The sequence below is a fragment of the Symsagittifera roscoffensis genome, chromosome 9 (assembly GCF_963678635.1).
Source record: "Symsagittifera roscoffensis chromosome 9, txSymRosc1.1, whole genome shotgun sequence".
Classification (NCBI taxonomy): domain Eukaryota; kingdom Metazoa; phylum Xenacoelomorpha; order Acoela; family Convolutidae; genus Symsagittifera; species Symsagittifera roscoffensis.
In genome coordinates this window covers 5,728,032-5,800,120 of record NC_087070.1, presented here as the reverse complement: position 1 = coordinate 5,800,120, position 72,089 = coordinate 5,728,032, and the positions used below count along the sequence as shown (strand labels likewise).

General features: G+C 33.3%; 1 protein-coding gene across 2 annotated transcripts; it reads left to right on the top strand.

The window, feature by feature from the left end:
* The first annotated feature begins 24,367 nt into the window (after positions 1-24,367).
* On the top strand, positions 24,368-51,751 carry LOC134854160 (uncharacterized). 2 transcript variants are annotated; one of them, XM_063870286.1, is made up of 5 exons: positions 24,368-24,783; positions 39,659-39,800; positions 43,450-43,642; positions 44,277-44,374; positions 51,374-51,751. In XM_063870286.1, the coding sequence occupies exons 1-5, from the start codon at positions 24,562-24,564 to the stop codon at positions 51,709-51,711; spliced, it is 993 nt and encodes a 330-aa protein (XP_063726356.1). In that variant the 5' UTR covers positions 24,368-24,561; the 3' UTR covers positions 51,712-51,751. The 2 variants fall into 2 exon arrangements, with proteins under 2 accessions (XP_063726356.1, XP_063726357.1); XM_063870287.1 differs by lacking the exon at positions 51,374-51,751 and adding an exon at positions 48,621-49,404.
* The last annotated feature ends 20,338 nt before the right edge of the window (positions 51,752-72,089 follow it).

Genomic DNA, 72,089 nt, shown 5'->3' with positions numbered 1-72,089 from the left:
CCCTAATTAGCTCCAATTTAACTAATTTAGATAATTATTGAAAAAAATTTTCTAAAACAAGTTTTGAATTATAGAATTTCAATTTCAGCAAAAATTGACAATTAAATTTGCTAGTTTTTTTGGCGAAAAAAAATCCAAATTTTATTAAATAAGTAGAAACTTAGTAATAAGTAGAAACGTAGAAAAGCTTTTATGTAGAAACTTAGAAGAAAGTAAAACACTATACAGAAAATTTCTGAGCTTTTTTTGGCGGACAAATTGTTTTCCAATTAATATCAATACAAAAAAAACCATTTTTTAACTGAAAAACAATTTCGAAGAGCTTTAGAAAGCTTCACTGTAATCGAGGTTTTCCTGGAGTTTTGTATAAGCAAGTTAATATATATGTAAAATTAAATTAAGAGAGACTCGAGATACACCCGGGTTGACCAAAAACCATATAGTTTTCATAAATAAAAAACTTCTTTCTCTACATTTCCATACGTACAAAAAATTGTACAAATCTCTATGATAAGCATTTTTTATTATATGAAAATTGTCTTTTTGCATAAGCCAGAGAGTTTGATTTTTTTCTAATTTTGATTTTATGAAAACTTTTGGGTTGTGTTCGTAACCGAACGCAAGTGACAAAAACCTTGGTTTTTTCAAAGCTGGAGTCCCCAAAAGTTGAATGGTTATGGATTGGACAATAAAAAGAAAGCGACCTGAATTGTCTTAGAGCTGTCTTACGCAAATGATATAACGAAAATAACAGTTATGAAGTTTAATTTTTTAATTTTGGCAAAATTTTTCAACGATGGTTTTTTAAATTTGAGTTTTCAAGTTATCAGACATTGCTCAAGGCATACATAAATATTCCAATAGGAGTTTTTAGTGTTTTTGAAAAAAAGTTATTAAGCGAAAAATGAAAAAAAATCCAACATTTGTGCATCCAGAACTACGTTATACACGCAAAAACTTAAATTTCCCATGCAATTTTTTTTTGGATTATGTTCGTTTGAGAAGAAAAATCGATTTGCGTTTGGAAAAAAAACTTAAAAATTAATTCTGGGGCAATTTTGAAAGTATTTGTTGCCATCAAACAAATGTTAGACATACAAGCTCCTTTATATGGAAATTCTATTGTTAGCATTTTTTTGACAAAAAGTTTTTCTTTCTTTTTAGAACGATAAACCTAATTTTATGCCATAACAAGAAAAAAAATTTTGGCCATTCAATGACACCATTTTAGCCAAGTGTATGAAAATAATATGACTAGGTTTTTTTTCATATACTTTAAGTTTATGGAATTGTATGATTAGCACTTTCGGTTTATGTTGCTCAAAAGTTGAAGAGAGTCTTCAAACAGTAGCCAAATTAGACAGCTGTTAGCTTTTTTCTGGTATGTTAAAGCCTGCAAATATTTCAAGACATTTTAGAGACTTTATCAGAGATTACTTTTTACGGGTGGTAGTATTTCAAGTTCTCTGCCAGTTTTGAATGAATTTTCGTACATATAACTACCATAACTTTGCTTGTTATTTGATATATAAGGCAAAATTTCAATGATAATTCTGATTTAGTGAATTTTTGATATTTTAATCTATCATTTTAAATCAAAATTTATCAAATGTATTCAACCCAGCGCCATTTTTTTCTGTAGACGATGAAGAGATCTCCTGATTTTGCGGCGATCAAAAAGATTCACATTTTTTTTGTAAAAACTGGCCGATTTTTTGGAAAAGCATATAGCTGGGGTTTTTATCTAATGCTTCCTGACAGGATTCTGAACCTCTCCCTGGAAGTCCAAGTTTACCGAACGAGGAGGCTCCTGGCAGGAAACACAAGAAGTTCCCCTGGCTAGGTAACCAGGTAACTTCTTACCAAGCTCCTCCGGGCAACAAAGTTAAAATTATAGTCATCAAAAATTATCGGAAGTTTTGGCCTCATGAAATTAACACTCAAAATTAAATAAAATTTAAACATTTCACAAAGAATTTCTGACCAGAAAATTAGATTAGGTTTAAAGTATTCTAGGACAGAAACAAAGAATTTTCTCGGTACGAGAATGGATCTCAACCATTTTCTGGTCTCAATTAAGCGATTTTGTTTGATAAGTAAGTATAGTATTATGCGAATATTCATTGAGGTAAAACATCGACATTATAGTAATTCTTATTTCAATTTGCTCCCACACACTTTCTGTCAACAATCATTAGTGCTCATTTTCTTTGCCAAAGGAAAATTATTCTGTGTCTATAACTCTTTCGAGAAAAACCATTTTGAAATTTTTGAATTTTGGTCTAATTTCAAGTTAATAAGGGAAGCGTGCAGGCTTACAATCGCCTATTTGTTCTTAACTTGAGCCATTAAAACAAAGTTTACCATGAGTAAAAATAAGTTTGGAGTTTTTAGCGCAAATTTTGGAACCAAAAACTTCTAAATTCATAAAGATTCTGCAAAAAAAATTTGAAACAATTTTTGAATTTTTTTTCTGAATTTCAATTTTTTTCAAGTTATTCTATTGATTTTTCTTCAAAGACTGTTTTCCAATTAGTCGGTTATACTGTAATTGTCAAATATACCTAAACTCTAAACTTTTGCTCAGATCTTTTAATCACGCCACGCAGAAAAAACCATATTAATTTGAATTAAAAAAATTTTTAAAATTTATTTTTAAGACTTTGGTAGGAACATAGTATTCGGCTATCCTTGTTTTATGCTTGGATAGGATTTTTTGTCCTTAGCTCCTGTTCATCGAACTCGGATTCGGCATGAAAACCCTAATTCATTGGGCACATAGAAAATAATATCACTGCTTCGCCTATCACCACTAAAAAATTGTTAAACAACATTTGAAAAATTCGTTTAATTTATTTTTGAAAAAATATGCAACTCACATCAGCAAACGCCCATGATCTTTTTGCTGGTCAATCAGTTCCTTCACTCGGTTTTGCAAAAATGTCTCCGAAAACAAGATCGCTAATATTTTCCAAAACTGAAGACGCTGTTTTCCAAAACTGAAGACGTTGAAGCCCAAAAAACCAAACACGAAAATCAGAATAGATTTGAAAAAATAATGGCTGCTTAGTTCTCTTTTCTTCTATTTGTTTAAATCTGGGCCAGTTTGTCTTCAATAGTCACTCTAAGTTGATATAAACTTGGTCGCATTTCACGGAAACGTTTCCTTTTTATGGGAAAATTTTTAGCATCTGAAAAGTGTGGACAGCCTGGGCTCAATTTTAAAAGTTTTTTCAATAATTCGATTGATCATTACACAAGGAAACTCAAAATGACTGCCATGGCAACAAAATCCAAATAGATCAAGTGAACTAGATTCACGTCAAACTCGAATTCAATTTGTGCCATTGAAATTAAACAACACTTTGATTGAAACGCTGAAGAGGTTTAACATAAAATTATGCCAAAATTTTCAATAGTAGAAATGTAGAAAAGATTAATCAATATTACCGTAAAATTACAGGTAAGCAAAATTATATTTATTTGAATTTAAACCACTATTCAACTTTGACAGCAACAACGTGACCCGACTTGACAAAAAATACTAAGCAAAAATTTTTCAACAGTAGAAAAGAGCTAATCATACACTTTTGATGCAATTCCATAACTTTAGATAAATGCCTGAAAGGTCTATTTTTAAGGTTTTTCATATATACAAACTGTGTAGCATGCATTTTATATAAACAGATCTCGTCTCTTTTTGTTATAATTTATTCTCAAAGTTCCTCCATAAGTTAAGAAAAATGTGTGAAAAGTCTATAATTAGGGTTTTTTCATTAAACGAACTGTATAAACAAGAATTTTGTATAAGCAGAAAAACTTGATTTTTCAAATTACACTTTATTCTCAAAATTTTTGAATTGTGTTCGTAACCAAACACAAGTGACAAAAACCTTGGTTTCCTCAAAACTAGCTTCGCCAAAGTCCTCCATGTAATAACATAGGCTTTAAACTATCCGGTCTTGACCCTATGTATTACCATAGGGAACAGTTTTCCCAATGTATTAAGGTAGGGAATAGGTTTCCCAATGTATTAAGATACCAGGTTTCAGATGGTAAATTTCAGATGATAAGCTTTTTTTCGGCGCCCAAATTTCCCATGTATTAGGATAGCGTATAGATTTCCCTATGTATAGGCATTAGAAACTCATCGAGGGACTTATGAGCTCATTAGGATAGGTAATGGGTTTCCCAAGGAATTAAGATAGGGAATGGTTAGGTTTCAGTGTGATGGTATGAGAATGGTAAAAAAGGTTTTTTTTTATTTTTGTAGGGAAATGTCTAGTTTTTTCTTGCAAAAAATTCGATTCGCGCTATCTAATTAACAAATTATCAACGATTAATTACATTTAGTTTGGGGAACGAAAGTAATATTTTAATCGGTTCATGTTAAGTCAATGGTGAGATGCGCAAAAAATAAGATTTTGAAGAAAAAAAATGAAAGTTTTTTCAAAAAACCTTAAAAACGATAAGATTCGATATAACTTGACATAAAAACTATTTTATTAGATAATCCTACTTTTTAAAACAGTACTCAATCAAGCTTAAACTATGGCAAAACCTACTGAAACTTCAAAAAAGCTTCAAGTTTTAGAAAAATCGCAAAAATTTCAAAGTTTTTGGAAAAAATTGCAAAAATCTCAAGGTTTTTTGTCTCGTTTTTTGTTGCTTTTGATCTTAATGAAAAAAAATGCATAAGGGTACAATTTAAATTTTAGCTCAAACTCTATTTCATTTGGCATCATGTTGAGACAGTGATGCAAAACTTTGAACAAAAACATGGATTTTTCCATAATTTTCTCTCAAAATATTGAAATATGACAAAGTTTACCCAGGTTTGAGCTGAAAAGCGGTTTTTTAAATGCTCTGAACAGTAAAAAAGCTCATATTAGCTGAATTAAGATTGAAGATTCCAACTTCTCGCAAAAATGTGAAATTAATCATAGTTTTTGAGAAAGTAAAGTGAAAGTTAATCAAATTTAGCTCTCTGTTGCTTCTACAACATAACATTCATGATTTTCCGTAGAATTTTTCTCCGTTTTAAGGTAATTCTCGCTTACTGCCTGTTACATGTTTTCGCTTTTGATCTCATTTTGCAAGAAAAATCAGACAGAACTGGAGAATTTAGGAGGAAAAAGTTTCAATTGAACGATCAATTTGCTGACATAGGTAAAATAAGAACTGATAAGGTCTGATTGTTACTACGTAATCTGTACATGTTTTTCTATAATTTCCCTTGTTCTATTACTACATTAAATTATTTCAGCAAAAATACACTTTTTGCGATCATTAATCATCAGTTTTCTCGTAAAATGTTTTTAAATTGCTTTTTATTCTTGATTTTTGTTCTCTCAAAAATGTTTAAGTGAGAAAAAGTCGGTGCTATTTAAGACATTCAAAATCATATGTAAAAATTGAGAATATACAGATGAAATTTTACGTTTAGTTTTTAGAACAAATTAAGAGCAGCTCTATTGTTTAAAATCTGAAAATTTTCGAAAATAGAAAAACGCAAGTGGACCTAGTTTCTAACATCTGCAACATCTGAAAACTTCTAGAAGAACGCTTCTTAAAAAAACCGATTTACAAAAGTAAATCAAGGTGCAAACTGTTTTAATTGGATAAATTTTGCAAAATTTATTGGATAAAAATTTCTATAATTCTATCTAATTTTCCAATAGAAAAAAAATTGAAGTTAACCAGAACAAAATCTTTACTTTGTGTCTTATTGAAATTTTTCATGTTAGTTTTCATATAATTAAGAGATCCTACATCTGGTTCTGCTAAAGTAACAGTTTATTTAGAAATTTTTAAGAAGCTTCGTATAATTTTCTCCAAAAAACTTGTCGACATCAGTTTTCTTTGTTTTAAATCAAATTAATGAAACGTAGATCTTGAAAGCAAATTTTTTGAATTACGCTCCAGGCAACATCTTCCAAAAAATAATGGAGTTGAGTTTACTGAAAAAAAAACTATCCATTAAAAGTCTGAATTTTCAAATAATTTCATCTAATATATCAAAGGATAAGAAATTTTTCATTAAATTACACATAAAGAGACTTTTTTTCCCCAAGATATAAATTATCAGCTATATTTTAGTATATTTTTCTAAACACTCTTAATAAATTAAATTGAATTTCTATCTCAATTTAATCTTTTTACAATTACTGCTTCATCTATTATCTTACAGTTTACACCAATTTGAACGAAATTTGACTTGAAAATTGAGTTGTATTGGGAAAAACGTATAATTTCAACGAACTTTCAAAAATCGAAGCGGAGTTAAAGACATAAAATCTTTGCTAAAAATCTTTAATAATTTCTTGAACCTGATCACCATTTGTTACTGTTTCAACTTTGGATTTCTTTTTGATAAATTTTTGGTTGAGTATGATGAATTTATTATGTTCAAAAGATATTATTTTCAAATATTATTAAGCTCGAAATTTTCAAAAGTTAGCAAAAACTTACCTTTTTTCATGTTTTCTAAGTCAGTTATCAATTTTTTCTGAAATTGTCAAAAAGCAGTTGAAAACCATAACTCTTAAAAAATCAAACCCCATTATCTGCTTCAAAACGCGCTACTCTATGATCATCAATCAGAACCTATGGAAAAAAATAAATGACAGATCAAGAAAGGTGATGAAAAAAATGTGTAATTTTTACTAGCATTTTTCAAAATATTACAATTGTATAGCTTTTACAGATTCAGTAAAAATCGTTATTCCTAAAGTTTTCTCCTATGTTTTAATTTAAAAAACTTTTGTTATCAGCCAATCAGAATCAATCTTTTACTAAAAATGGAGTTTTCAACAATTTTGATATCAATGAGTCGAGCTTTCCTTCACAGGTAATCTTTCTGGTCTAAACCAAACAGAATGATGTGTTCCCAGATTTAAAAAAATTAGATCAGAACAAAAATATGTTTGTGAAACTTCCCAATAAATCAAATTTTTTGAATTTTTCTAACATAAATGACATATAAATTTGACATCAAAGTGAGTTAAATTAGATTTCTTTTCTGTCTTATATATTTTTTTCTATTCACCGTTCAAATTCGAAACTCCGACCAATTTTGTTTTGATTTGTTAAATTTCTAACTAGTGAAAAAAATTACCAAAACAACATTTTTATTGTTTCTTTTTAGTATATGTTAGTATAATAATTCTGTTCCTTATCTTCAATTTTTGTTTCATAATATCTTCCATTGTTTTGTTTTTTACTAATCTACCACTCAATTTGAGTTGACTCTTCTAAAAAAACATTTTTGATAAATTTGGCAACGTTTTTCTGTTCTGAAACTTCCTCTCCAAATTAACATTGACAAAATTATTTTTGACAAAATTATTGAATATTCTGTGTTTCTATACAAGTTAAAACTAATACAATCTTCATCAATGTCATCTGTCCACCACTCTTTCATTTTTGTAGCAGTTCAATCTTAAAATCTAATAAATGTCCGTTTCAAACATCACATTTTGTTCCTCTAATTAGAGTCTAATTCGTTTAGGAAATTTATTTAGCCAATCAAAACATTCAATTATGGCAAAAAAAATGAAAACAACCAATGAAATACAGAAATTCTACAAATATTGATACAGTTTTCAACTAAAACTAAATTCTTGTTTGTAATTTTAACCAAACAAGACAAAGTTTACTGAAAATTAGATAAGAAGAGTAATTTAGAGAAATTTGTTGTAATTATTCATACAAATACTTGAAAATTAACTGCTAATTGGCTAACGTTTCATGTTTTTAATTTGTATGTTCTGTCTGACTTTTCCATGGATATCCTAGCTCTAAATTTACGCTTCAAGGAGAAAAAACAGTTTTGAAACAATAATATTCCAACTACCAAACATCCAAAACATCACAAAGCATTAGTGAGGCTTACAATTATCAACAAACATAAAGTCTTCCAAAAGTTGGGACAAGTCTTTGAACTCATACAAAGTATAGTGGATATAAGCAACTTGCTTCAAGTCTTCATTTTCGCTTACAGTGATTAGTCGAATCTGAATGTAGGGTGGCTTGTTCAAACTGTACTTCTTTATTGTGACACACACCCTCCTCATGTTGTATTTTGCTATTCCATATACTGTACTACAGATGTCGAGCTCCTGATCCATAGTTGATTTTATGCCAGATTTGGCTTCATATATAGGTACGACTCCGTGGTTTTCAGCATGGTGAATAACATTTTTCAGGATTGCCGACTTTGCTTTTCCTTCTTTTTCACTAGGATAGACTTATTGTGAATTTTCAAATTGTCCCAAATCGTTTATTTTTAATAGTTGAAAGCAGCGTTCAAAATAAGTTTTACACTTGTAGGATTTTTGGAATCAAACAAACCTCCCAATTCTTGTTTGATTTTTATAAAGTTCAAAATAATTGGGACAAGTAACTTTTCTTGAGTACATTTTTGAAGAGGAAACTGATCAGGTGAGGAGAAATGAGAGAAAAGATCTAGAGATAAAAGGAAAACGGAAGTAAGCAGTTTGAGTCACTGCCATTTCCATCTATGGAAATAGTGCTAAAATTGAAAAGTTTTGTATGAATTTTCCCTTTATGAAAAGTGCGTAGCGCTACTTCTCCTATATAAATCCACAGTTTTTGCAAAAATCATTCTTCCCAATGGCAGCTGCTATGTGTCAAGCTCCTCCCAGCTTTTATTCAGATTACAGTAAAAATTCGCCATTCATTTCTGTTTCCAACGAGTTTTACGAAAAACAAATTTTAACCCAAAATTATTGTGTGTCTTCTCACAACTTTGTTTGTTCTTTGGAGAATTGTAAGATCCATTTGATTTTAACAGAACATCTTTTAGAGATTAGATAAATATATTTACAGATATCAAGAAAATGAATGTCTTTGCGTTTTATTTAAACACAGATTCCCTTTAAGTGTTGTTGAAGTATTCAATCAGCTGAGACGAGCAGTTCAACAAAACTTACGATGGAAAGGAGCCGAAAAGATAACTGGTATTGGAAAGAAACTACTAATTCGGAAAAAATTCAAGAGACATTATCTAATTAAGTTCTAATCAAAAATTAGCTTCCACACAAGCTCATGGTTCAGCGTTTCTGGACAGAATTCGAAAAATTTACAAAATTCAAAAATTGAGTCTGCTTGTTGAAGATTTTTGATTGTTTTATTGACTGTCATCATTCTGTGCAATAGTGATTATGTAAGCTTTGTGATAAAATAATCAACTGTCTTACAATGTTCTCTTAGTAATTTGCACTGATAAGTCTTTAAAAACTAAGTTTTGGTTCAGAAACACTTGAATCATATGAAAATAAAACCCAACTTACAAACAAATGGGAAACTTTAATGAATGTGTACAAAAAAAATTTAGTTAATTTTCGAGTTCGTTGTCACTTTCTTTTTTATGTGCCACACCATGTTTTCTTCTCTATAGCCTATTCTTTTCTAAATTCTTTAATTCTTTTACTCTCGAGTTCTCTCCCTTCTGAAAAACCTATAGTTATTAGTTCATTACACTGGGAGGTTTTTTGGTACCAATTTCAAACTGAATGCAGTAACTCGCCCATTTTATTTTGATTGGGTTCAAATTTTGGAATAGATTTCCGTTTCTTCTGAAAATTTCCCTCATGTTGATATAATGAACTGAACTTTAGAAAATTTCCAATTAAATTGAAATATATTAATTTCAACTGTAAATTTTGCTGATTTTCTCTGAAAAATTTGAACTCAAATAAAAAATTTTTAATACTTGATTGACTCTAAATGGTTACAAAGGGTTACGTAGAATGAGAATTTTTTGTTGACCTGAAGCTAATTTTGAAAGGTTTTATAAAAAGGACGAATTTCCTTAAAAACTATTCCTATTAATCACAACCTTGATTGAGTATCTTATTTAGACTGAAAAAATAGCAAATTAAGAAATCGAAAATTTTTTTCATCACTCTCATCACCTTAGAGTTAGTTCTGGAACACTGATTGGTTAAATTTTTTTGGATACTTTTAGAATTTAGAAATTTCAGAAAAACCTAGAAGTTAATGTGTAATGACTTCTTACAAAATTCGATTATTTAATCTGTAGATTCTAAAATTTAGATGATACTAGAAGTTAATAAGTTAATGACATCAATTTTTGTGGCGGAAATATTAAACAACGTTTGCTGTTCCATAAAAGCTAAAGTGTAATGACGTCATTATCTCTGGTGGATTACTTTTTTATTGCCCCATTATTTCATAAAGCGTTTTCATAGCTCTGTCGAGAGTCATGTCAGACCCTCAGATCGGCTTTTTTCAAATAAATTTTCTCATGATAATTGGTTACTTGTCAAAATTAATTTTATTCCAGCTTGATCAGATTTTAACGTATAAATCTATGTAGTTTCTATTACGTGTACCAAAAACTCTTTTAAATATTTTTGCAATATGCTCAAAAGTTTTTACCTTTTGCAAATTGAAAACATCTTTTTGAATTTTTCAGAAGTATGCAAAAATTTTTAAGTTTTTTTGGTAAAGTGCTTGTTTTTTCTTGAGTTTTTAAAAACTATATTTAAAAACTATTAACTTTATTTTCTACATGATTAAGCGAAAAACGCAATTTTTGTAATGTAAAAAAGAAGTTGAATTATTGCTTAGAAAGCTTCTCTATTGATGACTTTTTTAAATATTTTCTATGTTAATACTTTGTTTTTCTATTGTTTCTGATCAACAGACATGCAAAACTTAGTTTTCTGAAGGATTAATTTTTAAACAAAAATTTTATAAGGGTTAATAATAGTTGGTGCGAAAAAATTGTAATGATTTGATTTGATAAGATGCCAAAAACTGTTTCACTTTTGTTGACAAAATGCGAAAATTGTTTAAATTTTTTCCGAAAAAATACGAAAAGTGTTTCAATTTTTTTCAACAATTGGGGAAAAGTGTTTCGTTTGTTTCAACCGTATGTGAAAAGTGTTTCACTTTTTCCTACAAATGTAAAAAGTGTTTCGCTTTTATAAACAAAATGCAAAAAGTGTTTCAATTGTTTTCGCAAGATGCTAAATGTTTTTCACTCTTTTCGACAGAGTGCAAAAAGTGTTTCAATTTCATTGACGATATATGTAAAGTGTTTCATTTTTTTCGACAAAACTCAAAAAATGTTTCATTTTTTTTTCTTCAAATTGCTAGAAGTGTTTTTTTTTCGACAAGATGTGAAAAGTGTTTGGATTTTTTGACAAAATGTAAAACACAATCAAGTATTTTTTACCTGTGAACAAAATTTCCTGTTGTTTTTTTCTCTAAAGTGTGTGCAAAAATTGATCAAGCTTCCTAAGGTTTGTGTGAAATCAGACTTCTAAATTAAGTTGTATTCTAATTGTTTTTCAATGGTTTACCCTGAACTTCTCAACTATTCTCATAAATAAAACGAAGCATTTATCAAACATCAGTAATTTGCAAAAATTTTCAAAAAAAACTGTCGAGAGTTCTGGAGGTTCTCTATAGAAGGCAGAGCTGGTCGGGTTGTAGTGATTGTTTTGGAGCTGGAAGCGTCATTGTTTCTGAGAAACCGTCATTTTCGTCTATTGCGATGGGGTTTTCGGCTGATCCTGCTTCCTCCTAAGGAAAGAGGAAATCGTCGACTGGTTGAGCCACAATCTAGAGTCAGGACTGTCGGGGTAGTTCATTCCCACATGCTCAGACACTTCCTCCATCATTTGCATTTCTCCAAGTTGGTTCTCTGTCATGGGTACTTGCGTCATATGATTTTTTTCGTTGAACTCCTTTCGCAACACTTCCACCATGTGCCAGACTTGGATTGGGATAACCTTTCGTGCCAGAAAAACTCAAGAGACTGTTTCTCGCACTTGAGTGTGAACTAGATCTGGCTAAAACTCTACAGAGTACATAAGGTTGCTGTTTTGCACTGAGAAGATCATTTTGAGCAATAAATTGAGTGAAAGATACAGAGTAAAATCAAAAATGGTTTAAAGCTGAGAAAGGAGGTAATTGAAGGTAGTTCAAAAGAAGTTAAAGTATTTAGAGCTTAGAGAGGAGGTAATTGACGATAGTTAGGTTGAAAATAAAATGATTTGTAGTTAAGAGTGAGGGGTACCTTCAAGTCGAATGTGTGGGTTTAACCAATTAGAACTAGTTTTCCATATTTGGTCTGAAGTCGTGTCCAATCAGATTTCAGCTTCTTTTTATGGAATTTTTTTTTGAAAGTCGTCCAATCGGAAACAAGGTTCCATTTTGGGTATTTTTTCAAATTTATCGTTTCCAATCACAAAAAATGTTCATTTTTGTTCTAGTTGTGGTATCCAATAGGAGAAATCTTTAGGAAGTCAAATCTTCCAACAAATTAAAAATAGACACAAAAACAATCGCAAAAATAAATGACCAAAAGTTGTTTGCTGTGAAAGTAAGAAAAATTGCCGATACAAAGAACAAAAGAGTAGCGTACAAGTAGTATTTCCTAAAAGTTTTTCATCAATTAAATAATATTTTGTCTGTAATCAATGAGAAATTGCTGATTACTGAGTAGAAATTCAAATTCTTTAATTTTGATGTAAATTTGTCGAGATAACTCAAAGTTGAGGATGTTTTCAAAACGAATATCTGGTAATATGTTTCCAAACCTGCTTACCCAGGATTTTGATCTTTGAAAATAATTAAGTAATTGAAGTAATGAAGAACTTTGCTGTGGAGTTTTTTTACTTATTTTGGTATCGGGCAGGAGATAAATAGATATTATCATACGACTTTTCGATCAATTTCAAATTTTTGAGAATGAATACAATTTCTTGTCTTCTTTACTGGTCAGTTATAACTCTTACAGCCTTGATACGCAATTTGTGGATCAAAAGTAAATTTTTGATTGAGTAAGTTTCTCTGAAGAGATCTCTACTTAGTCGGATAATTCTATTTAGTACAAAAAAAAACGTCCAAAATTTCAGTGAAAATCAACATCTATTTCATCAATAAGCTAATTGAATGGAAAAATTTCTTTTTTCTTGTAGAATAACTTGAGGAAAATCAAATGTTTTTTGATCGACTTTTTCAATAATGATCGAAGTTTTCAGAAAAAGATGAAGAGTTCACTCTGAAAAAATGCGGGATTCTGATTGATTGATATCAAAAAAGAAAAAAAAAATTTGTTATAAATAGTGCGCGATTCTGATTGGTTAATATCACTAATTTTACCTGTGAAGGAATGCTCGATTCTGATTATTTTATTTCGCGTTTGTTGAAACTTTCTTGAGAAGTAGAGCTCAATTCTGATTGGCTGACATGAAAACTGTTGAATAACCCATAGTTAGATTAAATGATTGTTATTTCACCTTGGTCAATTAGGTTAATTTCCACTCTAGTTTTCTTTCATTTTAAAAACAATTGGTTACGATATTCACATAATTGTTTTTTTTTGCTTTTATTCATTTTTGAGGCTGTACAATTCTTCTTTTCTAGACAAAACTTGGGACATTCTAAATCTCCCATTTACTCTCAGGTTCTTTCTTTAAAATTGAGATGACGTCACTGAATAGAAACGGAAGAGTTGCATGTCTTGAATGTGGCAGAGACTACACGCGTAAGGATGCGTCAAAACATCGTAAGCACTGTGGCGTTATAAAGTGTTCCAATTGTAGCTTTTTTACATATAGCTGCGAGGAACTCCTTAATCATATCAAGAAGAAGCATGATTTTTGTCAATAATTGCCGATAAAAAGTACAAAACAGTAGCGCACAAGTAGTATTTCCAAAAAGTTTTTCAACAATTAAGTGAATTTTTGTTTGTAATCACTGAGAAATTGCTGATTACTGAGTAGAAAGTCAAATTCTTTGATTTTGATGTAAATTTGACGGGATAACTCAAAGTTGATGATATTTTTAAAACGAATATCTTGTAATCTGTTTCCAAACTTGCTTACCCAGGATTTTGATCTTTGAAAATATTTAAATAAATGAAGGAATGAAGAACTTTGCTGTGGAGTGTTTTTAACTTATTTTGGTATCGGGCAGGAGATAAAAAGATATTATCATACGACTTTTTGATCAATTTCAAATTTTCGAGAATGAATAAAATTTCTTGCCTTCTTTACTGGTCAGTTATAACTCAGCCGTAAGCCTACAGCGTTGATACGCAATTTGTGGATCAAAAGTAAAATTTTTGATTGAGTAAGTTTCTCTGAAGTGATCTCTATTTAGCCGGATAATTCTATTTAGTACAATAAAAACGTCCAAAAATTAAGTGAAATTCAACATCTATTTCATCAATAAGCAAATTGCAAGGAAAGATTTCTTTTTTCTTGTAGAATAATTCGAGGAAAATCAAATGTTTTTTGATCGACTTTTCAAATAATGATTGAAGTTTTCAGAAAATGATGAAAGGTTCACTTTGAGAAAATGCTGGATTCTGATTGATTGATATCAAAAAAGATAAAAATTTTGTAATAAATAATGCTCGATTCTGATTGGTTAATATCACTAATTTTACCTGTGAATGAATGCTCGATTATGATTATTTTATTTCGACTTTGTTGAAAATTTCATGAGAAGTAGAGCTCAATTCTGATTGGCTGACATCAAAACTGTTGAATAATCCATAGTAAAGTGATTGTTATTACACCTTGGTCAAATAGGTTAGTTTCCACTCTAGTTTTCTTTCATTTTAAAAACAATTGGTTAGGATGTTCACATAATTGTTATTTTTTTGCTTTTATTCATTTTTGAGGCTGTACAACTCTTCTTTTCTAGACAAAACTTGAGACATTCTAAATCTCCCATTTACTCTCAGGTTCTTTCTTTACTTATTGAGATCACGTCACAGAATAGAAACGGAAGAGTTGCATGTCTTGAATGCGGCAGAGACTACACAAGTAAAGATGCGTCAAAACATCGTAAGGACTGTGGCATTATAAAGTGTTCCAATTGTAACTTTTATACATATAGCTGCGAGGAACTCCTTAATCATATCAAGAAGAAGCATGATTTTTGTCAATATAATGTTAAATATGGAAAGGACGCTCAGCAGTCACAAAACACACTCCAATAGAAGGTAAAACTAATAGTTTTTTAAATTAAAACAAAGGAGAAATTTTAAGGAATAAAAAAGTTTACTGAATCTGAAAAGTCTACGCAATTGTGATATATTTGAAAAATTCTAGGAAAAAATATACAATTTTTGTATCAATATTCTTGATCTGTCATTTAATTTTTTTTCAAAGGTTCTGATTGCTGATCATAGAATAGCGCGATTTCAAGCAGATAATGGGTTTTGATTTATGGTTTTCTATTGTTTTTTGACAATTTCAGAAATGAAGTTGACAACTGACCTAAAAAACAAGAAAATTTGTATGTTTTTGCTAATTTTTGAAATTTTCAACATTATGTTATACATCATTCTCAACCAAAAATTTACTTCAATAAAGAAATTCAGATTTGAAACAGTAACACTCGGTAATTAGGTTGAGAAAATCATTGCGATGGGGTTTTCGTCTATTGCGATGGGGTTTTCGGCTGATCCTGCTTCCTCCTAAGGAAAGAGGAAATCGTCGACTGGTTGAGCCACAATCTAGAGTCAGGACTGTCGGGGTAGTTCATTCCCACATGCTCAGACACTTCCTCCATCATTTGCATTTCTCCAAGTTGGTTCTCTGTCATGGGTACTTGCGTCATATGATTTTTTTCGTTGAACTCCTTTCGCAACACTTCCACCATGTGCCAGACTTGGATTGGGATAACCTTTCGTGCCAGAAAAACTCAAGAGACTGTTTCTCGCACTTGAGTGTGAACTAGATCTGGCTAAAACTCTACAGAGTACATAAGGTTGCTGTTTTGCACTGAGAAGATCATTTTGAGCAATAAATTGAGTGAAAGATACAGAGTAAAATCAAAAATGGTTTAAAGCTGAGAAAGGAGGTAATTGAAGGTAGTTCAAAAGAAGTTAAAGTATTTAGAGCTTAGAGAGGAGGTAATTGACGATAGTTAGGTTGAAAATAAAATGATTTGTAGTTAAGAGTGAGGGGTACCTTCAAGTCGAATGTGTGGGTTTAACCAATTAGAACTAGTTTTCCATATTTGGTCTGAAGTCGTGTCCAATCAGATTTCAGCTTCTTTTTATGGAATTTTTTTTTGAAAGTCGTCCAATCGGAAACAAGGTTCCATTTTGGGTATTTTTTCAAATTTATCGTTTCCAATCACAAAAAATGTTCATTTTTGTTCTAGTTGTGGTATCCAATAGGAGAAATCTTTAGGAAGTCAAATCTTCCAACAAATTAAAAATAGACACAAAAACAATCGCAAAAATAAATGACCAAAAGTTGTTTGCTGTGAAAGTAAGAAAAATTGCCGATACAAAGAACAAAAGAGTAGCGTACAAGTAGTATTTCCTAAAAGTTTTTCATCAATTAAATAATATTTTGTCTGTAATCAATGAGAAATTGCTGATTACTGAGTAGAAATTCAAATTCTTTAATTTTGATGTAAATTTGTCGAGATAACTCAAAGTTGAGGATGTTTTCAAAACGAATATCTGGTAATATGTTTCCAAACCTGCTTACCCAGGATTTTGATCTTTGAAAATAATTAAGTAATTGAAGTAATGAAGAACTTTGCTGTGGAGTTTTTTTACTTATTTTGGTATCGGGCAGGAGATAAATAGATATTATCATACGACTTTTCGATCAATTTCAAATTTTTGAGAATGAATACAATTTCTTGTCTTCTTTACTGGTCAGTTATAACTCTTACAGCCTTGATACGCAATTTGTGGATCAAAAGTAAATTTTTGATTGAGTAAGTTTCTCTGAAGAGATCTCTACTTAGTCGGATAATTCTATTTAGTACAAAAAAAAACGTCCAAAATTTCAGTGAAAATCAACATCTATTTCATCAATAAGCTAATTGAATGGAAAAATTTCTTTTTTCTTGTAGAATAACTTGAGGAAAATCAAATGTTTTTTGATCGACTTTTTCAATAATGATCGAAGTTTTCAGAAAAAGATGAAGAGTTCACTCTGAAAAAATGCGGGATTCTGATTGATTGATATCAAAAAAGAAAAAAAAAATTTGTTATAAATAGTGCGCGATTCTGATTGGTTAATATCACTAATTTTACCTGTGAAGGAATGCTCGATTCTGATTATTTTATTTCGCGTTTGTTGAAACTTTCTTGAGAAGTAGAGCTCAATTCTGATTGGCTGACATGAAAACTGTTGAATAACCCATAGTTAGATTAAATGATTGTTATTTCACCTTGGTCAATTAGGTTAATTTCCACTCTAGTTTTCTTTCATTTTAAAAACAATTGGTTACGATATTCACATAATTGTTTTTTTTTGCTTTTATTCATTTTTGAGGCTGTACAATTCTTCTTTTCTAGACAAAACTTGGGACATTCTAAATCTCCCATTTACTCTCAGGTTCTTTCTTTAAAATTGAGATGACGTCACTGAATAGAAACGGAAGAGTTGCATGTCTTGAATGTGGCAGAGACTACACGCGTAAGGATGCGTCAAAACATCGTAAGCACTGTGGCGTTATAAAGTGTTCCAATTGTAGCTTTTTTACATATAGCTGCGAGGAACTCCTTAATCATATCAAGAAGAAGCATGATTTTTGTCAATAATTGCCGATAAAAAGTACAAAACAGTAGCGCACAAGTAGTATTTCCAAAAAGTTTTTCAACAATTAAGTGAATTTTTGTTTGTAATCACTGAGAAATTGCTGATTACTGAGTAGAAAGTCAAATTCTTTGATTTTGATGTAAATTTGACGGGATAACTCAAAGTTGATGATATTTTTAAAACGAATATCTTGTAATCTGTTTCCAAACTTGCTTACCCAGGATTTTGATCTTTGAAAATATTTAAATAAATGAAGGAATGAAGAACTTTGCTGTGGAGTGTTTTTAACTTATTTTGGTATCGGGCAGGAGATAAAAAGATATTATCATACGACTTTTTGATCAATTTCAAATTTTCGAGAATGAATAAAATTTCTTGCCTTCTTTACTGGTCAGTTATAACTCAGCCGTAAGCCTACAGCGTTGATACGCAATTTGTGGATCAAAAGTAAAATTTTTGATTGAGTAAGTTTCTCTGAAGTGATCTCTATTTAGCCGGATAATTCTATTTAGTACAATAAAAACGTCCAAAAATTAAGTGAAATTCAACATCTATTTCATCAATAAGCAAATTGCAAGGAAAGATTTCTTTTTTCTTGTAGAATAATTCGAGGAAAATCAAATGTTTTTTGATCGACTTTTCAAATAATGATTGAAGTTTTCAGAAAATGATGAAAGGTTCACTTTGAGAAAATGCTGGATTCTGATTGATTGATATCAAAAAAGATAAAAATTTTGTAATAAATAATGCTCGATTCTGATTGGTTAATATCACTAATTTTACCTGTGAATGAATGCTCGATTATGATTATTTTATTTCGACTTTGTTGAAAATTTCATGAGAAGTAGAGCTCAATTCTGATTGGCTGACATCAAAACTGTTGAATAATCCATAGTAAAGTGATTGTTATTACACCTTGGTCAAATAGGTTAGTTTCCACTCTAGTTTTCTTTCATTTTAAAAACAATTGGTTAGGATGTTCACATAATTGTTATTTTTTTGCTTTTATTCATTTTTGAGGCTGTACAACTCTTCTTTTCTAGACAAAACTTGAGACATTCTAAATCTCCCATTTACTCTCAGGTTCTTTCTTTACTTATTGAGATCACGTCACAGAATAGAAACGGAAGAGTTGCATGTCTTGAATGCGGCAGAGACTACACAAGTAAAGATGCGTCAAAACATCGTAAGGACTGTGGCATTATAAAGTGTTCCAATTGTAACTTTTATACATATAGCTGCGAGGAACTCCTTAATCATATCAAGAAGAAGCATGATTTTTGTCAATATAATGTTAAATATGGAAAGGACGCTCAGCAGTCACAAAACACACTCCAATAGAAGGTAAAACTAATAGTTTTTTAAATTAAAACAAAGGAGAAATTTTAAGGAATAAAAAAGTTTACTGAATCTGAAAAGTCTACGCAATTGTGATATATTTGAAAAATTCTAGGAAAAAATATACAATTTTTGTATCAATATTCTTGATCTGTCATTTAATTTTTTTTCAAAGGTTCTGATTGCTGATCATAGAATAGCGCGATTTCAAGCAGATAATGGGTTTTGATTTATGGTTTTCTATTGTTTTTTGACAATTTCAGAAATGAAGTTGACAACTGACCTAAAAAACAAGAAAATTTGTATGTTTTTGCTAATTTTTGAAATTTTCAACATTATGTTATACATCATTCTCAACCAAAAATTTACTTCAATAAAGAAATTCAGATTTGAAACAGTAACACTCGGTAATTAGGTTGAGAAAATCATTTGGAGATTTTTGGCAAAGAATTAGCAGAAACTGTAAAAAACTAAATTGAGATAGAAAATCAGCTTATTTCTTTAAGAGTTTTGAGATAAATTTACTAAAATATAGCTTATAAACCATATCTTGGGAAAAATCAACCATGAAAAGTCTCTTTATGTGTTATTTCATGCAAAATTTCTTGTCTTTTGATATATTAGATGTATTACTACTTTTTTTGCAGTAAACTCAACTCGTTATTTTTTGGAAGATAATACAAGAAGCATAAATCAAAAAATTTGCTTACAAGATCTACATTTCATTATATTGAAAAAAAAACAAAAAAAAACTGCTGTCGACAGATTTTTAGAGAAAATTATATGGAGCTTTCTAAACTTTAGTTAGAACTGTAAATTTCTAAAGAAACTGATACTTTAGTAGAACTAGATGTAGGATCTCTTAATTATATGAAATTGAACATGAAAAATTTCAATTAGACACACAGTAAAGATTTTGTTCTGGTTAGCTTCAATTTTTTTTCTATTGGAAAATTAGATAGAATTATAGAAATTTTTGCCCAATAAATTTTGCAAAATTTATTCAATTAAAACAGTTTGCACCTTGATTTCCTTTTGTAAATCGGTTTTTTTAAGAAGCGTTCTTCTAGAAGTTTTCAGATATTGCAGATGTTAGAAACTAGGTTCACTTGCGTTTTTCTACTTGCGAAAACTTTCAGCTTTTAAACAATAGAGCTGCTCGTAATTTGTTCTAAAAACTAAACCTAAAATTTCATCTGTATATTCTCAATTTTTACATATGCTTTTGAATGTCTTATATAGCACCGACTTTTTCTCACTTAAACATTTTTGAGAGAACAAAAATCAAGAATTAAAAGCAATTTAAAAACATTTTGCGAGAAAACTGATGGTTAATGATCGCAAAAAGTGTGTTTTGCTGAACTAATTTCATGTAGTAATAGAACAAGGGAAGCTATAGAAAAACATGTACAGATTATGTAGTAACAATCAGACCTTATCAGTTCTTATTTTACCTATGTCAGCAAATTGATCGTTCAATTGAAACTTTTTCCTCCTAAATTCCCCAGTTCTGTCTGATTTTTCTTGCAAAATGAGATCAAAAGCGAAAACATGTAACAGGCAGTAAGCGAGAATTACCTTAAAACGTAGAAATATTCTATGGAAATTCATGAGAGTTATGTTGTAGAAGCAACACAGAGATAATTATCAGTTTTAAAGAAGATTTTGTTGAACTTCAGCCAATCTAACACATTTGAAGAAACATTTACCCACATTTTAGTCAATTTTAGCAGTTAAATGTTTATTTTTCATTAATGATCCGGTGTTCGTTATTATAATTAACGTGAAAAACCTCTCAGAAGTTGTAGTTGTTGTACAAGTTTGGGTTTATCATTGAGAAAAAACTGAGGAGGAGCTAGATCATGGAGTTTGATCTAAAAAACTTAAAGAATTTTGCTGGTATTGTTCATTTGAAACAATAGTCTTAGATGAAATATCCTTGAACTGGACAAAAAACCAGTTAATTGCACAAATTAAAGTTTAAAAATAAAATTGTTTCGATAGATTGATTAATTTTCATCTTTTTCTCTCAAAAATTTTAGTTAATTTCAGTATTTTCCAAAAAAATTGAAATTTTCAATATTGATTTAGCTACTACGAGCTTTTTTTGTAATCAGAGCATTATAAAAACCGCTTTTCAGCTCAAACTAGGGTAGGTTTTATCAAATTTCAATATTTTCTGAAAAGTTCTGAAAAATCCATATTTTTGTTTTAAGTTTTGTATCACTGTCCGAACGTGATGCCAACAAAAATACAATTTGAGCTAACTTTTAAGGGTAACACAAATGTATTTTTTTTCAATTAGATCAGAAGGAACCAAAAAACTAGCCAAAACCTTGACATTTCTGCAATTCTTTTAAAAAACTTGATTTTTTCGAGGTTTTAACAGGTTTCAGCCTAGTTCTCGCTAGATTGAGTACTGTTTTAAAAAGTAAGATCATCTAAAAAAATAGTTATTAAGTCAAGTTATATCGAATCTTATTGTGCTTAAAGCTTTTTGAAAAACTTTCATTTTTTTTCTTAAAAACCTAAATTTTGCGCATCTCACCATTGACTTACCATGAACCAAAAAACAGAACAGTTTCGGTAATTAACCGTTGATATCTAATAACTAGATAACGCGCGCCAAAAATGTTGCAAAAAAAAAACTAGACATTTCCAAACAAAATTTTAAAAATTACCGTTTTTCTTGCCATTCTCTTACCATCACACTGAAACCTTACCATTCCCTATCTTAATACATTGGGAAGCTCATTGGGAAGCCCTATCTTAGTGAGGTTTTAATTTCCCAAATGAATTTCTAACCCGTACATATAAGGAAATCTATACGCTATGGGAAATTCGGACGCCGAAAAAAAATATATCGAGAAAAAATACATCTTAAAACATTGGGAAGACCAATCCCTATCTTGATGAGCTCTTAATTTCCTAAATGAATTTCTTATCCTTACGCATAGGGAAATCTATACGCTATCCTAATACATGGGAAATTCGGAAAAAAAACTTACCATCGGAAACCTGGTATCTTAATAGATTGGAAAACCTATTCCCTATCTTAATACATTGGGAAATCTATTCCCTATGTTAATACAAAGGGTGAAGACCGGATAGTCTGCAACCTATCTTAATACATAGAGGTCTTCACTCAAAACAAGAAAAAGACTCTTTGGAAACTCGATGACACCGTTTTGACAAAATGAAATAAATTCGTATGATTAGTTTTTTCATAGACTTAATTTATGGAATTGTATGACTAGTTTTTTCTGTCTGAGGAAATCATTCCGGTAACTAAGAAAACCCCATAAACCGGATCGGGATTTAAAAATGATCAGAAGAAGCCTACTTGGAGCGATTAACGAACATTTTTTAACGGGGACATATCTTTTCAAAGTTGAGCTCAGGAAAACAATACCATTCAAACAATATTAAAAAGTTAGGTCAGTTTGCTGATTTAAAAATCTAAAATTGTCTGGAGAAAAAAAAACAAACCGAAAATAAATGTTCCGTCTTTTTCTAAAAAAAGGTTTCGACTAAAAAAGCGGATAATTTGTGCAAGGACTAAAAAAGCGGATAAATTTAACCGACAAACTCAACTTTTTTCTCCATGCTTTTAACTAACATTTCTAGCTGAGTTTGTCATATTCTTCGAAATTATTGTTATTTTGAGCTCAATTTAAAAAAAAATGTTTCTCCTCGGTCAGTTTTAAGAAAAATTATGGGGTTTTAATTAATACCATTTTAGCCTATTTGGGATTATTAACCCACAATTAAATTAGTGCTGTTTAATCCGTCTTAGTACTTGTTACCATTTGAACTGAGGCATGCGACTTGGTGTACTTAAAGCTTTACTATATGCTAGATATACCACATTGTACAAAACATAGTGTTTGGGTCGATGATTCTCAAAAAAAATCTTAAGAAAATTTCAATTTTTTTTTTCGTTTTTTTTTTTCAAAAATTTACCCATTTTAACAAATTTACTAACAAACTGCTGCATCGATTTTAAAAGACAGTAGGAACATTCAAAGCTTCGCCCTGATACGAGCAGTCCTGTAGTAATTGTGTGTCCAACAATTATTTAATCTGTATAAAATGAATACTATAAAATTGATGGATAGACTTCTCCAAATTTCTGTTGGCTGTGTTTGTGCTTTTAGATAAGCGCTCTCTTTCGCGATGCAGTGTCAAACTTGGTAACTGGAAAATTGGCTCCTACTGTAGCCTTATGGCAGATCAAATTGAAAAAAGTGTTCCAATCGACAAATGGAACAGTTTCAATGCTAAAAATGTTATAACTACCCTGGGGAAAGCGATTAATGAATCGGTGGGACAGCCCGTTTCGATTCCCACGCGAGTCAAAAGCAAAGGAAGTGATTGCAAGGACAATACGGGAGTCGGCTTTAGTATGATGTTCGGCAAAAACAAAATGAACAAAAAGAGCCCGGAATACCAAGAGAAGATGCTTCTCTTCTCTATGATGCGCAGACGACTAAATTGAACGTGAAAAGTTACGCTAAAAATTTGAAAATTCTGGAACTATCATTGAAAATATAGCAAAACTTCTTTTTTTATTAAGTCAACTAATCGAGTTTTGAAGTTTTTACTATTTTGTCTCCGCCACCAAAGAGCCATCCAGAAATGCTGACAACAATTCCAAAAATAACCATCAAAATCTTATGAAAAAAGATTAAATTTTCACAATTTTCGTTTTCGTCTTAGCTAATCGACGGCAAAGTTGAAGCGCCGGATTTATATACTATGAAATAAAAAAAAACAATCAGAAATCCTGGCCTGGAACTTGGTAAGTGCTTATCCAGGAGGCTCAATCAAGAATAAAATATTTAACTTTTTTTTCATCTAAAGTTTACAAGATAAGTTTTAAATCTTTTGCAATATCGCAAAACTCTTTCTATGCTAAAATGATTTTTTGGTCGAAAATTTATGTACAAGAAAATTTTGCAATTTTATTGTATTGGAGACTATTTTTGAACTTAAAGTTCCAATCTGTGCTTTATGTAAAGCCACAGTTATTATGTTTGAGTTTTGAATTGGGAAAATAAGCTTATATCGGTCAACAAAAGCCTAATTTTGGAAGAAAAAAACAATGTCCAGGTTAGAAGCTTTCCAGTCATATACAAAACGTAAAAGTTTTGAAGGTTTTTGTTCATTTATAATAAAACATTTTTTGCATGCCAAAAACTAAGTTTTTTAATACCAACCTCCCTTCTCGGGCATTAAACTGTATTGAATGTTTTAGTCATTGAAACCTCTTGAAACAATAAAAAACAACACTCAAATTAGTTATAATATTTTATAAACATGAATTTTCGTTTTTGCGAAAATCTCTACCTTTTTCTGGATTTAGTCATACAATATTTGTATTATTTAGCAAAATATGCGGTTAATTTCTATTTTATCGCGAGAACAAGTCTCAATACAGTAATTTCTGTTTTACTTGCTCAAACATTTTTTCTCTCAGCAACCAGAAGAGTTCATTTTTATGACCAAAAAGAATTTTATCTCTAAGTATAACGCGTTCAAATTATAGCTTACAAATAGTCCCATTTCTGTCTGTTGCTTTCATTTCCTTATTGCTTCAGTTTTTGTCCGAGTTGAAAAAATCAAAAACTGCTGATTCGTTATGACCAGTTTAGTTCCCGCTCTCTGTGTCTTTTTCGCAGTTCTACAAAAAATTCAACGCTCTGCAAGCCTTGCTCCTGATTTAACCAGCGAGATCGAACTTTCTCAGAAGCAAATAGATAAATTCAACTCCGGAGATGAAAACACCAGGAGTTTGGTAATGACTCAAGTCAACTTGATTTTCCAGAAAGAACTGATTCAATCGGGAAATTCGAACATCCAGGTAAAAGAAGCGTCGGAGTGCTTTTTTGAAAATACAGTTTTGAGGTTTTCTTTAAGGTAAATTTTTGCTAGAACTTTGTTAAAATTTTTTCGAAGATTACATCTTCAAGTTTTCTTGCCAGATATTTTTGTATATATTTTTTTGAAATAAATAATTCTTTCTTATCACTGCTTAATGATGCTGATTGTGCTCACTTCGTATGAGTCAGACAAGGAAGCACGAACCTATCGATATAAAAACAGAAAAGGGGACAAACAAACAGTGTACCATCATGCGAAAACACCATGCTACCCCCTGAGATTTAGAAATTCATGAAAATTTCATACTCCCACCCGACGTTTGAGTCGCGCTAAGTAAAAACATAGCTGAAAACGGGTCGCGCAAGTTCGCATCGCATTATAAGTCACAGGAAAACGAAACTTCAATGGGACAAAATTTTTCAAACTATTTAGTTTTGAATTGAGAAGCTGACCAAAAATTTCTGCTGAAAAACAATTCCATCTGAGTGATGCATTGAGTAACAGCCTTTCGAATTATTTTTTTCTCACGAACGGTAAACTGAACGAGGATCCCTTTAGATATTTGATTCCCAGTGTCCCGCAGTAGGAAATACTTCAATTAAACAAAAATTGCTTGTAACAATTTTAGTTGGACTTTTCAGATAAATTCAGATCAGAAAAATACGAAATATTTAGCAATTCTAATCTTTTTAAAAATAAGTGTTCACAACAAAAAAATGACAAATCATTAATATACCTTTGTTCTGGTCAAGCTAACTCTCCCAATTTCACGTAAAATGCATTAATTAATTTTCTTACTTGTTTCGGATTGTGAATTGGAAAGTCGCTAAAAGCGCTTTGGCCGCCCAAAGGCGCAACATACTAATTTAGAGTCGAAATGGCCGCAACATAGAAATAGTCAGAAATAGAAAAAACTGCAGCAGAAAAAAACTAGGATCAAGCAAACAATCTCCCTCTAAATCAAATTGGAAGAGACATTGTTCACCGTGAACGCTCGACAAGCATTCGAGTGTTCACGGTGAACGCTCTACTAGCATTCGAGTGTTCACGGTGAACGCTCGACAAGCATTCGAGTGTTCACGGTGAACGCTCGACCAGCATTCGAGTGTTCACGGTGAACGCTCGACCAGCATTCGAGTGTTCACAGTGAACGCTCGACTAGCATTTGAAGGTTCACAGTGAAAACTCGACTAGCAATCGAGTGTTCACAGTGAACGCTCGACAAGCATTCGAGTGTTCACGGTGAACGCTCGACCAGCATTCGAGTGTTCACAGTGAACGCTCGACTAGCATTTGAAGGTTCACAGTGAAAACTCGACTAGCAATCGAGTGTTCACAGTGAACGCTCGACTAGCATTTGAAGGTTCACAGTGAAAACTCGACTAGCATTCGAGTGTTCACGGTGAACGCTCGACAAGCATTCGAGTGTTCACGGTGAACGCTCGACCAGCATTCGAGTGTTCACAGTGAACGCTCGACTAGCATTTGAAGGTTCACAGTGAAAACTCGACTAGCAATCGAGTGTTCACAGTGAACGCTCGACTAGCATTTGAAGGTTCACAGTGAAAACTCGACTAGCAATCGAGTGTTCACAGTGAACGCTCGACAAGCATTCGAGTGTTCACGGTGAACGCTCGACCAGCATTCGAGTGTTCACAGTGAACGCTCGACTAGCATTTGAAGGTTCACAGTGAAAACTCGACTAGCAATCGAGTGTTCACAGTGAACGCTCGACTAGCATTTGAAGGTTCACAGTGAAAACTCGACTAGCATTCGAGTGTTCACGGTGAACGCTCGACAAGCATTCGAGTGTTCACGGTGAACGCTCGACCAGCATTCGAGTGTTCACAGTGAACGCTCGACTAGCATTTGAAGGTTCACAGTGAAAACTCGACTAGCAATCGAGTGTTCACAGTGAACGCTCGACTAGCATTCGAATGTTCACAGTGAAAACTCGACTAGCATTCGAGTGTTCACAGTGAACGCTCGACTAGCATTTGAAGGTTCACAGTGAAAACTCGACTAGCATTCGAGTGTTCACGGTGAACGCTCGACAAGCATTCGAGTGTTCACGGTGAACGCTCGACCAGCATTCGAGTGTTCACAGTGAACGCTCGACTAGCATTTGAAGGTTCACAGTGAAAACTCGACTAGCAATCGAGTGTTCACAGTGAACGCTCGACTAGCATTCGAATGTTCACAGTGAAAACTCGACTAGCATTCGAGTGTTCACGGTGAACGCTCGACTAGCATTCGATTGTTCACAGTGAAAACTCGACAAGCATTCAAGTGTTCACGGTGAACTCTCGACTAGCATTCGAGTGTTCTCGGTGAATGCTCGACTAGCATTCGAGTGATCTCGGTGAACGCTCGACAAACATTCGAGTGTTCGAGGTGAACGCTCGACTAGCATTCGAGTGTTCACGGTGAACGCTCGACTAGCGTTCGAATGTTCGCAGTGAAAACTCGACTAGCATTCGAGTGTTCACGGTGAACGCTCGACTAGCATTCGAATGTTCACAGTGAAAACTCGACTAGCATTCGAATGTCCACAGTGAAAACTCGACTAGCATTCGAGTGTTCATGGTAAACGCTGGACTAGCATTCGAATGTTCACAGTTAAAACTCGACTAGCATTCGAGTGTTCACAGTGAACGCTCGACTAGCATTCGAATGTTCACAGTGAAAACTCGACTAGCATTCGAGTGTTCACAGTGAACGCTCGACTAGCAGTCGAATGTTCACAGTGAAAACTCGACTAGCATTCGAGTGTTCACAGTGAACGCTCGACTAGCATTCGAATGTGCACAGTGAACGCTCGACAAGCATTCGAATGTTCACAGTGAAAACTCGACTAGCATTCGAGTGTTCACAGTGAACGCTCGACTAGCATTCGAATGTTCACAGTGAAACCTTGACTAGCATTCGAGTGTTCACAGTGAACGCTCGACTAGCATTCGAATGTTCACAATGAAAACTCGACTAGCATTCGAGTGTTCACAGTGAACGCTCGACTAGCATTCGAATGTTCACAGTGAAAACTCGACTCGCAGTGAAGTCGGTGAACACAAGGACTAGCACAAAACTCGACTAGCATTCGAGTGTTCATGGTAAACGCTCGACTAGCATTCGAATGTTCACAGTGAAAACTTGACTAGCATTCGAGTGTTCACAGTGAACGCTCGACTAGCATTCGAATGTTCACAGTGAAAACTCGACTAGCAATCGAATGTTCACAGTGGAAACTCGAATAGCATTCGAGTGTTCACAGTGAATGCTCTACTAGCATTCGAGTGTTCACGGTGAACGCTCGACAAGCATTCGAGTGTTCACGGTGAACGCTCGACCAGCATTTGAGTGTTCACAGTGAACGCTCGACTAGCATTTGAATGTTCACTGTGAAAACTCGACTAGCAATCGAGTGTTCACAGTCAACGCTCGACTAGCATTCGAATGTTCACAGTGAAAACTCGACTAGCAGTCGAGTGTTCACGGTGAACGCTCGACTAGCATTTGAATGTTCACAGTGAAAACTCGACTAGCAATCGATTGTTCACAGTGAACGCTCGACTAGCATTCGAATGTTCACAGTGAAAACTCGACAAGCATTCAAGTGTTCACGGTGAACTCTCGACTAGAATTCGAGTGTTCTCGGTGAATGCTCGACTAGCATTCGAGTGATCACGGTGAACGCTCGACAAACATTCGAGTGTTCGAGGTGAACGCTCGACTAGCATTCGAGTGTTCACAGTGAACGCTCGACTAGCATTCGAGTGTTCACAGTGAAAACTCGACTAGCATTCGAGTGTTCACGGTTAACGCTCGACTAGCATTCGAATGTTCACAGTGAAAACTCGACTAGCATTTGAGTGTTCACGGTTAACGCTCGACTAGCATTCGAATGTCCACAGTGAAAACTCGACTAGCATTCGAGTGTTCATGGTAAACGCTCGACTAGCATTCGAATGTTCACAGTGAAAACTTGACTAGCATTCGAGTGTTCACAGTGAACGCTCGACTAGCAGTCGAATGTTCACAGTGAACACTCGACTAGCATTCGAGTGTTCACAGTGAACGCTCGACTAGCATTCGAATGTGCACAGTGAACGCTCGACTAGCATTCGAATGTTCACAGTGAAAACTCGACTTGCATTCGAGTGTTCACAGTGAACGCTCGACTAGCATTCGAATGTTCACAATGAAAACTCGACTAGCATTCGAGTGTTCACAGTGAAAATGCTCGACTAACATTCGAATGTTCACAGTGAAAACTCGACTCGCAGTGAAGTCGGTGAACACAAGGACTAGCACAAAACTCGACTAGCTTTCGAGTCTTTCGAGTGTTCATGGTAAACGCTCGACTAGCATTCGAATGTTCACAGTGAAAACTCGACTAGCATTCGAGTGTTCACAGTGAACGCTCGACTAGCATTCGAATGTTCACAGTGAAAGATCGACTAGCAATCGAATGTTCACAGTGAAAACTCGACTAGCATTCGAGTGTTCACAGTGAATGCTCGACTAGCATTCGAATGTTCACAGTGAAAACTCGACTAGCATTCGAGTGTTCACAGTGAACGCTCGACTAGCATTCGAATGTTCACAGTGAAAACTCGACTAGCATTCGAGTGTTCATGGTAAACGCTCGACTAGCATTCGAATGTTCACAGTGAAAACTCGACTAGCATTCGAGTGTTCACAGTGAACGCTCGACTAGCAGTCGAATGTTCACAGTGAAAACTCGACTAGCATTCGAGTGTTCACAGTGAACGCTCGACTAGCATTCGAATGTGCACAGTGAACGCTCGACTAGCATTCGAATGTTCACAGTGAAAACTCGACTTGCATTCGAGTGTTCACAGTGAACGATCGACTAGCATTCGAATGATCACAATGAAAACTCGACTAGCATTCGAGTGTTCACAGTGAAAATGCTCGACTAGCATTCGAATGTTCACAGTGAAAACTCGACTCGCAGTGAAGTCGGTGAACACAAGGACTAGAACAAAACTCGACTAGCTTTCGAGTGTTCACAGTGAACGCTCGACTAGCATTCGAATGTTCACAATGAAAACTCGACTAGCATTCGAGTGTTCACAATGAAAATGCTCGACTAGCATTCGAATGTTCACAGTGAAAACTCGACTCGCAGTGAAGTCGGTGAACACAAGGACTAGCACAAAACTCGACTAGCTTTCGAGTGTTCATGGTAAACGCTCGACTAGCATTCGAATGTTCACAGTGAAAACTCGACTAGCATTCGAGTGTTCACAGTGAACGCTCGACTAGCATTCGAATGTTCACAGTGAAAACTCGACTAGCAATCGAATGTTCACAGTGAAAACTCGACTAGCATTCGAGTGTTCACAGTGAATGCTCGACTAGCATTCGAATGTTCACAGTGAAAACTCGACTAGCATTCGAGTGTTCACAGTGAACGCTCGACTAGCATTCGAATGTTCACAGTGAAAACTCGACTAGCATTCGAGTGTTCATGGTAAACGCTCGACTAGCATTCGAATGTTCACAGTGAAAACTCGACTAGCATTCGAGTGTTCACAGTGAACGCTCGACTAGCAGTCGAATGTTCACAATGAAAACTCGACTAGCATTCGAGTGTTCACAGTGAACGCTCGACTAGCATTCGAATGTGCTCAGTGAACGCTCGACTAGCATTCGAATGTTCACAGTGAAAACGCGACTTGCATTCGAGTGTTCACAGTGAACGCTCGACTAGCATTCGAATGTTCACAATGAAAACTCGACTAGCATTCGAGTGTTCACAGTGAAAATGCTCGACTAGCATTCGAATGTTCACAGTGAAAACTCGACTCGCAGTGAAGTCGGTGAACACAAGGACTAGCACAAAACTCGACTAGCTTTCGAGTGTTCATGGTAAACGCTCGTCTAGCATTCGAATGTTCACAGTGAAACTCGACTAGCATTCGAGTGTTCACAGTGAACGCTCGACTAGCATTCGAATGTTCACAGTGAAAACTCGACTACCAATCGAATGTTCACAGTGAAAACTCGACTAGCATTCGAGTGTTCACAGTGAATGCTCGACTAGCATTCGAATGTTCACAGTGAAAACTCGACTAGCATTCGAGTGTTCACAGTGAACGCTCGTCTAGCATTCGAATGTTCACAGTGAAAACTCGACTAGCATTCGAGTGTTCACAGTGAACGCTCGACTAGCATTCGAATGTTCACAGTGAAAACTCGACTACCAATCGAATGTTCACAGTGAAAACTCGACTAGCATTCGAGTGTTCACAGTGAATGCTCGACTAGCATTCGAATGTTCACAGTGAAAACTCGACTAGCATTCGAGTGTTCACAGTGAACGCTCGACTAGCATTCGAATGTTCACAGTGAAAACTCGACTAGCATTCGAGTGTTCACAGTGAACGCTCGACTAGCATTCGAATGTTCACAGTGAAAACTTGACTAGCATTCGAGTGTTCACAGTGAACGCTCGACTAGCATTCGAATGTTCACAATGAAAACTCGACTAGCATTCGAGTGTTCACAGTGAACGCTCGACTAGCATTCGAATGTTCACAGTGAAAACTCGACTCGCAGTGAAGTCGGTCAACACAAGGACTAGCATAAAACTCGACTAGCATAAAAGTTTGAAACATCAAATTTCATCGAATAGAACAACTTTGGTAGCTTTATTTCTCAGAAATACAAAACAACGATCATAATCCGGTGGTAGGCCAAAAATCGATGTATCACTTTATTGGCACATCGTTTACTGAAAGAACTGTGACAATCTGTTCAAATTGAAACTTGTTTCTTTGGGAAATAGAAAACTGAAAATTTAAGACACCAACAAAAAAAAAATTAAATCACATAAAGTGTGGTCAGTCCTATCCCAACGTGTAATGGCTTGAACGAGCACTAGGATCAAGCAAACAATCTCCCTCTAAATCAAATTGGAAGAGACATTGTTCACCGTGAACGCTCGACAAGCATTCGAGTGTTCACGGTGAACGCTCGACTAGCATTCGAGTGTTAACGGTGAGCGCTCGACAAGCATTCGAGTGTTCGCGAAGAACGCTCGACTAGCATTCGAGTGTTCACAGTGAACGCTCGACTAGCATTCGAATGTTCACAGTGAAAACTCGACTAGCATTCGAGTGTTCACAGTGAAAATGCTCGACTAGCATTCGAATGTTCACAGTGAAGACTCGACTCGCAGTGAAGTCGGTGAACACAAGGACTAGCACAAAACTCGACTAGCTTTCGAGTGTTCATGGTAAACGCTCGACTAGCATTCGAATGTTCACAGTGAAAACTCGACTAGCATTCGAGTGTTCACAGTGAATGCTCGACTAGCATTCGAATGTTCACAGTGAAAACTCGACTAGCAATCGAATGTTCACGGTGAAAACTCGACTAGCATTCGAGTGTTCACAGTGAATGCTCGACTAGCATTCGAATGTTCACAGTGAAAACTCGACTAGCATTCGAGTGTTCACAGTGAACGCTCGACTAGCATTCGAATGCTCACAGTGAAAACTTGACTAGCATTCGAGTGTTCACAGTGAACGCTCGACTAGCATTCGAATGTTCACAATGAAAACTCGACAAGCATTCGAGTGTTCACAGTGAACGTTCGACTAGCATTCGAATGTTCACAGTGAAAATTCGACTCGCAGTGAAGTCGGTCAACACAAGGACTAGCATAAAACTCGACTAGCATAAAAGTTTGAAACATCAAATTTCATCGAATAGAACAACTTTGGTAGCTTTATTTCTCAGAAATACAAAACAACGATCATAATCCGGTGGTAGGCCAAAAATCGATGTATCACTTTATTGGCACATCGTTTACTGAAAGAACTGTGACAATCTGTTCAAATTGAAACTTGTTTCTTTGGGAAATAGAAAACTGAAAATTTAAGACACCAACAAAAAAAAATTTATATCACATAAAGTGTGGTCAGTCCTATCCCAACGTGTAATGGCTTGAACGAGCACTAGGATCAAGCAAACAATCTCCCTCTAAATCAAATTGGAAGAGACATTGTTCACCGTGAACGCTCGACAAGCATTCGAGTGTTCATGGTGAACGCTCGACTAGGCATTCGAGTGTTCACGGTGAACGCTCGACTAGCATTCGAGTGTTAACGGTGAGCGCTCGACAAGCATTCGAGTGTTCGCGAAGAACGCTCGACTAGCATTCGAGTGTTCACAGTGAACGCTCGACTAGCATTCGAATGTTCACAGTGAAAACTCGACTAGCATTCGAGTGTTCACAGTGAACGCTCGACTAGCATTCGAATGTTCACAGTGAAAACTCGACTAGCATTCTAGTGTTCACGGTGAACGCTCGACTAGCATTCGAATGTTCACAGTGAAAACTCGACAAGCATTCGAGTGTTCACGGTGAACGCTCGACTAGCATTCGAGTGTTCACGGTGAACGCTCGACTAGCATTCGAGTGTTCACGGTGAACGCTCGACAAGCATTCGAGTGTTCACGGTGAACGCTCGACTAGCATTCGAGTGTTCACAGTGAACGCTCGACTAGCATTCGAATGTTCACAGTGAACGCTCCACTAGCATTCGAATGTTCACAGTGAAAACTCGACTAGCATTCGAGTGTTCACAGTGAACGCTCGACTAGCAGTCGAATGTTCACAGTGAAAACTCGCCTAGCATTCGAGTGTTCACAGTGAACGCTCGACTAGCATTCGAATGTTCACAGTGAAAACTCGACTAGCATTCGAGTGTTCACAGTGAACGCTCGACTAGCATTCGAATGTTCACAGTGAAAACTCGACTAGCATTCTAGTGTTCACGGTGAAGGCTCGACTAGCTTTCGAATGTTCACAGTGAAAACTCGACAAGCATTCGAGTGTTCACGGTGAACGCTCGACTAGCATTCGAGTGTTCACGGTGAACGCTCGACTAGCATTCGAGTGTTCACGGTGAACGCTCGACAAGCAGTCGAATGTTCACAGTGAAAACTCGACTAGCATTCGAGTGTTCACAGTGAACGCTCGACTAGCATTTGAATGTTCACAGTGAAAACTCGACTAGCATTCGAGTGTTCACAGTGAACGCTCGACTAGCATTCGAATGATCACAGTGAAAACTCGACTCGCATTCGAATGTTCACAGTGAAAACTCGACTAGCATTCGAGTGTTCACAGTGAACGCTCGACTAGCATTCGAATGTTAACAGTGAAAACTCGACTCGCAGTGAAGTCGGTGAACACAAGGACTAGCATAAAACTCGACTAGCATAAAAGTTTGAAACATCAAATTTCATCGAATAGAACAACTTTGGCAGCTTTATTTCTCAGAAATACAAAACAACGATCATAATCCGGTGGTAGGCCAAAAAATCTATGTCTCAGTTTATTGGCACATCGTTAACTGAAAGAACTGTGACAATCTGTTCAAATTGAAACTTGTTTCTTTGGGAAATAGAAAACTGAAAATTCAAGACACCAACAAAAAAAAATTTATATCACATAAATTGTGGTCAGTCCTATCCCAACGTGTAATGGCTTGAACGAGCACTAAGATCAAGCAAACAATCTCCCTCAAAATCAAATTGGAAGAGACATTGTTCACCGTGAACGCTCGACAAGCATTCGAGTGTTCACGGTGAACGCTCGACTAGGCATTCGAGTGTTCACGGTGAACGCTCCACTAGCATTCGAGTGTTCACGAAGAACGCTCGACTAGCATTCGAGTGTTCACAGTGAACGCTCGACTAGCATTCGAATGTTCACAGTGAAAACTCGACTAGCATTCGAGTGTTCACATTGAACGCTCGACTAGCATTCGAATGTTCACAGTGAAAACTCGACTAGCATTCTAGTGTTCACGGTGAACGCTCGACTAGTATTCGAATGTTCACAGTGAAAACTCGACAAGCATTCGAGTGTTCACGGTGAACGCTCGACTAGCATTCGAGTGTTCACGGTGAACGCTCGACTAGCATTCGAGTGTTCACTGTGAACGCTCGACAAGCATTCGAGTGTTCACGGTGAACGCTCGACTAGCATTCGAGTGTTCACAGTGAACGCTCGACTAGCATTCGAATGTTCACCGAGAAAACTCGACTAGCATTCGAGTGGTCACGGTGAACGCTCGACTAGCATTCGAATGTTCACAGTGAAAACTCGACTAGCATTCGAGTGTTCATGGTGACCGCTCGACTAGTATTCGAATGTTCACAGTGAAACTCGTTTAGCATTTGAGTGTTCACAGTGAACGCTCGATTAGCATTCGAATGTTCACAGTGAAAACTCGACTAGCATTCGAGTGTTCACAGTGAACGCTCGACTAGCATTCGAATGTTCACAGTGAAAACTGAAAACTCGACTAGCATTCGAGTGTTCGCATTGAACGCTCGACTAGCAATCGAACGTTCACAGTGAAAACTCGACTAGCATTCGAGTGTTCACAGTGAATGCTCGACTAGCATTCGAATGTTCACAGTGAATACTCGACTAGCATTCGAGTGTTCACAGTGAACGCTCGACTAGCATTCGAATGTTCACAGTGAAAACTTGACTAGCATTCGAGTGTTCACAGTGAACGCTCGACTAGCATTCGAATGTTCACAGTGAAAACTTGACTAGCATTCGAGTGTTCACAGTGAACGCTCGACTAGCATTCGAGTGTTCACAGTGAACGCTCGACTAGCATTCGAATGTTCACAGTGAAAACTCGACTAGCATTCGAATGTTCACAGTGAAAACTCGACTAGCATTCGAGTGTTCACAGTGAACGCTCGACTAGCATTCGAATGTTCACAGTGAAAACTCGACTCGCAGTGAAGTCGGTGAACACAAGGACTAGCATAAAACTCGACTAGCATAAAAGTTTGAAACATCAAATTTCATCGAATAGAACAACTTTGGTAGCTTTATTTCTCAGAAATACAAAACAACGATCATAATCCGGTGGTAGGCCAAAAAATCTATGTATCAGTTTATTGGCACATCGTTAACTGAAAGAACCGTGACAATCTGTTCAAATTGAAACTTGTTTCTTTGGGAAATAGAAAACTGAAAATTTAAGACGCCAACAAAAAAAAATTTATATCACTTAAATTGTGGTCAGTCCTATCCCAACGTGTAATGGCTTGAACGAGCACTTGGATCAAGCAAACAATCTCCCTCGAAATCAAATTGGAAGAGACATTGTTCACCGTGAACGCTCGACAAGCATTCGAGTGTTCACGATGAACGCTCGACTAGGCATTCGAGTGTTCACGGTGAACGCTCGACTAGCATTCGAGTGTTCACTAAGAACGCTCGACTAGCATTCGAGTGTTCACAATGAACGCTCGACTAGCATTCGAATGTTCACAGTGAAAACTCGACTAGCATTCGAGTGTTCACGTTGAACGCTCGACTAGCATTCGAATGTTCACAGTGAAAACTCGACTAGCATTCTAGTGTTCACGGTGAACGCTCGACTAGCATTCGAATGTTCACAGTGAAAACTCGACTAGCATTCTAGTGTTCACGGTGAACGCTCGACTAGCATTCGAGTGTTCACGGTGAACGCTCGACTAGCATTCGAGTGTTCATGGTGAACGCTCGACAAGCATTCGAGTGTTCACGGCGAACGCTCGACTAGCATTCGAGTGTTCACAGTGAACGCTCGACTAGCATTCGAATGTTCACCGTGAAAACTCGACTAGCATTCGAGTGGTCACGGTGAACGCTCGACTAGCATTCGAATGTTCACAGTGAAAACTCGACTAGCATTCGAGTGTTCATGGTGACCGCTCGACTAGTGTTCGAATGTTCACAGTGAAAACTCGTTTAGCATTCGAGTGTTCACAGTGAACGCTCGACTAGCATTCGAATGTTCACAGTGAAAACTCGACTAGCATTCGAACGTTCACAGTGAACGCTCGACTAGCATTCGAGTGTTCACGGTGAACGCTCGACTAGCATTCGAGTGTTCACGAAGAACGCTCGACTAGCATTCGAGTGTTCACAATGAACGCTCGACTAGCATTCGAATGTTCACAGTGAAAACTCGACTAGCATTCGAGTGTTCACGGTGAACGCTCGACTAGCATTCGAGTGTTCACGGTGAACGCTCGACAAGCATTCGAGTGTTCACGGCGAACGCTCGACTAGCATTCGAGTGTTCACAGTGAACGCTCGACTAGCATTCGAATGTTCACCGTGAAAACTCGACTAGCATTCGAGTGGTCACGGTGAACGCTCGACTAGCATTCGAATGTTCACAGTGAAAACTCGACTAGCATTCGAGTGTTCATGGTGACCGCTCGACTAGTATTCGAATGTTCACAGTGAAAACTCGTTTAGCATTCGAGTGTTCACAGTGAACGCTCGACTAGCATTCGAATGTTCACAGTGAAAACTCGACTAGCATTCGAGTGTTCACAGTGAACGCTCGACTAGCATTCGAAAGTTCACAGTGAAAACTGAAAACTCGACTAGCATTCGAGTGTTCGCATTGAACGCTCGACTAGCAATCGAATGTTCACAGTGAAAACTGGACTAGCATTCGAGTGTTCACAGTGAATGCTCGACTAGCATTCGAATGTTCACAGTGAAAATACGACTAGCATTCGAGTGTTCACAGTGAACGCTCGACTAGCATTCGAATGTTCACAGTGAAAACTCGACTAGCATTCGAGTGTTCACAGTGAACGCTCGACTAGCAATCGAATGTTCACAGTGAAAACTCGACTAGCATTCGAGTGTTCACAGTGAACGCTCGACTAGCAATCGAATGTTCACAGTGAAAACTCGACTAGCATTCGAGTGTTCACAGTGAACGCTCGACTAGCATTCGAATGTTCATAGTGAAAACTCGACTAGCATTCGAGTGTTCACAGTGTACGCTCGACTAGCATTCGAATGTTCACAGTGAAAACTCGACTAGCATTCGAGTGTTCACAGTGAACGCTCGACTAGCATTCGAATGTTCACAGTGAAAACTCGACTCGCATTGAAGTCGGTGAACACAAGGACTAGCATAAAACTCGACTAGCATAAAAGTTTGAAACATCAAACTTCATCGAATAGAACAACTTTGGTAGCTTTATTTCTCAGAAATACAAAACAACGATCATAATCCGGTGGTAGGCCAAAAAATCTATTTATCAGTTTATTGGCACATCGTTAACTGAAAGAACTGTGACAATCTGTTCAAATTGAAACTTGTTTCTTTGGGAAATAGAAAACTGAAAATTTAAGACACCAACAAAAAAAAATTATATCACATAAATTGTGGTCAGTCCTATCCCAACGTGAAACGACTTGAACGAGCACTAGGATCAAGCAAACAATCTCCCTCAAAATCAAATTGGAAGAGACATTGTTCACAGTGAACGCTCGACTAGCATTCGAATGTTCACAGTGAAAACTCGACTAGCATTCGAGTGTTCACAGTGAACGCTCGACTAGCATTCGAATGTTCACAGTGAAAACTCGACTCGCAGTGAAGTAGGTGAACACAAGGACTAGCATAAAACTCGACTAGCATAAAAGTTTGATACAACAATTTTTATCGAATAGAACAACTTTGGTAGCTTTACTTCTCAGAAATACAAAACAACGATCATAATCCGGTGGTAGGCCAAAAAATCGATGTATCAGTTTATTGGCACATCGTTTACTGAAAGAACTGTGACAATCTGTTCAAATTGAAACTTGTTTCTTTGGGAAATAGAAAACTGAAAATTTAAGACACCAACAAAAAAAAATTTATATCACATAAATTGTGGTCAGTCCCATCCCAACCTGTAATGGCTTGAACGAGCACTGAACGAGCACTGCAAAGTTCGAAATCTCTAGAGAAATTGTGATTTCTCATTTTGATTTTCAATGATTTCAATTCTGATAATGTTTGTGTTTTGGGTTTGGATATTTGGGTTTGACGATAAAGTTTTCTATTTTGAAATTTTTTTAGTATTCGTTTTACATGTTGGTCGACACACCGCCGTCAATGCACCTTGAGCCTTCAATTTCTAGTGTTCAAGTCGTACAATAAATTCGTACAATTTGTAGCCCACAAGTCGTGCAATAAGTCGTACAACAACGCCCCCTCCCCGTAGAATGTCCTGCTCAAGCAAGTATTAACTCATAATCTTGGATTGATTAGCTTTTTGATTAAATAGATCAAATTATTTTGCCCTCGAAGTTAATTTCAGAATCGGACTTGTACGGTTGATCCATATTTAATTTGAGGGGGTTATTAATTGTCAACTTGGTATAATAAGGGGAAAAAATTGTTCACATGTGCCAAAAAATGGGTGAATTTTATACCGTTATTGGATGAAATTTTATGGGCTTGACTCAGTGCGATAACCGATTAATCAAAACAAAAAACGAGGTCAACCTTATTAAAAATCCGAGAAAAACACCGATCAATAAATACATTAAGACTCGCGGGTGGAAATAATGCAGCAAGGGCGGAGCCCAAAATTTCTATTAAAAATTGAAATAGAAAAATATGTACTAATTTTTTTAAAGGTAGCATTCAGTGATAACTATTTTCCGTCATAAATTCAAACTCGGTAGCGTGATATTTCGACTTGTAAAGTTGAAATAGTAATCTACTTGATTTTGAGCCAACTGTGTCGCAGTTGTTCTTAATTTGCCACGGTGTTTGCATTGTTGGTCAGATTTAAAAAGCAAAATTTCGGCCGCGCCCATCGCAAATTTGCTTTTGGTACAAGCTGCACTTTCAAAAACATTAAAGTTGTCAGACATTTTTTGTCCTGTCCTGGATCTAACTGCATGCGGGTCATATATTAAATAAGTTTTCAAAATCAAACCATAACAGAAATTTACCTGAAATGAGCTCAATTAACAGACCGTTTCATTTTTGCAGGTGACCCAAAATGACTTCGACAACATGGAGTATAGTCTTCCCAATTTTTCAGTGGACACCCATCACTGTACCGTGAGCCGACTTAATTTTAGGAATCCAAAACTGGACGGATCTTTCCAGGAGCCTGCATTTTTTACTACAGGTAGTTTGTGCGGAAAGTTTTTTATCATAGAATTAATCAAAACAGACAGTCATAAAGCCTTTAAATCGATTTGAATAGATTTTCCGACTCACTTGATTAAATATAAACACTCGTGCAGATGTTATAGAATTCAATTAAATGATCTACTTAAATCAGATTTTAAGCACGAAAATAGGCAATGAAATCATAAAAAAATATATTAACTTAGATTTTGCAAACTATTATGTAACAAACCAGAAAAGGGTCAGAGTAAATTAAAATTTGGTTTCATTATGTGCAATTAAATCATAGAAAATTATGAAAATAAAAACGGATTTTGGGCAAAACTTATAAAACGAAACAAGAAAAAGTTTAATTTAGATCAGTTTTTGAACTTAAAGTATGCAAGAAAATCATAAAATTTTATCGTTATTTTGGTCTTTTTATTTGTTTTTTTTTATAGTACAATAAGCTATAGATGTAGAATGAAAAAAGATAGGCAATGAATAAATGCAATAAGAATTCGAAATTGATAAATACATAATAAAAAAATAGTTTTAAATCCGTTTGAATCCCGTTAAAAATAGAAACAAATTAAGAGTGGGAAAATTGATTTAAAATTGATTTGGATCAATTTTTTACAACTGGGATTCAAAATCATTTCAAATCGATTTTAAAACGATCCAAATCAATCATCTTCATCTTTTCAAAATAATGATGGTTTTTTTATAAAAAAATCAATCCATTTTTATTCAAGGTACTTTTTCATGCTAAAATTGATCTAAATTTAATCAACGTAGTTTTTTCATACTAAAATCGATCTTAATCCGTTTTTTTTTCAGTGCGGGCATTTTTGTCAACTTTTAGATTATGTGTTTCAAAAATTGCCTGTTTTCAAACTTTACAAATAAATTAAACTTCAAAAAATCGTTCATTTAATTCAGTTATCACTTCAAAAGAAAGCATGGCTCTAGAAGACAATTGTGTGTTTCGACTTTCGATGAGAAAGTAACGGAATATATGTGCTCGGGGTGGGTTATTTTTTCTTCGGACACATTTTCGACTTTTTAACTAGCCATTTTTAACGGAGTTTTTTATATCATTCGAAAATATTCTGAGCTTAAATTTGAAAAGATGTTTCACCTGTGATTATTTTTCGTAAAGTTGTGGGGATTTAAAAACTGCCATTTTGGCCAATTTGGGACAATTAACGCGCTATATTTCGCACTGTTAACGCGTTAGCGGAGATTTAATCCATCTTAGAAATCTTCCAAACTGGTCGAAGGAAGCTTACTTGTATAATTGATTTCCTACTAGGAGCGAAATTTATCACTTTGTACTTTACATGGCTTGTGGGGGGATGATTTTCATAAAAATTTCAAATTTCAGAAAAAAAATCATTTTGTTTTATTGCATTCAATTTTTTATGTTATTACTGCTCCATAAACCTTAAGAGGCAGTCGGAAAATTCAGGGCTTCGCCCTGATACGAGCAGTCTTGTTTTGTTTTGGTTTTCGTTCAAAAATGTTTACTCAAACAGAATACAAAGGTTTTGTAACTTTGAACTTTGGTTTACAAAAGTTGGTTCACCTTGTTGCCTTAGCAGATTGTTGCCGGGGCCACAAACTAAACTGTTTAAGGAACCCTAACAAACCGGTAGTATTGAGCTTGTATTTAATAATTTGTTCATCTGCTATGAAGCTAAAATTGCGCATCAAGTTTACATCCCCCCAATAGACCAAATTAAGATCCTCCACCCCACCGTTCAATATAAATTAATTTTGCAAAGCGCTTCATGTAAAATGCTCGATTCTGATTGGCTGAAAATTCTCATTTAGAACCAAGTTAACATCCTCCCCCCTACAGGTGTTTAGGGGTGGGATGTTAACTTGGTCAAAAATTGCTACCATGGCGCTTTTGTAATTATCTCACTCTGACGAAGTTAGACGGGCGTTAGTTTTAGTTGGTCAGCTTTTTACTACAATGCCTTGTTTTATTCCTGTGAATGCTGTTGCAATTTGTTCAAGTACATAGCTCGCATTGGCTGAAATCATTTTGGTTTGAAATCTTTCCATTTCTAAGTTTTGTTCCGAACTTTGATGCGAAAGTAACGGAATATTTGTGCTCGGGTGGGTTTTTGTTTTCTTTAGACAAATTTCGACTTTTTAACTAGCCATTTTTGACAGAACTTTTTGATATTTTGCGAAAGGTATTGTTGTCCTGAGCTCAAATTTGAAACGATATTTCACCTGTGATTATTTTTTGTAAAGTTTTGGGCGTTTAAAGATTGCCATTTTGACCACTTTGGGACAATTAACGCGTGATATATTTTGCGCTATTAACGCGTAAGCGGAGAGTTAATCAGTTTTAGAAATCGTTCCAATTTAGTTGAAAGAAGCTTATTTGCCTTAATTGATTTTTTACAATTAATATTGGTCGTAATTATTCCGTCTAGCCTCAATATAAAATGGTTTTTTATTGATATTGGCTGTGGCGAGAGATAAAGAGAGGGGGGCAGAAAAACATCTTGCAGTTTTGTGTATGACAGTTCTTTGTTGTTAGTTCCAAAGACCAAGTAGCACTGAATTTATTACGGGATTGCTTCTATTTTCTTTGCCTCCCCGCACTGAAGTTTCATGGATAATAATCGATTAATTTGGATTTTCATTGTCAGCTTCTATAAAATAAGGAAAATAATCTATTATAAACGATTGAAAATGGATTGTAACGATAATATTTTTTAGGCAATAAAATCCCAATATAATCGATTATAATTGATTATAATCGATTATTTTCAAAAAACTTTATCAAAAAGAAAAGTAATCCGTTTTAATCGATTGAAATGGATTATAATCTATTTCTTCAATCCTTTTTGTGGATTGTCTTCATTTCTCATAATTTTGTTAAACTTAAGTTAGTTATTTTGTTCTCTCGCTTAATTTCATTTTTCCTATTTTCAATCGAGTTTATGAAAAATTACAAAAAATTACCTATAGTCCCCTAACTAAAAAGAGAAAGAGAGAGAGGGGGCTACGTTGGGGGGGGGGGGGTTTCGGACGTTCTACTTTTTGGATGTTGTTTTGGGCACTTTTGAAAAATTACTACATATTGGCCGCCCCTGGATGAACGTATTCGTTCAAGTTTTGCAGAAAACTGCAAAAAAATTGGAGTCATTATTTACGGAATTTAATCAAATTTCATGGATTTTATGTTAAAAATAATCCATTATATTGAAAACAAAAATGGATTATAATCGATTATAATGGATTATAATGGTTTTAAAATTTTCCGAAATATTCGATTATAATCGATTGAAAATCGATTACGTGGTCTAAATTTGACATAATAATAGATTATATAGACAACATTTTAGTCGACGAAAATCCATTATAATCAATTAATACCTATGAAATTTTCATGCCAGTCACTGAATTTTTGACCCATTGTTCTCGCCAAATGCGATTCGGCTACATGCGAGTCTATTCTTAAAAATAATTGGTTCAAAAATATGGTAAACAGATTTTTTAAACCAGTAAAAAGATTTTGTATCAGTGATTTTACACTTTTTTAGAATGGTTTAGATGTACATAAACATCAAAAAACTCGAAACCAGCTGCCCATTGAAAAAATGTAAGCTTTTAAAAAAATAATAGGAATAGCTTCTTTTCAGGAGCTGTGAACTGTGACCCCGATAGGAACGACTTTCTCAAAGTTTGTCTTAAAAGCAAGGCCTCATTCCATTCTATGATGCAAATGGAGTTCTCGGCAAAGATCTTGGGAAAATGCAAGAAATACGCAACCAAAACGGTTCGAATTGACCATCTCGATGGCAGTGGCTATATTGTTATAAAAGCTCAAATCAGGTAAAACTTCCATTTTTATAAATATGTTCCATTTTATAAATATCAAAGTGTTGCAGAATTTTAGCAGTATGGAACTTTGTTCCAAAACTGTGTGAATTCGCGGATGAATTTTATTTCGAAAAGTTGCGAAAAAAAGCAAACTCCGAAGGTTATTAACAAAACTCAAATAACCAGAAAACTCAGAAAACAAAATTCAGAAAACTCAAATGATCTCTAGTTAAAAACTTGTTTTTTTTTCGCGATCTTGTGGGATAAAAAAATATATTTTGTCCAAGTTTAAAAATTGAAACTAGAATCAACGAGGCTAAAATCAAAATTGATTTTGGCCTCCTTGAGTTCATCATTCTTTTGCCTAAACTCTATAAGCCTCGCTTTTTACTAATCAATTTCAAGATACTAGCTATTAATTACCATTTTTTCTGCATTCTAAGGATTTCATGAAGTTAAATAAAAAAACATTTTAAAAAGCGATTACCATTCATGCCATTGCAGTTGATAAAAATATAGTTCTGGTTGGCAGAAACAGTCATAGAAAGCATTTATTAATTTTAAAAAAATCATCCATAATGCAACCTTGAAGTCGTTCTAATTTTATATCTAACTTTGAAGAACTAATTTAATTTTTGTATTTCAGCGGCACCAATGCTAAAATTGTTTCCGTGGAGAACAAACCACAACTTCAATTTGGTTTTAGCGTCACACTTTCATTCGAACCAGTGGGCTGGAAAGTTGGTAAGTGCAGCTAGTTTCAATAGAGTTGTAAAATTGAATACTGGACAAAAACGAGCAGAGAATGATAAAGATGCTACACTGGTTGAGCAAACGTTTTTTTTTCTTATCAAATCAAAATATAGCCCTCGAACTGAATGCATTTGTTCACCTCCAGAAAGACAATGATAACAGATTATTTTTACATGGATAAGAATTTGAAACTTTCAGATCTAAAATTTGAATCTGAAACAAAAAATTTCAGATCTTAAATAGTCTTAAAAAACAAAATATCAGATCCAAAATTTGATCCGAATAATTATAATGAACTTGGAGCAAATAATTGAGTTTTTACTTTTGATTTTTCTGCAATACACAATTATGTTTAAACTAACTAGCGTTAAAAAAACATTCTGAACAATTTATTAAACACCCTTTTTCGTTCTAAAACTCTTTTTCAACTGTGATAAAAAAATCTTAGAAGACCTGATAATTTGTTTTGATTTTCATGCGCTACTTAAGCGTTTCCTTTGTTCATTTTCTGCTTGATGAAACATATTTTGGCAGTGTCCCATTGTACACTTTGCTGATTACCTGCTAGTAGCTAGCAGAAACTATCAAATACCAAAGTATCAAAATTGGCAACAATTGTGTCAAAATCATTAAAATAAGCAAGAAAAAGTAAGTTTTAGATCTGAAATTAGGTATGAAATGGACTTTTTAAATCTAAATCATTCCTAAAGTATCCTAGCGTTATTTTAACTTTTCACAATCTATTTCAAAGTTGAAATCTTGATTTGAAAAAGGTTATTTCACATCTGAATTAGAACATTTACTAGGTAAGGGTGGGCTGGTTAAGGCTGGTTTTTTATTTTTCGTTCTGAAATTAAGGATTTTTTTAAAATTTTTGGATAATGTTCTTTTGGATAAAGTAAATCTTCAAAATGAAAGAAGGATTGAAACTTTTTCATTGTGTTTTGTTTAGAGACCGGGATTGACAAAAATTGCGAATCAACCTTTTCATGTATGGAAAAATACAAATAATACACTTTTCATACAAGTACAGAAAAATGCATGGAAGGTCTATGATTAGCGACTTTTCATATATGGATATTGTTCGACTAGCATTTTTCCATAAAACAAAAACTTTGATTTTTTCATTTTCGTTTTAATTTCGCAGCTTTTTTGGTTGTGTTTGTAACCGAACAAAAAGTTACAAAAACCTTGGTTACTCAAGCGAGGATTAACCAAAGGTTTGACCGTCTCGCATTGGAAACGGCTTGAAATATATTAAATCTCTCTTTCATAAATAAAATAACTAAAATTATAAAATTTTTAAATTTTATTGTCCCTCATTAATGTTCATTGAGCAATGCATAGCGCACATAAAAAACCACACGATTGCCTCAACTATCAACTCGCCTAAATTATAGAAATACGAACAGCAAACCACCACGAGCACAAACAATCCATCATTTTTTTGAAAGCCGCAAGTAATGGTCTTTTTAACTGAAGAAGGTTTCGCACTGGAATCGATTCTGATTTGAAGTTTGAATCTGAAAAATTCAGAATCTGCATTTTAAAACTTCCTTTTAATCCTAGAACCGCCCCGAATGTCTTTTCAAAGATCTGACTCACCTATCAAGACGCCTAAATAATACAAAAACGAGCAGCAAAAAATCATGAGCTGTTTATTAGTCAGTCAATTTTCCCTAGTTTTGCCTTTGATATCTAATGCTAGTTAAAAAGCTAGTTATTTTTTTGTAGAAAAAAGTTAAATGTTTCTGTAAAATTTTTCGAGAAAAAACACCATAAACACAAACATTCTGTCATTTCTTCTGAAAGCGAATCCTAGCTCCACCCCCTGACAGGAAGCACAGAAAACTAGGTTGGATATCTTTAAATCGTTTTTATACAAATTATAGAGGCCTTGGTTGGTTACGTGTAAACTCTTAAGTATATTTTCTACTGTTTGAAATAATCTATACATATTCAACGAAAACGACTTACTTCTTGAAAACTTAATAAGCATGCGCGGAAATAATTATAATCTCAAATTAAAAGTTTTGACGCAATCGTTTTACATTTAGAAGTAGTCAAGATATTTTGAATGCCTGTTTAAACAACAATTGAAATCATTAAACAAAAAACAACGTTTATTTTTTTGCCACGTATCAATACAAACTTTAAAGAAAAGAAAAACTGTTCGCGCTCGAAATTATTTTTTCTACTTCTTCGCCCAAATTCGATTTCCTAATATCCAAGCGTTAATTTATCATTTCACAATCTATTTCAGATTTCAAATTTGAATCTGAAAAAAAAATATTTCAGATCTGGATTAGAACATTTACTAAGTAGGGTGGGCTGGTTAAGGCTGATTTTTTTATGTTCTGAAAAGAATGATTTTATGGAAGTATTTTGTTAACGTTTGTGGATAAAAATTATGATAGTTCAAGGACTTATTCTCCGATATTTATGGATATTCGTTCCAAACGTTTCTTATTATCCAGTAAATCTTCAAAGTGAAAGAAGTCGCCTATCAAGTCGCCTAATTAATACAAATACGAGCAGCAAAATTTCATAAACTGTTTCTATGTCAGCCAATTTTCCATAGTTTGGCTTTTGATATCTAATGCTTGTTAAAAAGCTAGTTAATTTTTTTGGAGAAAAAAGTTGATTGTTCCTGTAAAATTTTTCGAGAAAAAAAGCACAGAAAATTAGGTTAGATATCTATATATAGTTTCTCTACAAATTATAGAGGCCTTGGTTAGTTACGGGTAATTTTTTAAGTATAATTTCTTTTGTTTGAAATTATCTTTATAATTATTCAACTAAAATGTCTTACTTCGTGAAAACCTAAAAAGCATGGGCGGAAATAATTATAATCTCAAATTAAAAGTTTTGACGCAATCGTTTTACATTTAGAAGTAGTCAAGATATTTTGAATGCCTGTTTAAACAACAATTGAAATCATTAAACAAAAAACAACGTTTAATTTTTTGCCACGTATCAATACAAACTTTAAAGAAAAGAAAAACTGTTCGCGCTCGAAATGGTTTTTTCTACTTCTTCGCCCAAATTCGATTTTCTAATAACCAAGCGTTAATTTATCAATTCACAATCTATTTCAGATTTGAAATTTGAATCTGAAAAAGTTTATTTCAGATCTGAATTAGAACATTTACTAGGAAGGGCGGGCTGGTTAATTTTTCACAACCTATTTCAAATTGGAAATTTCGATTCGAAAAAGGTTCTTTCAGATCTGAATTAGAACATTAACTAGGTAAGGGTGAGCTGGTAAAGTCTTGTTTTTTGTTTATGTTTTGAAACGAATGATTTTAAGGAAGTATTATGTTACTGTTTGTGGATAAAATTTGAGATAGCTCAAGGACTTATTCTCCGCAATTTATTGATATTTTTTGCAAACGTTTCTTTTTATCCAGTAAACCTTCGAAGTGAAAGAAGTATTGAAACTTTTTTATTGTATTTTGTGAGGAGACCGGGGTTGACTGAATATGCTAATCATACATTTTCATGTATGGAAAAATGCTAAAATTACACTTTTCATGCTAGTGCAGAAAATTGCATGGAAGGTCTGTGATTAGTGGCTTTTCATATGACAATGGTTTGACCAGCATTTTTCCATAAACCAAAATGTTTGGTTTTTTTCTTTTTCATTTTAATTTCTCAAAATCTTTGGTTGTGTTCGTAAACGAACACAAATGACAAAAACCTTGGTTACTAAAACGTAGAAGAATCACAATTTTGACCGTCTCGCATTAAAAATGCACTTGAATCGGCCTGAAATGTATTCAATTTCTCTTTCACAAATAAGATAACTACTTATAAAAGTTTTAAATTTTATTGTCTCTCTTCAATGTTCATTGAGAAATGCATTGCGCACATGAAAAGCCACACGATCGCCTCACATAGGAACTCGCTTAAATAACACAAATACGAACAGCGAACATCCATGAGCTGTTTATTATTCAGTCAATTTTCCATAGTCTTGCCTTTGAAATCTAATGCTTGTTAAAAAGCTAGTTAATTTTTTTAGAGAAAAAGTTAAAAGTTTCTGTAAATTTTTTCGAGAATACAACACCATAAACACAATCATTCTGTCATTTTTTTCTGAAAGCCGCAAGTAAAGGTTTGTTTAACTGAGGTTCGAAAAAAACAAAAATTTTTTTTATTTGAACCTTATGACTTGGTTACAATAAAAGTGATAAAAGGGTTGTGCATCTTCATGTTGGCTGTCGTCTGCTTTTAGATAAGCTCTCTCTTTCGCGATGCAGCGTCACACTCGGCCGATGGAAAATTGGCTCCTATTGCAGCGTTCTGACAGGAATGATTGAACAGAGAGTGCCAATCGACAAATGGAACAATTTCATAGCTGAAAAAATTATAGCTATCCTGGGAAAAGCGACTAACGAAACGGTGGGACAACAAGTTTCTATTCCAGTGCGAGTCGTTAACATAGGACGTGAAGGCAAACACGAGTTATAACGGAAGTAGGCTTTGATCTGCTCGACAACTGCGAGATGGACAAAAATAACCTCGCACACGAACAGGAGATGCTTTTCCTCTCTATGCTGCGCAGACGACTAAATTGAACGTGAAAAGCTACCTCATCAACAAAAAAAATACTGGACATATCATTGACTATAGTACATTGAAAACTAACAGACGCCCCCCTCAGGTTCCCCCTTAATTACTTTTTAAGAAATCCATTTGCGCCGTCGGCGGCAATATAGACTGATTTTGAGGGTGAGCGCGCGCCCAAAAAAACGCAATTTTTATGTCAAAAATGTCCAAAAAGTGCCCAAAACGGCTTTTTTTACCTGTTTTTTTCTGAAAACCTGAAATTTTGGCTAAAACAGCGTCTTTTTAGCGCTTCAGGAGAGAAAGCGCTAAAAATTTGCCTCTCTATCTCGAAAAAATTCTGGATCTGCCCCGACAGGATGCACTGTTTGAAGCACTGTTTGAAGGTTATTTCAAATCTGAATTAGAACATTAACTAGGTAAGGGTGGGCTGGTAAAGGCTTGTTTTTTGTTTACGTTCTGAAAAGAATGATTTTATGGAAGTATTTTGTTAATGTTTGTGGATAAAAATTATGATAGTTTAAGAACTTATTCTCCGATATTTATGGATGTTCTTTCCAAACGTTTCTTATTATCCAGTAAATCTTCAAAGTGAAAGAAGTCGCCTATCAAGTCGCCTAATTAATACAAATACGAGCAGCAAAAATTCATGAACTGTTTATTAGTCAGCCAATTTTCCATAGTTTGGCTTTTGATATCTAATGCTTGTTAAAAAACTAGTTAGTTTTTTCGGAGAAAAAAGTTGAATGTTTCTATAAAATTTTTCGAGAAAAAAAAACACCATAAACACAAACATTTTGTCATTTTTTCTGAAAGCGAATCCTAGATCCGCCCCCTGACAGGAAGCACAGAAAATTAGGTTTGATTCCTATATATAGTTTCTGTACAAAATATAGAGGCCTTGGTTGGTTACGGGTAATTTTTTAAGTATAAATTTTTTTGATAATTTTGTTTGAAAAAATCTATATACTTATTCAACTAAAATGTCTTACTTCTTGAAAACCTAAAAAGGATGGGCAGAATCAATTATAATCTTAAATTAAAAGTTTTGACGCAATCGTTTTACATTTTAAAAGTAGTCAACGTGTTTTGAATGCCTGTTTAAATGTCAATGAAATCATTAAACAAAGAACAACGGTTCATTTTTTGCAATTATTGTTACAAACTTTAAAGAAAGGAAAAACTGTTCTCGCTCGAAGTTGTTTTTCTTTCTAGTTCTTCGCCCAAATTCGAATTCCTAATAACCAAGCGTTAATTTATCAGTTCACAATCTATTTCAGTTTTGAAATTTGAATCTGAAAAAGTTTTTTTCAGATCTGAATTAGAACATTTACTAGGAAGGGCGGGCTGGTTAACTTTTCACAACCTATTTCAAATTGGAAATTTCGATTTGAAAAAGATTATTTCAGATCTGAATTAGAACATTAACTAGGTAAGGGTGGGCTGGTAAAGGCTTGTTTTTTGTTTATGTTCTGAAATGAATGATTTTATGGAAGTATTTTGTTAATGTTTGTGGATAAAATTAGAGATAGTTCAAGGACTTATTCTCCGCAACTTTTTGATATTTTTCGCAAACGTTTTTTTTAATCCAGTAAACCTTCAAAGTGAAAGAAGGATTGAAACTTTTTCATTGTATTTTGTGAGGAGACCGGGGTTGACTGACTAAATATGCTAATCATACAATTTCATATATGGAAAACTGCTAGTATTACACTTTTCATGCTTGTTCAGAAATTGCATGGAAGGTCTGTGATTAGTGGCTTTTCATATGGAAATGGTTTGACCAGCATTTTTCCATAAACCAAAAACTTTGATTTTTTCTCCTTCATTTTAATTTCTCAAAATCTTTCGTTGTGTTCGTAAACGAACACAAATGACAAAAACCTTGGTTACTAAAACGTAGAATAATCAAAACTTTGACCATCTCGCATTAAAAAAGCACTGAAAACGGCCTGAAATGTATTTAATCTCTATTTCACAAAAAATATAACTACAAATAAAAGTTTTAAATTTTATTGTCTTTTTTTAATGTCCATTTAGAAATGCATTGCGCACATGAAAAGCCACACGATCGCCTCACCTAGCAACTCGCCTAAATAACACAAATACGAACAGCGAACATTCATGAGCTGTTTATTCTTCAGTCAATTTTCCATAGTTTTGCCTTTGATATCTAATGCTAGTTAAAAAGCTAGTTGATTTTTTTAGAGAAAAAAGTTAAATGTTTCTGTAAAATTTTTCGAGAAAAAACACCATAAACACAAACATTCTGTCGTTTTTTCTGAAAGCCGCAAGTAAAGGTCTTTTTAACTGAGGTTCGAAAAAAAACATAAAAAATTTTTATTTGAATTTTATGACTTGGTTACTATAAAAGTGATAAATGGGTTTTCCATCTTTATGTTGGCTGTCGTGTGCTTTTAGATAAACTCTCTCTTTCGCGATGCAGCGTCAAACTCGGTCATTGGAAAATTGGCTCTTATTGCAGCGTTCTGGCAGGAATGATTGAAAAGAGAGTGCCAATCGACAAATGGAACAGTTTCAAAGCTGAAAAAATTATAGTTTTCCTGGGAAAAGCGACTAACAAAACGGTGGGACAACAAGTTTCTATTCCAATGCGAGTCGTGAACAAAGGATGTGGAGGCAAACACGAGCTGGGAGTCGGCTTTGATCTGTTCGACAACTACGAGATGGACAAAAATAACCTCGCATACGAACAAGAGATGCTTTTCCTCTCTATGCTGCGCAGACGACTAAATTGAACGTGAAAAGTTACCTCATCGACAAAAAAATACTGGACATATCATTGACTATATTACAGTTAGATAAAAAGTAAACAGACGACCCTCCCCTCCCCCTCAGAGTCCCCCTTAATTAATTTTTAGGAAACCCATTTGCGCCTTCGGCGCCAATATATACCGATTTTGACGGGGAGCGCGCGCCCAAAAAAACGCAATTTTTCTGTCAAAATTTTCCAAAAAATGCCCAAAACGGCTTTTTTGACCTGTTTTTTTCTGAAAACCTGAAAATTTGGCCAAAACAGCGTCTTTTTAGCGCTTTAGGAGAGAAAGCGCTGAAATTTCGCCTTTCTCCCCTCGAACAAGTCCTAGATCTGCCCCTAACAGGAAGCACAGAAAATTAGGTTAGATATCTGTGTACAGTTTCTATACAAATTGTAGAGGCCTTGGTTGGTTACGGGTAAAATTTTAAGTATATTTTCTACAGTTTGAAATTATCTTTACGATTCAACTAAAACGTCTTACTTCTTGAAAACCTAATAAAAATGCGCAGAAACATTTAAAATTCTTTAACTATAAATTTTGACGCAATCGTTTTGCATCTTAAAAAAATTATCACGGTATTTCGAAAGCCTGTTTGAATGTCAATTGGAATCATTAAATAAAAAAACTGTCCATTTTTTTGCCAATCTATTGTTACAAACTTTAAAGAAAGGAAAAACTATTCGCGCTCGAAGTATGTTTTTCTACTTTTTCGCCCAAATTTCGACTTCCTTACTTAAAGTGATAAATTTGGTATCATTAACCCGCGAAGTGACCTTGGCGTGACCCCCGGGTGATCTTAAGCGGGCGGAAACGTTGGGAGAAATGAGATCAAAACAGGCTGGGTGAAGTAGGGATAGAAAAATAAAATAAAAAAGAATTGAAGGGGACAATGTGTGATCAAAAATTGACGGGCTGGAAAGAGACTGAGTGAAAGGAGTCGGCGGAGCCCTTCCAATAGCATTTAAGGAGGTGAAATAATGAAAAAAAGTTTTATAATCTTTTTTGATGCATTATCTTTTCTTAACCATAAAATCTGTTCGTAAACCTTAAAGAGCAGTTGTAACATTCAGAGCTTCGCCCAGTAAAACTTAGTCTTGTTTTGAATAGTAAGTTGTTACTTTTCACGAACCCAATTAGTTTTGAACCGTTAATTGTTTTCTCTTCGCCACCAAAGATCTGAGTAGTATATGTCGGGTTAAAAGCGTCTGGGGGAAGGCGAACATCCATGTATTAAGATAGGCTATAGATTTCCCATGTTTTAGGACAGGTTATAGGTTTAGTTTCAGATGGTAAGATGGTAAATTTCGAAAAATAATTGATTTTCAAAAAACTTTGGCACCCGATTTTGCCGATAATGCAAAGTTTAAAAATATAAACGGGAATAATGAAAGTCCTACGTTTTAAGATAAATAAATTTTTGTAATCATTCTTCAACTAATTGTGAAAATTTAGTGTTATATTAAGTGAAAAGCGTGAAAACCCAAAATGACATCCATTGGTATCATGTTAAGACAATGACACAAAATTTTGACTAAAATAATATGAGTATTTTCATATTTTTTCTCTCAAAATTAAAAAAACGATGAGATTTGATCTAACTTACGCTAAGATCTATGTTATATAATTTTATATACTACCAAAATTGTTCAGATTAGCTGGACCCTAGCAGAAACTTCCCATTCCTTGGAAAAATTGTGAGAACAACCATAATTTTTGAACAAGTAATTCAAAGTGTTTCAGATCAGACTCAGCCTCTATCCAATTTTTCCTAACAAGTTTCTTGTCCAGGTAATTGTAACTTTAGTTAACCAAACCATTTGAAATGATCACTAAAACAAAAAGTTTTGAGACTTAAAAAAAGAAGTTCATGATTCGAATCTTGCTAGATTTTACGTCAAGGGTTAAAATCATTTCAAATTCTAAAAAACTTCAAAACTCTTGCTCAATTGAAATGAACTTAAAATTTTTCCAAGTGTTTACCACAATTATCGTGGTATCCAAAAAAAAAGAAATGTTAGAGGAAAATTTGGAGACAATTTTCAAAAAATACATCCACTGTTTGACAAAACTCATGACTTCTTCATAATTGTTGATATTCTCTCATTTGCTTCTACAACATAATGTATCAATTTTTTTCATGAATACATCAATCATCCTGATCACAACTGAACAAACAATTTGCTGGTAGAGTCAAAATTGTTGGTAAACCTCAAATGTTTGATTATTATTTTGTAATTTGTGCAATTTGACCTTTAGCAGATAACAATTCTCCAATTAAATTACTACTTTGAATCTAGTCAGCAAAAAATATATATTTTTTACCAATAACAATCAATTATTTGCAAAACATTCACTTTTTAGTGTTGATTTTAGTTCAAAGTTTCTCGAAATTGGTTAAGTGTGAGAGAATTGGAACCATTTGAAGCCTTCAAAAAAGAATACATAAACACAAAATGGAAATTGAATTTTTAGGTGAAGGGAATATGAACAAGTCTACTGGATATTATCTGCTTTTTATGCAGACCTTTCTTTGGAACTTCAAACCTGAATTGCAAAAAGAAATTCGCAATGAAACCTACTTTTGACTTTCTGCTTTTGCTTAAATCTTCAAAAAGAACGGTTCATGAAATTTAACTCAGAAAAGGAGCATCAAATAAACAATTTTTTATTTTGATTCTCAGGCAAGTTTGATTCAGCATGTTTCTATGGTTACTCCAATTCTTCCAATTGAAATAAAACTGAGGCAAACCAGATCAAAAACACGAAACAACAAAGTTTCTCTTTGAATTGCTTCATAATTAAAATAATATTCATTGACAGATTATATAATTATTTCTGCTAAGACAGTCATTTTGCTCAATGATGCTCAAAAACTCCAGCAAAACCCTTACTACTTTCTCTAAACATATTCTATTATATAGATTTTCAAACAAAATTAAATATATGTAGATCTTGATAGCAGTTTTTTGATTTAAGATTCATCTTTCATCTTTCATAAGAACAGTTTTGCTCGATTTCAACCAAGTAAATAAAAAACACTTTAGTGGAAAAATGTATCAATTAACCAAAAATTTTGTCTCGGAGTTATTTTCTTTGAAAAAAATTATCCTTAAAACAGTTGAAATTTTATGTAAGTTTTTTTTATACATCAACTAATAACAAAAAATCTAATGAGTTACACATAATTACGTATAATGAACTACTTGATGCTCGGTGTTTTCTTAATATGTTACTTATAACGTAAATTGAAGAAAATGATCTCAAAATTTTTAGAGAATTAACTTGAATTTCTACTTTGTTTTCTCACAAATTTTCAAAGTGAGTTTTTTTTGGTTTCTGCTTGAGCCACAATTTTCAGACTGAGTCCTTTTTGAACAAAGTTTAATTCGGAAAACTATATTATTTCAACAATCGTTTAAAAATCCAAAGCAAAATTGGCACCAACAACCCGTTTGTCTATAATTAAAAAATATGTCTAGATAACCTATTTAACCTCAAATTTTTTTGAAGTGAAATTCCAATACAGACTCATGTATATTATTATCTGGAAGGTTCAAGTTCTAACAAAATTAACCAAATTTTTATCTTTTCTCTGTCAGTCAATAAAAACAGTAAAAAAAATTATGTTTTTTGATACCTAAGCCCTTACTTATCTGCTTGAAAACGCGGTAGGCCATGAACTCATACAAATCTTCTAAGCTAGGAAGTTGATAAAATGATATCTAGGCAAAACGATTGATTTAGTCGATCTTTTATAGTTATCCACTACTTTTGTTACTACTTTTCAGCAAATACGCATTCATTTATTAGAGAATAATGTGTACTTTTTACTATAATTTAAGACAACAAAACGCCCGTAAGCCTGTAATCGTTGCAGTTCTCACTGTAGGTTGAAGATTTTTGGACCAATTTCCAGGAGAGTTTTACCTTTGTTTGAATCCCATTATCGCTCGATTTGGTTTTATCATCAATCAGAACCTTTGAACAAAAACATAAGTTAATGATTAAGAAGAGCCTTGCAAATTTTTATAGCTTTTCTAGAATATTTCAGTCCGAACTAAATTATATAGACTTCAAGATTTTTCGAAGCTAAAACTTTTTAGTAAAACAGTTAGTTATAGTAATTTCTCCTGTAATTACTATGTTTCGAATAAAACATATTTTTTTAGTTTTTACTATTCAAGGATTGTGTTTGGAGACTGATGAGTGTACTTTCCATCATCAAGTAGAATACGATGTTGAAAAGAACAATGCTTCTTCTTGACATGACTGTTCACTTCCTGGCTGCTATAAGTATGGAAATCACAACTTGGACGCTTCAATACTCAACAGGTTTTACGATGTTTTGATGCGATTTGACGTGTGTAAAAACTACCACACTCAAGTGATTAAGCTCTTTCGTATCGACTCAGCGACGACATCTTAGTTTGTAATGGGAGATTTTGAGAACAAATAAGTAATTTAGATAGTTCCCGAAGTTTAGTAGGAGACTTACACTAGTTTTCGAAAGACTCAAGAAATGAACAAAAATATATAACAACAGTTATGCAAAGTTATTGACCAAATTTTTTATAACGTGAAACAAAATCGGATTGGCTTCAAACTGTTTGGTGTAGCTGAAATAACAGTCATTCAACCAGAAATCAATTGATCAGAATCGACCTTTACTTCTCGTGGATTTTTTCAAAAATTCTGATATCAACCAATCAGAATCGAGCTTTACTTGTCATGGAGGTTTTCCAAAAATTTCTCAGCTGTCTCGCTTTTTCTAAGTGTAAACTGATTATGCTTTTTTAAAAATTGTAATAAATGTTTAGAAGCTTTCTATCAAAATTTGAATTTTCTCGTGTTAATTTACAAGAAAAAAATATTCCAATTGATTTTCTTTTTGATGAATTAGACATTGATTTATACCTTTTTGATAATTTTTTGGATGTTTAGTTTGTACAAAACAGAGTTATCCGGCTAAGTAAAAGCGTCCTTATAGAAAATACCCGATCAAACAATTTACTTTTAGGAAATTGTTGAGTAACAAAGCTTTAAAATTACGGCTAAATTACACCTCACAAGGGAGAATGTTTATATGTTTATTCTCGATAATATGGAGTTAATCGAAAGTCGAATGATAATATATCGAAGTCTCTTTTTATCTCCTACCCAATTCCCAAAGTTCCCAAACACTCCAGCAAAAATCTATGTTCTTTCATTTTTTTAAAAAAAAACTCCAAATTTCATAATCTTGTGTGATCAGATTTGGCATTAATTTTCAGTGAGTTCCTTTGAAATATTCATCAACTTTCAGCTATCCTCTCAATCATACATCAAAATCAAAAGCTTGATTATCTACTCTAAAATCAGCAACGTCTCATTGAAAATAAAATTGGTTATATAAAAGTGGACCAAAAAATCTTAGAGAAAGGTTGTTGTAATGATTTTTTTTCTTTTTTTTCATATTGGCAAAATTTCTTATTTTCTTATATCTTATTTTTTGCAGCAAACATCCTGTAGTCGGTTGTTTTTGTCGTTTCTTTTATGTATACGTTTGTTTATTTGGAATATTTAATTCCTTAAAAGGTATTTTTTCTGATTGGATACGACAGCCAACAATAAAAACATAAATGATCATTTGTTGTCATTGGAAACGACAAAATGGAAAAACTCTCCCACAGAGAATTTTATTCTGACTAGATATGACTACACACCCAAGTGCAAGAAACCCAAAATTTTTGTCTACGAATGGACATCCGAATCCAAGTCTGGCACATGGTGGATGAAATGCGAAAGGATTTCAACGAACATCATATTTTGCAAGTATCCATCATAGAGCACCAACTTTGATCAATGCAAATGATGAAGGAAGAGTCTGAGCATGTTGAAATGAACTGCCCACAGATTCCTGACTCAACATATGTGGCTCAAAAAGTCAACGAGTTCCTCCATCTTGGGAGAAGGAGATAGGATCAGCCGAAAACCTCATCTCAATAGACGAAGATGAGGAGTTTTCTGAAAAATGGCTCGGAACTCCCACCACAATATACACCAGTAATTGAACTTCGACCAGCCTTGCTTTTTGTATTTTGAAGAAAACCGCCAGAATTCTTCTGCTGTTCAACAGCTCTTTGATTAACAATTTTTTTAATGAATTGTTGCTTGTCAATTATTTAAGCTTTTGTAATTTTTATCTTTTTCAATTTTTTTTTCTAACATTGAGGATAGATGAGTAGCTCAGGGTCAAAAATTTCAAATGATAAAAAAAAACAGATAGAACACAGGTTAAGCCAACTAAAAAATTTTTTCGCATCTCATCAAAAAAAATTAAACACTTTTCACATTTTCCAGAAAAAAAGCGAAACACTTTTCGCATCTTATAGAAAAAAATAAAACAGTTTTTGCATCTTGTTGTAAGAAGTGAAATGTTTTTTTTTTCACTTATTGTAAAAAAAATCATTAGAGTTTGTCTTGCACCGTTGAAATTAATTTTTAGGAAGTTCTTTTGCATGTCTGTTGCTTGAAAACTCACCAATATAAAGTTTTTGTAAGCAGTTAATCAGCTAGTTTTGTACTATATGTTTCTGAGTTTTTCGCAAAATCATTTTTAAAAAAATGGGTTTTTGCATATATTTTTTAAAAAATCACATAATATTTTGCATCTTACAAAAAAAAATTAAACTTTTTTGCCAATAAATGAAAAACTAAAATCATTCATTGTGTTTTGCAGGAAATTTCGGAAAAAACCAAAATTTTTTTATTCCTTGCATAAAAGTGGGTGAAACAATTTTCATACTGGTCATGAGAATCAACTCAAAGTTTTGGTTCATGCCAGAAAATCTGAGTTGATTTTTACATACGTGCTAAAAATTGTCATTATTTTTATGTGAAAAAGTGATTCAGCTGGAAAAAAACTATCTTTGACATGATGCTCATTTACACATTATCAAATGTTCTTTTAATTGTAGAAAAATTGACATGCTCACTATTCGCAAAACGATAAAAATTAATGAAAATATCAACAATTTTAACAAATCAATTTCGTACATACAAATTAGCTGATCCCGGACTATGATGTGATGCAAGCTTTTGAACAGAACTGAAAAGATGTCTGAAAAAATAAAACCAAAATAAAAAAATTGACGTCATTACGCATTATTTTTCTTAAACCCGAGAAAATTGTAGAATAAGTTCCTCAGAGAAAATTAAGTCAACACTCATTAGCTTCCAGAATCTTTAAAAGGTAAGAATCTACAATTAACTCTTAAAAATTTATGAGAAGTCCCCACAAATTATCTTCTAGAATCGTCTAAGTACCAGAAGTATTCAATAAAAACTCAATCAATCCAGAATGAAACCTTTTTTTTCCTAACAGGGTGATGAGATGGATAAAATAATTGACAATTTTTTTTCACTAATTTTTTTTTTCAAATCTGAATAAAGATGCTCAATCAAGGTTGCGAGCAACAGGAATAATTTTAAGAAATTTTTCCTTTTCTTAGAAAAACGTTCAAAATTAGCTTCAGTTCAAATAAACATCTTATTCTACAAAACTTAATAAAAAAACAAAATCAGCGAAATGAATGACACAAATTGTTTGATTTTTTAATCAAATTGCCTGCATCGTTGAATACTTTTTGAATCATTTCAGATGTTTTGTTTGTTTTTAGAAAAGGTAAGCAAAAACGTTTCGAGGTTTTAGCTGGTAATAGGATACAACTGAAAAGAATTTAGTTGATTTTAACTGAAACCTCCTACAGTTGAGTTCATTTCAATTCAACCATCAACATGAACAAACTTTTCAGAAGAAACTGAAATCAATTCCAAAAGTTAATACCAATCTTCATAGAAGAAGCGATTTAACGCATCCAGTTTAAAATTATCACTGAGTCTAAGAAAATTCTCAAATTTAAGAAAATTTCCCAGTCTAGTGAGCAAGTTTTCAGAGTTTTTTCAGAATGGAGAGAACTCGATAGTAAAAGAACCAGAGAATTTAGAAACGAGTTAGCTATGTTTAAGACACTTTTAGGAAAAAAAACCTGGTTTCATATGATTTGGATGAACAAAACTTTGATGAAAATGCGGATCCGCTATACGAAAAAAGTTTTCAGTTGCTGACAAGTGAACATTTATTAAAAAAGACCAATTTTAAAGAAATGATTGATTTTGACATCTTCTGCAGAGATCCGAAGAAGTGTTTCAGTCCCTTAGAAGTTTCTCTGCTTGATTGTTGAAAAATTGAAACAGTTCGTGTTAAAAATACAAGAAAGAAATGAAAGAGAGAATAAATTGTCTCTGCTGAAAAGAAAAAAAAAGGATAAATTTTCTCTGTTGAGAAGAAAACATGGTCTGGTGCAGGAAAAAGAAATTGACAATTACTTCACAATTGAAGTCATTTTTTATTTCAAACAGAACTTCTTTCGACTGTTCACACATTTATCAAAGTTTCTTTTTTTCTAAAACTACTTCGTCTTAATTGAATAAATTTTTTCCGAACCAATTCTTAGCTGTTTAAGATTTATCAGTTTAAACTGCTAGAAGAAAAACTTACGTTGAAGAAAGTTGATTATTTTATTGCAGAGCTTACATAATCACTAACCAAAGAACCATGTTCATCATGAAAGCATTCAATTATCTTCAACAAAACAGATTCATATTTTGAGTTTTCGTCTTTTCGAATTTTGTCCAGAAACGCTGAACCAAGAGTTTAAGTGGCAGCGAGTTTTTGATCAGAACTTAGATAGTGCTTACTAATTTTTTTTCGCGTGAGGCGCTTCTTTGCAAAACTATGCCTTTTTTCGGCTTCCTTCCTTCGTATGTTATGTTTAACTGCTCGAAAAAGCTGATTGAACCCTTCTCCGCATGATGTAAAAACACTTGATCAAAATCGGTGTTAGAACAACGTGTCAGGACAGTTAATTTCTTGATTTACTATAATGTAATTATCTAAACTCTGCAGAGTTAGGCTGAGAGACGTTTTTATTAAACCAAAACGGTATTCACATTTCTTCAAAAAACATAAATAATGTAAGCAGGCACTTAACAAAGTTGAGATTTTAAGTATTTTTTGTAAAACTCGTTCAAAACAGAAGTAAATAGTAATTTTCCATAATAATCTGAACAAAAAATGGGAAGTGCTTGACACATAGCAGCAGCCATCTGGAGGAACGGTTTTTGTAGAGAGATGTGGAGTAATTTTAGAAGAAGAAGGTCAATAAATTTCCAGAGCTGGATATTTCATAGAAAATATCCTATAAAAAGAAATGATGTTAGAACTTCCAAAAACAGAAATGATGATGACTCATGTTGTTTACCTGCATTTTCAATTAATCTCAAAATCAATATTTTTCATGTCTCTTTAATTGATCAGTCTGCTCTTCTTGCCAAAATTTTACTCCATGAAAGATGTTAGCCCCAGATGGGAAATTTTCTTGGTCTCAAAATTCCTACTTTTAAATATTCCAACCCTGCCTACAACAATTCTAGAAAATGAGTTTGTCTTTCACCGTTGAAAATTAATTTTTATAAAGTTCCTCTGCATTTCTATTGCTTGAAAACTCACCAATATAAAGTTTTTGTAAGCAGTTAGTCAGCTAGTTTTGTACTACACGTTTTCGAGTTTTTCGCAATATCATTTTTGAAAAAATGGGTTTTTGCATATATTTTTTGAAAAACCACATAAAATTTTGCATCTTACCAAAAACAATTTAAATTTTTTCGCACATAAACGGAAAACTAAAATCATTCATTGTATTTTGCAGGAAATTTCGAAAAATTTTTTGCATTCCAGTTGAAAAAAAAACATTTTTTTTTTATTCCTTGAAAAAAACTGGGTGAAAAAATTTGCATACTTGTCATGAAAATCAACTCAAAGTTTTGGTTCTTGCTACAAAATCTGAGTTGATTTTTACATACGTGCTAACAAATACATATCTTTTATGTGAAAAAATGATTCAGCTGGATAAAAACTATCTTTGACATGATTCTCATTAACACATTAACAAATGCTCTTTTAATTGTAGTAAAAACTGACAGGCTCACTATTCACAGAACGATAAAAATTAATAAAAAAATCAACAATTTTCAACAAATCAAACTCGTACATACAAATTAGCTGATCCGGGACTATGATGTGATGCAATCTTTTGAACAGAACTGAAAAAATGTCTTTAGTTTTAAAAATAAATCCAAAATAAAAAAATTGACGTCATTACGCATTATTTTTCTTAAATCTGAGAAAATTGTAGAATAAGTTCACCAGAGAAAACTACGTCAATACTCATTAGCTTCCAGAATCGTTCAAAGGTAAAATCTACAATTAACTCCTAAAATTTTATGAAAAATCCCCACAAATTATCTTCTAGAATCGTCGAAGTACTAGAAATATCCAATAAAAACTCAATCAATCCAGAACGAAATCTTTTTTTTCCTACCAGGGTGATGAGATGGATAAAATAACAATTTTTTTTCACTAATTTTTTTTCAAATCTGAATAAAGATGCTCAATCAAGGTTGCGAGCAACAGGAATAATTTTAAGAAATTTTTTCTTTTCTTAAAAAAACGTTTAAAATTAGCTTCAGTTCAAATAAACATTTTATTCTACAAAACTTAATAAAAAATTAAAATCAGCGAAATGGATGACACAAATTGTTTGATTTTTAAACCAAATTGCCTGCATCGTTGAATACCTTTTGAATCAATTCAGATGTTTTGTACATTTTTAGAAAAACTAAGCAAAAACGTTCCGAGGTGTTAGCTGGTAATAGGATACAACTGAAAAGAATTTAGTTGACTTTAACTGAAAACCTCTTACAGTTGAGTTCATTCCAATTCAACCATCATCATGAACAAACTTTTCAGAAGAAACGGAAATAAATTCCAAAAAGTTAAAACCAATCTTGATAGAAAAAGCGATTTAACGCATCCAGTTTGAAATTGACACTGAGACTCTGAAGATTCTCAAATTTAGGAATATTTCCCAGTCTAGTGAGCAAATTATCAGAGTTTTTTCAGAATGGAGAGAACTTGATAGTAAAAGAACCAGAAAAATTAGAAACGAGTTAGCTATGTTGAATGTTTCTTTGGGAAAAAAAAATCTGTTTTCATATAATTTGGATGAACAAAATTTTGATAAAAATGCGGATCTAGGAGACGGAAAAAGTTTTCAGTTGCTGACAAGTGAACATTTACTAAAAATGACCGCTTTTAGAGAAATGATTGATTTTGACATCTTCTGCAGAGATCCGAAGAAGAGTTTCAGTCCCTTAGAAGTTTCTCTGCTTGATAGTTGAAAAATTGAAACAGTTCGTGTTAAAAATACAAGAAAGAAATGAAAGAGAGAATAAATTGTCTCTGCTGAAAAGAAAAAAAAGGATAAATTTTCTCTGTTGAGAAGAAAACATGGTCTGGTGCAGGAAGAAGAAATTGACAATTACTTCACAAACGAAGTCATTTTTTATTTCAAACAGAATTTCTTTTGACCGTTTACACAATTATCAAAGTTTCTTTTTTTCTAAAACTACTGCGTCTTAATTAAAAAAACTTTTTCCGAACCAATTCTTAGCTGTTTAAAATTTATCAGTTTAAACTGCTACGTTGAAGAGTTTTGATTATTTTATTGCAGAGCTTACATAATCACTAACCAAAGAACCAGGTTCATCATGAAAGCATTCAATTATCTTCATTAAAACAGTTTCATATTTTGAGTTTTCCTCTTTTCAAATTTTGTCCAGAAACGCTGAATCAAGAGTTTAAGTGGAAGCAAGTTTTTGATCAGAACTTAGACTGTGCTCACTAATTTTTTTTTCGCGTGATGCGCTTCTTTGCAAAACTATGCCTTTTTTGGCATCCTTCCTTCGTATGTTATGTTTAACTGCTCGAAAAAGCTGATTGAACCCTTCTCCGCATGATGTAAAAACACTTGATCAAAATCGGATTTAGAACAACGTGCAAGGACAGTTAATTTCTTGATATAATATAACGTAATTATCTAAACTCTGCAGAAGTAGGCTGAGAGACGTTCTTATTAAACCAAAACGGAATTCACAACTCTCCAAAGAACATAAACATTGTAAGCAGGCACCTAAAAAATTGAGATTTTAAGTATTTTTTGTAAAATTTGTTCGAAACAGAAGTAAATAGTGATTTTCCATAATAATCTGAACAAAAGTGAGAAGTGCTTGACACATGGCAGCAGCCATCCGGAGGAACGGTTTTTGTAGAGAGATGTGGAGTAATTTTAGAAGAAGGAGAATCAATCAATTTCCAGAGCTTGATATTTCATATAAAATATCCTTTAAAAAGAAATGATGTTAGCGCTTCCGAAAATAGAAATGATGATGACTCATGTTGTTTATCTGCATTTGCATTTAATCTCAAAATCAAAATTTTTTTTCATTTCTCTTCAATTGATCAGTCTGCTCTTCTTGCCAAAGTTTCACTCCAGGAAAGATGTTAGCCCCAGATGGGAGATTTTCTTGGTCTGAAAAACCTTACTTTTAAATATTCCAACCCTGCCTACAACAGTTCCAGAAAATGAGTTTGTCTTGCACCGTTGAAACTTAATTTTTATGAAATTCCTCTGCATTTCTGTTGCTTGAAAACTCACCAATATAAAATTTTTGTAAGCTGTTAGTCAGCTAGTTTTGTACTATAAGTTTTTGAAATTTTCGCAATATCATTTTTAAAAAAATTGTTTTTTGCACATATTTTTTGAAAAACCACATACAATTTTGCATCTTACTCAAATAAATTTAAAATTTTTCGCACATAAATGAAAAACTAAAATTATTCATTGTATTTTGCAGGAAATTTAGAAAAATTTTTTGCATTCCAGTTGAAAAAAAAATTTTTTTTTTATTCCTTGAATAAAACTGGGTGAAACAAATTGCATACTTGTCATAAAAATCAACTCAAAATTTTGGTTCTTGCTAGAAAATCTGAGATGATTTTTACATACGTGCTACAAATTACATACATTTTTTTTTATGTGAAAAAATGATTCAGCTGGAAAAAAACCATCTTTGACATGAATCTCACTAACACATTTTCAAATGTTCTTTTAATTGTAGAAAAAATGACAAGCTCACTATTCACAGAACAATAAAAATTAATTAAAAAATCAACAGTTTTAACAAATCAAACTCGTACATACAAATTAGCTGATACGGGTCTATGATGTGATGCAAACTTTTGAACAGAACTGAAAAGATGACTTTCGTTTTAGAAATAAATCCAAAATAAAAAAAATTGACGTCATTACGCATTTTTTTTTCTTATATCTTAGAAAATTGTAGAATAAGTTCACCAGAGAAAATTAAGTCAATACTCATTAGCTTCCAGAATCTTTTAAAGATAAGAATCTACAATTAACTCCTACAATTTTATGAGAAGTCCCCACAAATTATCTTCTAGCATCGTCTAAGTACTAGAAGTATCCAATAAAAACTCAATCAATCCAGAACGAAATCTTGTTTTCCTACCAGGGTGATGAGATGGATAAAATAACTTGAAAATTTGTTTTCACTTGTTTTTTTTTTTCAAATCCGAAAAAAGATGCTCAATCAAGTTTGCGAGCAACAGGAATAATTTTAAGAAATTTTTTTTTCCTAGAAAAACGTTTAAAATTAGCTTCAGTTCAAATAAACATCTTATTCTACAAAACTTTTTTTGCATTCCAGTTGAAAAAAAAAAAATTTTTTTTATTCCTTGAATAAAACTGGGTGAAACAAATTGCATACTTGTCATGAAAATCAACTCAAAGTTTTGGTTCTTGCTAGAAAATCTGAGATGATTTTTACATACGTGCTACAAATTACATACATTTTTTTTTATGTGAAAAAATGATTCAGCTGGAAGAAAACCATCTTTGACATGAATCTCATTAATACATTTTCAAATGTTCTTTTAATTGTAGAAAAAATGACAAGCTCACTATTCACAGAACAATAAAAATTAATAAAAAAATCAAAAGTTTTAACAAATCAAACTCGTACATACAAATTAGCTGATCCGGGTCTATGATGTGATGCAAACTTTTGAACACAACTGAAAAGATGACTTTCGTTTTAGAAATAAATCCAAAATAAAAAAAATTGACGTCATTACGCATTTTTTTTCTTATATCTTAGAAAATTGTAGAATAAGTTCACCAGAGAAAATTAAGTCAATACTCATTAGCTTCCAAAATCTTTTAAAGATAAGAATCTACAATTAACTCCAACAATTTTATGAGAAGTCCCCACAAGTTATCTTCTAGCATCGTCTAAGTACTAGAAGTATCCAATAAAAACTCAATCAATCCAGAACGAAATCTTGTTTTCCTACCAGGGTGATGAGATGGATAAAATAACTTGAAAATTTGTTTTCACTTGTTTTTTTTTCAAATCTGAAAAAAGATGCTCAATCAAGGTTGCGAGCAACAGGAATAATTTTAAGAAATTTTTTTTTCCAAGAAAAACGTTTAAAATTAGCTTCAGTTCAAATAAACATCTTATTCTACAAAACTTCTTAAAAAATAAAATCAGCAAAATGGATGACACAAATTGTTCGATTTTTTAACCAAATGGCCTGCATCGTTGAATACCTTTTGAATCATTTCAGATGTTTTGTACGTTTTTAGAAAAGGTAAGCAAAAACGTTTCGAGGTTTTAGCTGGTAATAGGATACAGCTGAAAAGAATTTAGTTAATTTTAACTGAAAACCTCCTACAGTTGAGTTCATTCCAATTCAAACATCAACATGAACAAACTTTTCAGAAGGAACGGAAATCAATTCCAAAAGTTAACATCAACCTTGATAGAAGAAGCGATTTAACGCATCCAGTTTAAAATTGTCACTGAGTCTATGAAGGTTCTCAAAATCAGGAATATTTCCCAGTCTAGTGAGCAAGTTATCAGAATTTTTTCAGAATGAAGAGAACTCGATAGTAAAAGAACCAGAGAATTTAGAAACGAGTTATCTATGTTTAAGTTACCTTTGGGGAAAAAACATGTTTTCATATGATTTGGATGAACCAAAATTTTAATGAAAATGCGGATCTGGGATACGGAAAAAGTTTTCAGTTGCTCACAAGTGAACATATACTAAGAATGACTGCTTTTAAAGAAATAATTGATTTTGACTTCTTCTGGAGAGATCCGAAGAAGTGTTTCAGTCCCTTAGAAGTTTCTCTTGTTGATTGTTGAAAAATTGAAACAGTTCGCGTTAAAGGTAAAAGAAAGAAATGAAAGAGAGAATAAATTGTCTCTGCTGAAAAGGAAAAAAAGGATAAATTTTCTCTGTTGAGAAGAAAACATGGTCTGGCGCAGGAAGAAGAAATTGACAATTACTTCAAAAACGAAGTCATTTTTTATTTCAAACTGAATTTCTTTCGACTGTTCACACATTTATCAAAGTTTCCTATTTTCTAAAAACATTTCGTCTTAATTGAATAAAGTTTTTCCGAACCAATTTTTAGCTGTTTAAGATTTATCAGTTTAAACTGCTAGAAGAAAAACCTACGTTGAAGAGTGTTGATTATTTTATTGCAGAGCTTACATAATCACTAACCAAAGAACCATGATCATCATGAAAACATTCAATTATCTTCAACAAAACAGATTCATATTTTGAGTTTTCGTCTTTTCCAATTTTGTCCAGAAACGCTGAGCCAAGAGTTTAAGTGGAAGCAAGTTTTTGATCAGAACTTAGATAGTGCTTCCTAATTTTTTTCGCGTGAGGCGCTTCTCCGCAAAACTATGCCTTTTTTCGGCTTCCTTCCTTCGTATGTTATGTTTAACTGCTCGAAAAAGCTGATTGAACCCTTCTCCGCATGATGTTAAAACACTTGATCAAAATCGGATTTAGAACAACGTGCAAGGACAGTTAATTTCTTGATTTAATATAAGGTAATTATCTAAACACTGAAGAGTTAGGCTGCGAGACGTTCTTATTAAACCAAAACGGAATTCACAACTCTCCAAAGAACATAAACACTGTAAGCAGGCACCTAAAAAAATTGAGATTTTAAGTATTTTTTGTAAAATTTGTTCGAAACAGAAGTAAATAGCCATTTTCCATAAAAATCTGAACAAAAGTGGGAAGTGCTTGACACATAGCAGCAGCCATCCGGAAAAACGGTTTTTGTAGGGAGATCTGGATAATTTTAGAAGAAGGAGATTCAATCAATTTCCAGAGCTGGATATTTCATATAAAATATCCTATAAAAAGAAATGATATTAGCACTTCCAAAAATAGAAATGATGATGACTCATGTTGTTTACCTGCATTTTCATTTAATCTCAAAATCAATATTTTTCATTTCTCTTCAATTGATCAGTCTGCTCTTCTAGCCAAAATTGTACTCCAGGAAAGATGTTAGCACCAGATGGGAGATTTTCTTGGTCTCAAAAACCCTACTTTTAAATATTCCAACCCTGCCTACAACAATTCTAGAAAATGAGTTTGTCTTTCACCGTTGAAAATTAATTTTTATAAAGTTCCTCTGCATTTCTATTGCTTGAAAACTCACCAATATAAAATTTTTGTAAGCAGTTAGTCAGCTAGTTTTGTACTACACGTTTTCGAGTTTTTCGCAATATCATTTTTGAAAAAATGGGTTTTTGCATATATTTTTTGAAAAACCACATAAAATTTTGCATCTTACCATAAACAATTTAAATTTTTTGCACATAAACGGAAAACTAAAATCATTCATTGTATTTTACAGGAAACTTCGAAAAATTTTTTGCATTCCAGTTGAAAAAAAAACAATTTTTTTTTATTCCTTGAATAAAACTGGGTGAAACAATTTGCATACTTGTCATGAAATTCAACTCAAAGTTTTGGCTCCTGCTAGAAAATCTGAGATGATTCTTACATACGTGCTAAAAATTACATACATTTTTATGCGAAAAAGTGATTCAGCTGGAAAAAAACCATCTTTGACTTGATTCTCATTAACACATTATCAAATGTTCTTTTAATTGTAGAAAAATTGACCAGCTCACTATTCACAGAACGATAAAAATTAATAAAAAAAATCAACAGTTTTAACAAATCAAACTCGTACATATAAATTAGCTGATCCGGGACTATGTTGTGATGCAAACTTTTGAACAGAACTGAAAAGATGTCTTTCGTTTTACAAATAAATCCAAAATAAAAAAATTGACGTCATTACGCATTATTTTTCTTAAATCTGAGAAAATTGTAGAATAAGTTCACCAGAGAAAACTAAGTCAATACTCATTAGCTGCCAGAATCTTTTAAAGGTAAAAATCTACAATTAACTCCTAAAATTTTAAGAGAAGTCCCCACAAATTATCTTCTAGAATCGTCTAAGTACTAGAAGTATCCATTAAAAACTCAATCAATCCAGAACGAAATCTTTTTTTCCTAACAGGGTGATGAGATAGATAAATTAACTTGACAAATTGTTTTCATTTGTTTTTTTTTCAAATCTGAAGAAAGATGCTCAATCAAGGTTGCGAGCAACAGGAACAATTTTAAGAAATTTTTTCTTTTCTTAAAAAAACGTTTATAATTAGCTTCAGTTCAAATAAAATCTTTTTCTACAAAACTTCATAAAAAAAACAAAATCAGCGAAATGGATGACACAAATTGTTTGATTTTTTAACCAAATTGCCTGCATCGTTGAAGACCTTTTGAATCATTTCAGATGTTTTGTACATTTTTAGAAAAGGTAAGCAAAAACGTTTCGAGGTTTTAGCTGGTAATAGGATACAGCTGAAAATAATTTAGTTGATTTTAACTGAAAACCTCCTACAGTTGAGATCATTCCATTTCAGCCATCAACATGAACAAACTTTTCAGAAGAAACGGAAATCAATTCCAAAAGTTAACACCAATCTTGATAGAAGAAGCGAATTCACGCATCCAGATTAAAATTGTCACTGAGTCTATGAAAATTCTCAACTTTAGGAATATTTCCCAGTCTAGTGAGCAAGTTATCAGAATTTTTTCAGAATGAAGAGAACTCGATAGTAAAAGAACCAGAGGATTTAGAAACGAGTTAGCTATGTTTAAGACACCTTTGGGGAAAAAACATGTTTTCATATGATTTGGATGAACCAAAATTTTAATGAAAATGCGGATCTGGGATACGGAAAAAGTTTTCAGTTGCTCACAAGTGAACATATACTAAGAATGACTGCTTTTAAAGAAATAATTGATTTTGACTTCTTCTGGAGAGATCCGAAGAAGTGTTTCAGTCCCTTAGAGTTTTCTCTGCTTGATTGTTGAAAAATTGAAACAGTTCGTGTTAAAGGTAAAAAAAAATAAATGAAAGAGAGAATAAATTGTCTCTGCTGAAAAGAAAGAAAAGGATAAATTTTCTCTGTTGAGAAGAAAACATGGTCTGGCGCAGGAAAAAGAAATTGACAATTACTTCACGAACGAAGTCTTTTTTTATTTCAAACCGCATTTCTTTTGACCGCTCACACAATTATCAAAGTTTTTTATTTTCTAAAACTACTTCGTCTTAATTGAATAAAGTTTTTCCGAACCAATTCTTAGCTGTTTAAGATTTATCAGTTTGAACTGCTGGAAGAAAAACTTACGTTGAAGAGTGTTGATTATTTTATTGCAGAGCTTAGATAATCACTAACCAAAGAACCATGATCATCATGAAAGCATTCAATTATCTTCAACAAAACAGATTCATATTTTGAATTTTCGTCTTTTCGAATTTTGTCCAGAAACGCTGAAGCAAGATTTTAAGTGGAAGCAAGTTTTTGATCAGTACTTAGATAGTGGTTCCTAATTTTTTTTTGCGTGAGGCGCTTCTTTGCAAAACTATGTCTTTTTCGGCTTCCTTTCTTCGTAAGTTATGTTTAACTGCTCGAATAAGCTGATTGAACCCTTCTCCGCATGATGTAAAAACACTTGATCAAAATCCGTGTTAGAACAACGTCTAAGGACAGTTAATTTCTTGATTTAATATAATGTAATTATCTAAACTCTGCAGAAGTAGGCTGAGAGACGTTCTTATTAAACCAAAACGGTATTCACAACTCTTCAAAGAACATAAAGAATGTAAGCAGGCCTTTAAAAAAAATTTAGATTTTAAGTATTTTTTGTAAAACTCGTTCGATACAGAAGTAAGTAAATAGTGATTTTCCATAATAATCTGAACAAAAAGTGGGAAGTGCTAGACACAAAGCAGCAGCCATCTGGAGGAACGGTTTTTGTAGAGAGATGTGGAGTAATTTTAGAAGAAGAAGGTCAATCAATTTCCAGAGCTGGATATTCCATACAAAATAGTCTATAAAAAGAAATGATGTTATTACTTCCAAAAATAGAAATGATGATGACTCATGTTGTTTACCTGCATTTTCATTTAATCTCAAAATCAATATTTTTCATATCTCTTCAACTGATCAGTCTGCTCTTCTTGCCAAAATTGTACTCCAGGAAAGATATTAGCCCCAGATGGGGATTTTCTTGGTCTCAAAAACCCTACTTTTAAATATTGCAACCCTGCCTACAACAATTCTAGAAAATGAGTTTGTCTTGCACCGTTGAAAATTAGTTTTTATGAAGTTCCTCTGCATTTCTGTTGCTTGAAAACTCACCAAAATAAAATTTTTGTAAGCAGTTAGTCAGCTAGTTTTGTACTATAAGTTTTCGAGTTTTTCGCAATATCATTTTTGAAAAAATGGGTTTTTGCATATATTTTTTGAAAAGCCACATAAAATTTTGCATCTTACCAAAAACAATTTAAATTTTTTTGCACATAAACGGAAAACTAAAATCATTCATTGTATTTTGCAGGAAATTTCGAAAAAATTTTTGCACTCCAGTTGAAAAAAAAACATTTTTTTTTATTCCTTGAATAAAACTGGGTGAAACAATTTGCATACTTGTCATGAAAATCAACTCAAAATTTGGTTCTTGCTAGAAAATCTGAGATGATTTTTACATACGTGCTACAAATTACATACATTTTTTTTTATGTGAAAAAATGATTCAGCTGGAAAAAAGCATCTTTGACATGAATCTCATTAACACATTTTCAAATGTTCTTTTAATTGTCGAAAAATTGACAAGCTCACTATTCACAGAACAATAAAAATTAATAAAAAATCAACAGTTTTAACAAATCAAACTCGTACATACAAATTAGCTGATCCGGGACTATGATGTGATGCAAACTTTTGAACAGAACTGAAAAGATGTCTTTCGTTTTAGAAATAAATCCAAAATAAAAAAATTGACGTCATTACGCATTGTTTTTCTTATATCTGAGAAAATTGTAGAATAAGTTCACCAGAGAAAATTAAGTCAATACTCATTAGCTTCCAGAATCTTTTAAAGGTAAGAATCTACAATCAACTCTTAAAATTTTATGAGAAGTCTCCACAAATTA

What these genes read in the sequence shown, in the direction of transcription:
- LOC134854160 (XM_063870286.1), top strand. Translation starts at nt 24,562, where the DNA reads ATGACCAGTTTAGTTCCCGCTCTCTGTGTCTTTTTCGCAGTTCTACAA. An exon ending in GCCTGCATTTTTTACTACAG is followed by an intron (nt 39,801 to 43,449) that starts GTAGTTTGTGCG and finishes GCTTCTTTTCAG; the next exon opens with GAGCTGTGAACTGTGACCCC. An exon ending in ACCAGTGGGCTGGAAAGTTG is followed by an intron (nt 44,375 to 51,373) that starts GTAAGTGCAGCT and finishes GTGTGCTTTTAG; the next exon opens with ATAAACTCTCTCTTTCGCGA.